The 72,089-nt window shown below is 34.5% G+C and overlaps 5 protein-coding genes and 2 pseudogenes across 28 annotated transcripts; 4 read left to right on the forward strand and 3 right to left on the reverse strand.

The window, feature by feature from the left end:
- The first annotated feature begins 2,588 nt into the window (after positions 1–2,588).
- On the forward strand, positions 2,589–12,094 carry LOC114406051 (putative disease resistance protein At3g14460). 6 transcript variants are annotated; one of them, XM_028368617.1, is made up of 11 exons: positions 2,594–6,343; positions 6,615–6,846; positions 6,959–7,066; positions 7,198–7,453; positions 7,737–7,887; positions 9,476–9,572; positions 10,334–10,673; positions 10,756–10,970; positions 11,083–11,577; positions 11,777–11,837; positions 11,944–12,094. In XM_028368617.1, exon 1 carries the CDS (start codon positions 2,727–2,729, stop codon positions 6,321–6,323), a length of 3,597 nt encoding a protein of 1,198 aa, XP_028224418.1. In that variant the 5' UTR covers positions 2,594–2,726; the 3' UTR covers positions 6,324–6,343; positions 6,615–6,846; positions 6,959–7,066; positions 7,198–7,453; positions 7,737–7,887; positions 9,476–9,572; positions 10,334–10,673; positions 10,756–10,970; positions 11,083–11,577; positions 11,777–11,837; positions 11,944–12,094. The 6 variants fall into 6 exon arrangements, with proteins under 6 accessions (XP_028224419.1, XP_028224418.1, XP_028224416.1 ...); XM_028368615.1 differs by having other exon boundaries at positions 7,749–7,887; positions 9,370–9,572; XM_028368614.1 differs by having other exon boundaries at positions 7,749–7,887; positions 9,409–9,572.
- Positions 12,095–15,472: 3,378 nt separating this feature from the next.
- LOC114406057 (probably inactive leucine-rich repeat receptor-like protein kinase IMK2) lies at positions 15,473–19,415 on the forward strand. Its single transcript, XM_028368623.1, has 2 exons — positions 15,473–17,853; positions 18,598–19,415. Exons 1-2 carry the CDS (start codon positions 15,882–15,884, stop codon positions 19,203–19,205), a joined length of 2,580 nt encoding a protein of 859 aa, XP_028224424.1. The 5' UTR covers positions 15,473–15,881; the 3' UTR covers positions 19,206–19,415.
- A 3,159-nt stretch (positions 19,416–22,574) lies between these two features.
- Positions 22,575–28,119, forward strand: LOC114406058. Of its 8 annotated transcripts, none has more exons than XR_003665338.1 (5): positions 22,575–23,598; positions 25,808–25,906; positions 26,673–26,789; positions 26,871–26,951; positions 27,618–28,119. XR_003665338.1 is itself a non-coding variant. In XM_028368625.1 (3 exons), the coding sequence occupies exons 1-2, from the start codon at positions 22,726–22,728 to the stop codon at positions 25,862–25,864; spliced, it is 930 nt and encodes a 309-aa protein (XP_028224426.1). In that variant the 5' UTR covers positions 22,575–22,725; the 3' UTR covers positions 25,865–25,906; positions 27,644–28,119. The 8 variants fall into 8 exon arrangements, 2 of the variants coding, with proteins under 2 accessions (XP_028224426.1, XP_028224425.1); XR_003665340.1 differs by having other exon boundaries at positions 27,644–28,119; XR_003665341.1 differs by lacking the exon at positions 27,618–28,119 and adding an exon at positions 27,089–27,276.
- Positions 28,120–30,817: 2,698 nt separating this feature from the next.
- On the reverse strand, positions 30,818–47,149 carry LOC114406060 (annotated as a pseudogene).
- A 4,488-nt stretch (positions 47,150–51,637) lies between these two features.
- Positions 51,638–54,378, forward strand: LOC114406061. 12 transcript variants are annotated; one of them, XM_028368629.1, is made up of 7 exons: positions 51,638–51,876; positions 52,016–52,102; positions 52,203–52,237; positions 52,605–52,674; positions 52,990–53,128; positions 53,210–53,302; positions 54,069–54,323. In XM_028368629.1, exons 1-5 carry the CDS (start codon positions 51,729–51,731, stop codon positions 53,034–53,036), a joined length of 387 nt encoding a protein of 128 aa, XP_028224430.1. In that variant the 5' UTR covers positions 51,638–51,728; the 3' UTR covers positions 53,037–53,128; positions 53,210–53,302; positions 54,069–54,323. The 12 variants fall into 12 exon arrangements, 5 of the variants coding, with proteins under 5 accessions (XP_028224430.1, XP_028224431.1, XP_028224427.1 ...); XM_028368626.1 differs by having other exon boundaries at positions 51,641–51,876; positions 52,605–52,678; XM_028368627.1 differs by having other exon boundaries at positions 51,641–51,876; positions 52,605–52,678; positions 53,210–53,297.
- Positions 54,379–60,983: 6,605 nt separating this feature from the next.
- LOC114404875 lies at positions 60,984–62,471 on the reverse strand. The gene is made up of 3 exons (XM_028367616.1): positions 62,166–62,471; positions 61,361–61,967; positions 60,984–61,276 (listed from the first exon to the last, which is right to left on the reverse strand). The coding sequence occupies exons 1-3, from the start codon at positions 62,469–62,471 to the stop codon at positions 60,984–60,986; spliced, it is 1,206 nt and encodes a 401-aa protein (XP_028223417.1).
- Positions 62,472–71,526: 9,055 nt separating this feature from the next.
- LOC114406062 overlaps positions 71,527–72,089 on the reverse strand; it is a 9,854-nt pseudogene continuing 9,291 nt past the window's right edge.

A 72,089-nucleotide genomic window follows, 5' to 3' on the forward strand; every position in this document is an offset into this window, starting at 1 on the left:
CCCTTCACAATGATTTCTAAACCATCTTTTTTCTCTGGCTTTTCTTTTCGTTTTCTCATTCCCTCTTTCTCCTTTGTTCACAAACACAAACATACATACTACCCCAAATTCAAATCTCATATCAAGAAAAACAACAAAAAAAACTCAAGCTACTTCATAACACAAATCAACAAAACAAACTAACCAGAATCCAACAAATAAAATAATACAAAAATGAAACCAATAAAATGAAGATTCCACGCTACTGATTTCTTCAATTTGTTAGATCTGCAAACATACAACATTTTTTTTTATAAAAAGAAAAAGAAAACGAAACATTATTCAGTCGTTGTAGTTGACGAAGGTTATGGAGAGGAGCAATTCAAGTGAGCTGAGTCGCTATCGCCGGAGAAGCTTCCTTTTCAACTTGTCATCTTCATTCAAGTTTTGTAGATTTTTGGAATTTCAAATCTAAGTGTTTTAGCACGACTGATATCATTGATGAACATTTTCGATTTGCAAATCTGGACGAACTAACGTATAGTCTTCGTTTTGTAGATTTGGACAAACTCAAATCTCGTTGCGGGTCCTCTAGTTGCCTTCACTCTGATCTCGAAGGTGTCGATGTCGTGGCGCATCTCAACCTCAACCTCAAATGGTGTAGCTTTCAATAGTTGTAATGGCTGTAATAACACCTATAATGTTCAACATAATGTCTTTTCCGACTATTTTTATTAGTGGTCATAACGACTAAAGCCATGAATGGACTTTTGCATACTATAGTGACGACATCATGATATAGGCTTCAAAAACCCACTTGTTTCCCTAGAACATTGAGAATTAAATAGCGGAATAATTTTCAATAACGGTTAAAACAACAGTTACAATGGTCAAAATAATGAGAGCTATAATGATATTACCAAAATATAGACTTTAAAATCTATTTTTTACCCATAACATTATCATATTTGTTTTGGTAAAATATTCTGCAAAATTTACTTGTATTTTTATCTTTATTCCTTCACACTTCACTAGAATTCTTTTTATCGCATATTTTCATTATTGTCTTTTATTTTTTTGATTTCATTACTATGTTTTATCGTTCTTAGATGGGTGGTGATTTTTTCTATAAAAAAAAAAGATGGGTGGTGATTGTGTGTGTAAACTGTGACTTAGGCGTGTAGTATAAATTATTTACTCTATTAAATAGAATGTATTGCTCACATAAAGATTTTTTTCACACTATTATCTAATTAAAAAATGTTATGAATTTGATCATAATTGTGTGTTGTGATTTTTAATTGATTTGCAGTTTATAGGCATGAAAGTTAAACTATCGAGTTTTATCTCAACTTTTTTATATGAACAGTGATATTTTTCAACTAACAATAATCAATAGATTCATGAAAATAAAAATAACATTAAGGGGATGTTTAGTAGAAGATAAATTTTTGATTTTTTTGGGAATTATAGGATGAAAAATTGATGTTTGGTATGCATTTGAAAAAAGCATTCATGTGAAATGAAGTTTTCCAAAAGTGTTTTTTTTATTAATTTTCAATGAAAATACTTTCATCAGGAAGTGAGATTTTTTTTAAAAAATTTAATTTTTCTTTTATTACAATAAAAAATAACATGTTATTTTTATTAAATTATGTAATATAATAAATAATTAAAATAGTCAATAAAAATATGCATAATTTTGATTTCTAATAAATTTATCATAAGTACTACATGTTAGAAAAAAGAAAATAAATGGGTAATAATTTTGAGCCATATCGCGGAAGATATTTGACAAAAATATATGGACGAGATTGATCTAAAATATCATACTCTCAAGTATCCTCTTATCTATAGCCACATCAATGGAGCTCATCTAGATCTGAAAGATAAAATGATAATAAGAATAAGTAGGTAATTATAGACCACAAAGTACAACAATAAACCAAATATTTTAGAGCATGATTGTATTCAAGAAATTTAAACTCTATGAAAGGACTAATCCTGGACCAAGTTTAAATTCACTTGTTCCATAAATTAAATTGGAATGATGCTACAAAATAATAGGCAAAATTCTGATGGGTAAGACCGTTTTACATATAATATATAGATATAGATAGATTAGTGTTATTACTTATTAATGTTAGTGTTTTATTTAATTAATTAATTATTACTAGTTATATTTTTAAGGTTTATATCATATTTAGTGTATAATTTATTTATTTTTGCCCTTTATATTTTTATACTTCTATTAGAAATTAATGGTAGTAGTGCCTTAAGGCTCATTTGCTTAAATGACTCTAACTCTCCTACTCTAATCTTTAGCATTCTTTTAAAAAGTTTCACAATTTTATCTATTTAGTGTGCCCAAGCCACAAAGCACATATGGCTTCACAAAAGACGTTAATTTATTTAGCATCTTTTATTATTGTTATTATTATTATTATTGTTTACAGCTAAATTCGGTTGATGAAGTTAATGGCTTGAAATGATAAACAATACATCAAATCAAATGCATGAAGTTGACAACACTCAAAAGCGGTCCCAGAAAACATACAATTGTAATAATTAATTAGATAGGAAAAGGACATGACACCTACCTTCCAACCAAGGACAACCCTACACTCTGTTACTGTCTTATTTAGCAGAGCGACTTAAATCAGATCTCATCATATCACTTAACCTTTTCAAGAACCAATCCACTTTGTTCTAACCAATTCCTATCCCTTGTCTTTCTTCTTCGGATCATGGCTGAGTTAGTTGGTGGTGCGTTTCTCTCTGCTTTCCTCAATGTTGTGTTCGACAAGCTTGCTACCGATGAGGTTGTTGACTTCTTCCGTGGAAAGAAGGTTGACCTCAATTTGCTTAAGAACTTGAAGAGCAATCTGAGTGCGGTTGGATCTGTGCTTGATGATGCTGAGAAGAAACAAATCAAACTCTCCAGTGTCAACCAGTGGCTCATTCAGCTCAAGGATGTTCTTTATGATGCCGATGACATGCTGGATGAAATTTCGACCAAAGCTGCAACTCAAAACAAGGTACGAAAAGTGTTTTCTCACTTTACCAATAGGAAAATGGCCAGTAAGTTGGAAAAAGTAGTTGGCAAATTAGATAAAGTTCTAGAAGGAATGAAGGGTCTTCCTTTGCAAGTGATGGCAGGGGAGAGCAACGAGCCATGGAATGCTCTGCCAACAACATCTCTGGAAGATGGATATGGTATGCATGGTAGGGATACAGACAAGGGGGCCATAATGGAGTTGGTAAAGGATAGCAGTGATGGTGTACCAGTGTCTGTTATCGCTATTGTAGGCATGGGTGGGGTTGGAAAAACCACTCTAGCCCGATCTGTGTTCAACGATGGCAATTTGAAGGAAATGTTGTTTGATTTAAATGCATGGGTTTGTGTTTCTGATCAATTTGATATTGTGAAGGTCACAAAAACTATGATAGAGCAAATTACTCAAAAGTCTTGTAAATTGAATGATCTAAACTTACTTCAACATGAGTTGATGGATAAGCTGAAAGATAAAAAATTCTTAATTGTCTTGGATGATGTATGGATCGAGGACATTGATAATTGGAGTAATCTTACAAAACCATTGCTGCATGGAAAAAGGGGAAGTAAAATTCTCTTTACAACCCGCAATGAAAATGTAGTGAATGTAGTCCCTTACCGTATTGTTCAAGTTTATCCTCTAAGTAAATTGTCAAATGAAGATTGTTGGCTAGTGTTTGCAAACCACGCATTTCCTCTCTCAGAATCAAGTGGGGAGGATAGAAGAGCTTTAGAAGAAATTGGAAGGGAGATTGTTAAAAAGTGTAATGGATTGCCTTTAGCAGCACGCTCACTGGGAGGTATGTTGAGGAGAAAGCATGCTATTAGGGATTGGAATAATATACTTGAAAGTGACATTTGGGAACTGCCTGAAAGTCAGTGTAAAATTATTCCAGCCTTGAGAATTAGTTATCATTATCTCCCTCCACATCTGAAACGGTGCTTTGTTTATTGTTCATTATACCCCAAAGATTATGAATTTAAAAAAAATGACTTGATCTTGTTGTGGATGGCTGAAGATCTTTTGAAGCTTCCAAACAAAGGAAAGGTGTTAGAAATTGGTTATGAGTATTTTGATGATTTAGTTTCAAGATCATTTTTTCAACATTCAAGTTATGGGGACAATTTTTTTGTAATGCATGATCTCGTGCATGATCTAGCATTATACCTTGGTGGAGAATTCTATTTCAGATCGGAAGAACTTGGAAAAGAAACCAAGATTGGTATGAAGACTCGTCATTTGTCAGTTACAGAGTTCAGTGATCCAATCTCAGATATTGAAGTTTTTAACAAACTACAATCTTTGAGAACTTTCTTGGCAATTGATTTTCAAGATTCCCCGTTCAACAATGAAAATGCACCAGGTATTGTAGTGTCGAAGCTTAAGTGTTTGAGAGTTTTATCATTTTGTAACTTTAAAACGCTGGATGTTTTGCCTGATTCAATAGGTAAATTGATCCACTTGCGTTATTTAAATCTCTCTGATACAAGTATAAAAACACTGCCGGAGTCATTATGTAATTTGTACAATCTACAAACTCTGGTGTTGTCTGATTGCGACAAGTTGACCAGGTTGCCTACTGACATGCAAAATCTTGTAAACTTGTGTCATCTTCATATTGATGGTACTGAGATAGGAGAGATGCCTAGAGGAATGGGAATGTTAAGTCATTTGCAGCATTTGGATTTCTTTATTGTGGGCAAGGATAAAGAGAACGGAATCAAAGAACTGGGGACACTTTCAAATCTTCATGGTTCGCTTTCTATTAGGAATTTGGAAAATGTAACCAGAAGCAATGAAGCATTGGAGGCTAGGATGCTGGATAAGAAGCACATTAATCATTTATCCTTTCTATGGTCTAATGGCAGCGACTTCCAAACTGAATTAGATGTACTGTGCAAATTGAAACCTCACCAAGGCCTGGAATCTCTAACAATACAGGGCTATTATGGAACCATATTTCCAGATTGGGTGGGAAATTTTTACTACCACAACATGACATGTCTACGTTTAAGTGACTGTATTTACTGTTGTGTGCTTCCTTCGCTTGGGCAACTACCATCTCTTAAGGAGCTCTATATTTCAAACTTGGGTTCAGTGAAGACTGTTGATGCAGGGTTTTACAAAAATGAAGATTGTCCTTCTTCTGTGACACCCTTTTCTTCCCTTGAAACTCTATCCATTGTTTGCATGTTTTCCTTGGAGTTGTGGAGTACCCCTGAGTCAGACGCCTTTCCTCTACTCAAGTCTCTTACAATAGAGTATTGCCGCACTAATGTATCGTTGCATGTGTTTCCTCTTTTGTTGGAATCGATAGAAGTAGCAGGAAGCCCAGTGGTGGAGTCCATGATTAAGGCCATCACCAGCATTGAGCCAACTTGCCTCCAACATTTAAAATTGAGTGATTGTTCGTCAGCCATATCATTTCCGGGTGGTCGTCTGCCTGCATCTCTGAAGGCTCTGCATATCAGCAATCTTAAAAATCTGGAATTCCCGACCCAACACAAGCACGAGTTACTGGAATCACTGTCTCTAATTAATAGTTGTGATTTTCTCAGGTCTCTTCCATTGGTTACTTTTCCAAATCTCAAAAGTCTCGAAATCAGATACTGTAAACATCTGGAATCTCTTTTGGTTTCAGGGGCAGAGTCATTTAAGAGTCTGTGTTCTTTGAGCATTTATGAATGCCCCAACTTTGTATCATTCTGTAGAAAAGGATTGCCTGCGCCCAATTTGACTCGAATTGAAGTTTGGCATTGCAACAAGTTGAAGCCATTACCTGACAAAATAAGTAGTCTTCTCCCAAAGTTAGAACTTCTCGGCATATCCAACTGCCCAAAAATTGAGTCGTTTCCAGAAGGGGGTATGCCACCTAACCTGAAAACAGTTTGGATTGAGAATTGTGAGAAACTACTGAGCGGCCTAGCATGGCCATCCATGGGCATGCTTACTGATCTCTCTGTTTGGGGTCCATGTGATGGCATCAAGTCCTTCCCTAAGGAGGGTTTGCTGCCTCCCTCCCTTACGTCTTTGAAGCTATATAAGTTGTCAAATCTGGAGATGCTGGACTGCACGGGGCTTCTCCATCTCACATCCCTGCAACAATTAGTAATTGACGGTTGTCTAAAGCTGGAGAATATGGCTGGAGAAAGGCTTCCTGTCTCTCTAATAGAATTAACCATAGAGAGTTGTCCTTTGCTGGGAAAACAATGCCGCAGGAAGCACCCTCAAATTTGGCCTAAAATATCCCACATCCGTCACATTAAAGTTGACAATAGATGGATTTAGTGACCAAGGATGAGCACCGGGTAATTCTCCTTCTTTGACCTACTTCATCGTCTTCTAAGTCTAACCAAACAAAACTATTTCAGTCAAGGATATCTTTCTTTTCATGTCTTTTTATTCTCACAGTTAATTTATTCATTTCATTCAACAAGTGTTATTACCCTGAAGAAATGTTATTAATCAATGCCATTGTATTTGAACTTTCTCAATATATCGGCAATCATGGTGGTTGTTTCATCTTGTTACATTCTCTGTCAGTGTTCAAAGTGTAATTGGGTGTACTTTGTTTTTCAGAGATGATAGATTGTCCTGTAGAAACTGCACCTGTCAATGGATATGAATTCAACTTTGAACAAGATCTAAATGGAACTTCTGATTTAATTGACGTGACACTGATGCATTCTAAACACATGAATTAGAAACTGAAAAGCTTTTCATTGCATACAATAGAGAGGATGAAAAGCTATATCAGGACAACTGCATGGGAAGATCTCAGATCTTTCGACAAGTCATGCAGTCTTCCTAGGTATACTGGCAGATTATTGAAAATGTTGCATATCCTTTAACTGCTATCCATTTAAAATTCTCTGCTAGAACATATCTGAGGTTTTGCTTTTTCCATTATTATTCTGTTGTAGGAAATTGTCATATACTGCTCCCTAGGCAGGTCATCACTTTTGTGTTTGATGCAAAGATGGATATATATAGGTGGAACACTTCTGAAAGGTTTATCCCAATATGTACAGGTTGAATTTCTCATACTGCTTGAATCTATGAATTTTTGCAAGTTTGGTCAGTAAGCAAAATGCTCAAAGTAGGCTGTACATGTTATTAGATGTGAATTCTGTTACATACTACTGATTTGCCCTTACACCAGTGCACTGAATGGGAAAGAACTGGAAGAAAGGAAATCTTACATTCAAAGCTTTTGATGCAAAACATAAGAGGGAAGGTGGTGGTTTCATCTGTGTGGAAGGTTTCCATGATGTTCTCAGAGATCAAACTTTCAAACTTGCATAACCAAAGTTTGAGCACCTTAACGGTACAGGCTTCATTGTATGGAATGAGTTCTGGCAAGTGATTTTCAAATAAAAACAACTTGGGAAGTTTGAAGGAAGAATGATATCTGATGGGTAAGGTCATTGATCTTTACCATACTAAAGGTCAAACATCTCTGCATATTCTGTCTTTCTCACAAATTTTTCTGTCAAAAACTTCTGTTGCCATTTTCTCCTAGGTTGGATCATTTACATCTCCAATATGTAATTCACAGTGTTTCAATCACATGCTAGAGATGCTTTGAAGAAAAATCACATTAGTAGATGCAAAGTTATGCAAATATATATTGTGGAAAATATTATTGTCAGGAAAACTTTCAAGTAAAACACCAGAAAGCTCATATTTATGCGTGTAAAGCTGATCTTCCAGGGCAAAAGGAGGAGGAAGCGAGGGCGCAGTCAGCTGATGGCAGAGTGTTTAAGATTGTTCCATGGCACCATCTGGAGCATAGCACCAGCAACTCCCTGAGCATACAGGCCTTAAGCCATGACTTGACTGGTTCAGATAGGTAATAATTACTGAATTCAAGACACTAAAGCTTCTTATTCTATGAGGGTTCATATAAAATTGATAAGGGTTTAGATCTTGCTAGTAATACCAAGGATTCGTGAACCAACTTAACAATCACACCATGGATGATTTTAAATAACAAAATAAATTGCAGTTCCTGTCTAACATCTCTAGGAAATTTTCCAAAACATTCAACAAGGAATAAAAAGAAGATAGAAAAAATAAGACAATGTTGTTTTCTTCTTAATGTTATGTTTTATTGTCCCTCCCTTGCCTTGCATCAATTTTGTAACCTATGTGAAACTTGGATGATTTAAAATACAATAAGAACAATGAACAAGGAATAGAAACTAGAGGGTCTTGGGTAGGAGATTGTGGTCTATCTGAGAAGCAAAGTCCTGATTTCAGTCATTACCTAGAATTCATAAAGCTTATTATTCTCTAAGCTGATTTATTAGGCAATTGTCTTTGTTCTTTCTCATTCTTGTTTCTTGTTTCCCTTTAAATTTGCCCCAAAGCTTTGTTCTTACTCATTGTTTCTTATTTTCCTTTAGATCATAGTTTCAAAAGTTGTTCATGTCAATGCATACAATGTTTCTCATTGTTTCTTACTCATTTTAGATTTGTGATAAACGATTTATATTGTGATAAAATATTATTTTTAACTATTGAAAATTTTTAAAATATTAAACTTTAATTTAAAGATAAAGGTGAAATGGATTTCAAAGATGTAAGATGTTAAGATAAATTTATAAAAAATGCTCTCATTGAAATAAAAAATCCTAAAATATTTCTCACTAAAAATAACTCCTAAAAATTAACATTCCCATTCTTGAAAAAATAAATTTCTAAATAAATTTTTTAACCAAATGATCAAAAGTTAACGTTTTATTGACATGTTTAAGAAATTTAATTATCTTTTAATTATAATGACTTTGTTCGTGAATACAATTATTTTTTAAACAATAAACATATATTCATTTTAAAAAAAACTAACGTATTGTCATCAAATGTGAAATAGAGAATCTATAAAATTAAGAATAAACAAATGGAAACTCATTTCAGATAAAACTATAAAAGAAGGCAACTAATGTGTTTATCCGTTACTCACAACACAACTAAAATATGTGTAGCTGTCGAATTAAGTTTTTCGATTCGATATTAACTACTAATAAAAACACTATTAGTTAGATAACGATCATTTTAATCTAAAATAGAACTAAGCCAGTTCAAATACTTAACTTACAATCCAAAATTAAGTTCGTGGTGACAACTGCAAACAAATTAAAAACTGAACTACGTACTGCTATAGATAATTGAAGGACAAAACCCCAACATTTTTTTTATCCCAATTCAAGGTTTAGTCATCCAATTTTTCTCAAAAACGTAAACTCTTGCATGCAATTTTTCCTTTCCTTGTTTTCTGTGGAAATTTGTGGGGCCCTCTTTATATTTTGGAAATTTTTGTTGTGCATGTAAGACATGGGAGGGTGTTGCAGTTGTCATGTTTCATTTGTAGGGAAGGTGCATGATGTGGAATCTGAATGTAACCATAATAATGACGATGGTGCATGTGAACATGGTAGGGCCAGGGTCATGTTAAAAGGGTCCTCTACGTTTGTGTCAATGTACAGCCAAAAAGGTTCAAAAGGAGTTAATCAAGATGCATTGAAGGTTTGGCAGGTAAGATTAATTCTTCATTCATCTGTTTGCAGATGGATTTGGTTTATTTTTTATTTCTTACTTCATTGTGCTCTCGACATGTGTTTTTCTCTTCTCATTAAAAAATCGTTCTTAAGTCTTAACTGATTTTTTTTCATGTCATTGCCATGCTTTCTTTGCTAAAAGAATTAAAGAGCATCAAGTTTTAAATAAAAAATTTCCACCTTTTAAATCCTTAACAATTGAGCTGCAATTTCTTGATTATTGACATGGCAATACCATTTTGAGTTAAATGGATAATGCTCTCATGGCAATGGTTTTATTTTATTTTTTTGGTATACTTTACAAATATTTTAACTAATGCTCTCATGGCAATTTCTTGATTACCTATATTTAGTATCTTTCTTTTCTATTTTAATTGAACATTTTTTATGCGGATGAAGATTCATTACTATGGACTGCAGAGGCAGAACTATTTGCTTCTGCATATTTTATGCCATAGCTTAGTCCAATAATTTGTCATGTCATAATTTAAAATATGTTTTCTTCAAAACAAATATTAAGATGATTTATTAAGTTTGGAATCTTCTTCAATAGCCATATGATGTAACAGCATGAGCCTTAAGATGGCGAAGCTTTATCTCTATGTTACTAGCATTGATAGTCATCTTTAACTTCATGGTTGAATAGTAACTTTATCTTATGGTTTTTAATAAAGCATAATGATTCTTAGAGAATGATATTCACGGCTTGGACTAATGCTTAATATGATACATTATCAGGACTTCACTGGAAAAAAAGACATGATCTTTTGTGACGTGTTTGATGGTCATGATCCTCTAGGACACAGGTTATCACAGTGCATACGTGACAATCTACCCTCAAAATTCTCAGCACCAATCAAACTGTCTCAAGAAAAGGCCATGAAACACTGTCATGCTAATGCTACAAATGGTGGCAGTCATAGTGATGTCCATGTTGAGGATAACCAAAACATGTCCTTTCCTTCATGGGAGGGAACCTTTATGAGGTGCTTCAGTGAATAGATGAAAAGCTTGCTAAGAACATTGACACTGATGGATTTTGTGGCGGTAGCACTGCTGTATCTGTAATCAAACACAGGTATAACTAGACCTTCACAATTACATTACCTTCCTTTCAATGTTGCTTTTGCAACAATGTTTGTTTTTTTTTTGTCCTGTAGAAACTGCACCTGTCAATGGATATGAATTCAACTTTGAACAAGATCTAAATGGAACTTCTGATTTAATTGACGTGATACTGATGCTTTCTAAACACCTGAATTATTAACTGAAAAACTTTTCATTGCATACAATGGAGAGGATGAAAAGCCATGCATATCAGGACAACTACATAGGACGATCTCAGATCTTTCCATAAGGCATGCAGTCTTCCTTGGTATACTGGCGGATTATTGAAAATGTTGCATATCCTTTAACTGCTAGACATTTCAAATTCTCTGCTAGAACGTATCTGAGGTTTTGCTTTTTCCATTATTATTCTGTTGTAGGAAATTGTAATATACTGCTCCCTAGGCAGGTCATCACTTTTTTATTTGGTGCAAAGATGGATATACATAGGTGGGGCACTTCTGAAAGGTTTATCCCAATAAGTACAGGTTGAATTTCCCATGCTGCTTGAATCTATGAATTTTTTCAAGTTTGGTCAGTAATCAAAATGCTCAAAGTGGCCTGTACATGTTATTAGAAGTGAATTCTGTTACATACTACTGATTTGCACTTACACCAGTGCACTGAATGGGAAAGAACTGGAAGAAAGGAAATCTTACATTCAAAGCTTTTGATGCAAAACATAAGAGGGGAGGTGGTGGTTTCATGTGTGTGGAAGGTTACCATGATGTTCTCAGAGATCAAACATTCAAACTTGCATAACAGAAGTTTGAGCACCTTAGCGGTACATGCTTCATTGTATGGAATGAGTTCTGGCAAGAGATTTTGAAATCAAAAGAACTTGGAAAGTTTGAAGGAAGAATGACGTCTGATGGGTAAGGTCATTGATCTTTACCACTTTAAAGGAAATACTAAAGTATATATATTTATGTAAGTCAAATAAATTTCAGAAGTGAAAGTCAACTGCAATAGTCTGGTTCAGTTTAATAATGACCATGATTTTTTTTTTTCTTTTTTGCACTATTCAAATGCCATAACCCCCTTATATTTTCTTTATTTTTTTTTCCTTCTCAGGATGCAAAACTTCTAACCAGTTGAACATTTCAACATTGTACATTTTTATGGTAACAAAATAGTAAGCATCAAGCAATGTTCTGATTTATGATTTGGCAAACATCCATATTTACCACTTTTCTTAAAACAGTTAAAAAAATTACTATATATTTTGTTTATATTTGCAGGATGGAGACTGAATCTCATATATGGAATGTGTCCATCCTACTGCAATTGAGAAATACATTAATGTACTGGTGCTTTAACACATTCTCTTCATAGTTGAATACAATCAGACTTCTGCAATGAAAAAAAATACATCTCTCCTTATTCTGTCTTTCTCCCAAATATTTCTATCAAAAACTTCTCTTGCCATTTTCTCCTTGCCGTCACCGAATTATGTATTCAGTGGCACTCAATTTCGCTGTGGTCATTTGTTTCGAAATTTGGGGGTACATTTGATCATTTATTCTTTAGGATGACATTATCAAATTATTTAAAATAATTTAATTTAATATTTAAAATAATTTAATATTAAATTTATTTATTTTAAAAAATTTAAAAATTAAATTGAATCTTTTAGAAATTGAAAATTAAATTAAACTTTTTGGTCATCAAATTAATTATTTTAAATGATTTAGGGAAGAAATTAATAATTAAGTTATTTTTATTTTTAAAAAGTGTTTATTTTATAATGTGCTTGTAATTTTTTATTGGTTGTCAATTACAAATTTTAGACCATTAGATTTAACTAAATTCAAGGGCTGTGATTGCTGCTGAAGAGGGCTGGAGCGGATCCGATTTCGTTTCGTCCTCACACGTGTGTTTTCTCCTCAAATAATAAAATTATTAGAAAATCTCAGTGTCTATCTCAATTACTTGGATACAATTTAGATACTGGTTAGACAATTTTATTTAATGTTTAATTGAATTTGTGATTGAATCTATAAGGGTGACATTCACTATTCATTTTCATATTTTTTTAAAAATATTTTACTTTTTCTCCAAATAAAGAAGAAGATTTTACTTTCTAATTAAATACATAAACTAATAGTGGTTGACATAATGGATGATAATTTTTATTTTTTAATTAAGTGATGCGAGATTTAAATCATTCTCCAATAGTCACCACTTTTAAAAAAAATCTTTATAAATTATACAACATTATATTTTAACTATATTTAAAAACTTATCTAACTAATCCCAAAGAGACTTTTCATGCCTCTTGAATTGAAGCCACATCCATTCTTCCTAAATTATATATATATATATATATATATATATATATATATATATATATATATATATATATATAAAACTTGTCGCCCCATTAACTACTGGAATGTTTGGTTTCCCGTTTCTTCAAAATTGATTCACGAGAATGAGCAACTAATTATGCATTTTAAATTATGGACATGCAGAGAGAAGTTTGGATCCACGTTTTTTAATCTTTTCCAAACACCCACTACATATGAAATCCAATTTCAGAATCTGCATCCCATTTTTGTAGCTTGTGTAGTTTATTAGTTTCCTTCGCCTGGACCAGTAAGAAAAACCAATAGTATCTAATGCTATTATCTATATTTACTAGATACGAGTATTCCCAAAGCCCCAAATAATTTCATATGAAATTTAAAAATTAAATCTCTGTCTAAATTGAATAAATTTTAAAACTTTTTATAAATTCATATAAATATATTACTTTCTTTTAAACTATAATTTTGTTTGTTTATGATTTTTGTGATGTCCAAATTTTCCAGTGCAAAAATATTTACATAATTTTATAGACGTTGCCATGTTTTTTTTTTTGTTTTTTGAAATAGACGTTGTCATGTGATAACATTAACTAAAGTATTTATTTGACAATGCCGGACGGAGCCATATAAGTATTTATTTGATTAATAAAAGGGGGAAATAATAGATATAAATATTATAAGAATTAAAAGTAAAAGTAAAACCTGATATATTTGTACGAAGGAAGAAGGTATTTAAGCTAGTGTTAGATAATTAAGCATGGCCTAAGGGTAATCACTATTTGACTTGGAACAGACAAGGTTCAATCATTTAGAGAAAAATTAATGTTCTTATCAGCTTAATATTGCATAGAGAATTCGGAAGAACAGATATATATTTTTTAAAAGGCATATATTAAGCGAAGCTTATTTTCATTTGTTATAAAGAAAATAATCATTAATTAAATTTAAATGGTTAAGATTGACATCCCCCTAAATTTTTCATTAATAAGTTAATTTAAATATCACTATAATTTATTTTTATGAAACTCGCAAAGAATACTGAAATTAGACAATTTCTCCTTGTAGACTTTTTCTCTTAAAACAAGGCCAATAATATAGATAAATTATTAGAATTTTCAAAAAATGAATATAATTAAAAAATGTAATGTAACATTGAAGCTATACATATTATTATTATCTTGCTTTTGATATTTCAAATTTTTGTTAGTTGCTCAAAAAGTTGAACACAATGCCTTAATCCTAAATTAATCCTCAATCAATCCTCTAATTTTTCTTCGAGTTCAGTTCTTCCCCTTGTTTCCAAAACATAACATTTTTTTGTCGAAACATAATGGGGTTATTGAATGTGACACTGACACACGAATATTATTTTCCCCGAACGTAATACAATTCGTAACTCCTCGTATGTTTTGTGCTCCATTTTTTGGAGCAAATAATGTATTCTAATAATCGACATCACCATGAAATTATTAAGGTGGACAATCTGTGTCGCATTGATGTCCCTACGTGCATTACAATATTACACACCATGCCTCAACCCATCATCAGAAAGATGCCTACGAAAGCCTCTTCTTTATGACCACAAAATAATGACAATGCAAAAGAAGAAAAAGAAAGGATCAGGAATTTCCACTTTTGCCCCCAATGAAGTGCATCACAAGTTTAGATATTTTATTATGTTTGGATGTACAGATTATTTAGAGTCGGATTAAAATGCCAATTGATATGATTTTAGATAAATGTTTTTTTAATTAAATTGATTATGTGTTTAAAATTGATTTTCAACTAATTTTTTTAGTTTTTTTTAGAAATTAGGTTCTTTTAGTTGAACTCCTAAGTTAATTTTTTTAATTTGTCTTTCATCATGTAAATGTTTTTAATTGAGTCCTTAAGTTTCTTAAAACTATCATAAGCTGTAATTTTTAGTATTTTCAAGACCCATAAACTAATTCCAAGACCTACTTTTTTAGTTTAGGGATAGGAATCCACCCATTTATTTACTTTTAGTTAAAGAATCTATTTGAAATTTTTTTGAAATAATTTAGAGAACAACGGAATAATTTAGCCAAAAACAAACATATACCAAATTTTATTATTAATTTAATAAAAAATTCTAAATATAAATCATATGGCTTTAAATTCAGTTTCAATCAAAAATTAATTTTGCAAAATCAAATCTTGTAAAGTTGCACCAGAGTTATTCAAGGGCAATTTGGGTAATTCAAGTTATGTCTTCCATGAGCGTGGCAAATCTTCCCATACTATAATAATATTTATGATGACCAGCCACATTGAGCAAGCAGAACGTGGCAAGGAGTGGGTCCCACCTTAAGAATACATAACATAAGTATCCAAAAAAACCAAATCCAATGCAATGTAGCCGTTGGAGGGACGAAACCCTCATCTCTGCTCAGTCTTCTATTCTAGTGTCCCAACCCATTCAGCAACAACAACGTTAATATGCTGCAGCAGTTATTATGATCATAATTTTAGACTATGATATTATGATAATAATTTTAGACTATGAACAAGTAAAACTAGCCGTTAGGATCATTAAGAAATTTTGCAACATTTGACTCATTCTACCTCAAACCTCAAACTTGAACCTTAAACCCCACCACCAACAACAACTTTTCTTCACTCACATGTCCTTCTCTCTTTTCACTCTCCACTTCCCTTCTTGTGTTATTTAGATCCTCCCCTTTGTTCTTCATTGTACTACACTACTACCACTACTACTATTATCTGCTTTAAGAAGTGAGAAACCCAAAAAGAGAGAGTGCAAGTGGAACCTGTTCGTGTCTTACTTTTTTTTTCTTTCTTTTGCTTAGCCATTGTTTGTTATAAGTTCCCACTTACTTACCACTTTCATGGGACACAACAACACTTGTCATCATCATGTCAAAGGTTTCCACGCAGACCCTTTTAGCCATAGCCTCTCTTCTGCTTCAAATGGTGGTGATAGGAGAAGAAAATGTGGGAACAATGAAAAAAGTGGTGGTAGTGGTTTCATTTTCTTACCCTTTTTTCTGTTTCTTTTGATTTCCACTTCCACCATTCAGCATGTTTCAGGCCACTTGTGGGATGGGGTGGTTGTGACTCAGGCTGATTTTCAAGCCCTTAGGGCTATTAAGAATGAGATCATTGACATCAGAGGGGTGTTGAAAAGCTGGAATGACAGTGGTGTAGGTGCTTGTTCAGGAGGTTGGGCTGGAATCAAGTGCGTGAATGGTGAGGTTATTGCAATTCAGCTTCCTTGGAGAGGGTTGGGTGGCAGAATCTCTGAGAAAATTGGCCAACTTCAGTCTCTTAGGAAGCTCAGTCTCCATGACAATGCTCTTGGTGGTTCAGTTCCTTTCACCCTTGGTTTGCTTCCTAACCTTAGAGGAGTTTATCTCTTCAACAACAAGCTTTCAGGTTCTATCCCTCCTTCCCTGGGAAACTGTCCAATTCTTCAGTCTCTGGATATTAGCAACAATTCCCTCAGTGGTAAAATCCCTCCTAGTTTAGCAAGATCTTCTAGGATATTCAGGATCAATTTGAGCTTCAACTCACTTTCCGGATCCATTCCTAGTAGTCTCACTATGTCTCCTTCTCTAACCATTCTTGCACTTCAACACAACAATCTCTCTGGTTTTATCCCAGATTCTTGGGGTGGAACTGGAAAGAAGAAAGCTTCCCAGCTTCAAGTTTTGACCCTTGATCACAATCTTATTTCTGGAACCATTCCTGTTTCTCTAGGGAAGCTTGCTTTGCTTGAAAATGTTTCTTTGAGTCATAACCAGATTGTAGGGGCTATTCCAAGTGAGCTAGGTGCACTTTCCAGGCTTCAGATTCTTGATTTATCAAACAATGCCATTAATGGAAGCCTTCCTGCTAGCTTCTCTAACCTCTCCTCTCTTGTTTCATTGAATCTAGAAAGCAATCAACTTGCAAACCATATTCCAGATTCTATGGACAGGTTGCACAACCTTTCCGTGCTTAACCTGAAGAACAATAAGCTTGATGGCCAAATCCCACCATCACTTGGGAACATCTCAAGCATTATCCAAATTGATTTCTCTGAGAATAAATTAGTTGGAGAAATCCCAGATTCCCTTACCAAACTTGCAAAACTCACTTCATTCAATGTCTCTTACAACAACCTATCTGGTACTGTCCCATCTCTACTTTCCAAAAGATTCAATGCTACCTCTTTTGAAGGGAATCTTGAGCTATGTGGATTCATCAGTTCAAAACCATGTTCTTCACCTGCTCCTCATAATCTTCCAGCTCAATCACCACATGCTCCTCCGAAGCCGCATCACCGCAAACTAAGCACCAAAGACATAATCCTCATAGTTGCAGGTATTCTCTTGTTGATTCTGTTAGTACTGTGCTGCTTCTTGCTGTGTTGTTTGATCAGAAGAAGAGCTGCTTCAAGCAGAAAGAGTAGCAAGACTGCTAAGGCTGCAGCATCTGCCAGGGGTGTTGAGAAAGGTGCCTCAGCTGGTGGTGAAGTTGAATCAGGAGGTGAAGCTGGTGGGAAACTAGTTCACTTTGATGGCCCTTTTGTGTTTACTGCTGATGATCTTTTGTGTGCAACTGCGGAGATAATGGGAAAAAGTGCATTTGGGACAGCATACAAAGCAACACTAGAAGATGGTAACCAAGTTGCTGTGAAGAGGTTGAGGGAAAAGACCACTAAAGGGCAGAAGGAGTTTGAAACTGAGGTTGCTGCACTTGGCAAAATCAGACACCCAAATCTCTTGGCACTTAGAGCCTACTATTTAGGACCAAAAGGAGAGAAGCTTCTTGTGTTTGATTACATGACCAAAGGAAGCCTAGCATCATTCCTTCATGGTAAGTACTAAATGGTAATTAGTGTATCGTATGAGTTTATTGAGATTTAATCTTTTAATTCATTCTTCCATTGCTTCTGATACGGATATGTGATATATCTAATTATATGTATCTTACCTTCATGGTAAGTCCTAAATAGTAATTAGATTGGGTTGTTTCATTACTTTTGATACCGATATATGTGATATATCTACTGGATGCTATATATTATATATAGCAATATCATCATTCTTTCATGGTAGGTACTAAACTGTAATTAGAGTATCTTATGGGTTAAGATTCAGTCTTTAATTTATTGTGCCATTGCTTCTGATATACGATATATCTAGCATATATGCATCATTGCTTCATGATGATGAGTACTAAACATTAATTAGAATGTGTTGTTTCATTGCTTCTGAATTCTGATACTGATGTGATATATCTAATACGTTCTGTATCTAACATAAAGCATCATTCCTTCATGGTAAGTACTAAACTGTAATGAGAGTATCTTATTAGTTAAGATATAATCTTTTAATTTGTTGTGATACTGCTATGTGATACATCTAATACATGCTCATGACGATAAGTACTAAACAATAATTAGGTGTTGTTTCATTGCTTCTGATACTAATATGCGATATATCTAATACTACAAAACATCACTCCTTCATGCTAATTACTAAACTGTAATTAGAGTATCTCTTAATTTGTTGTGTCATTGCTTCTGATACTAAAATATGATATATCTAACATATGTAGCTCGAGGGCCTGAAATTGTTATTGAATGGCCAACAAGGATGAAGATAGCAATGGGAGTCACTCACGGCTTGAGCTACCTCCACAGCCAAGAGAACATCATACACGGGAACCTCACATCAAGCAACATACTATTGGATGAGCAAACAGAAGCTCACATAACAGATTTTGGCCTCTCAAGGCTGATGACAACTTCTGCCAACACCAACATCATTGCCACCGCAGGAAGTCTTGGCTACAACGCACCAGAGCTTTCAAAGACCAAGAAGCCTACCACAAAGACTGATGTGTACAGCCTTGGTGTCATCATGCTGGAGCTCCTGACCGGGAAACCGCCCGGGGAGCCAACCAATGGCATGGACTTGCCACAATGGGTGGCATCCATAGTGAAGGAAGAGTGGACTAATGAAGTGTTTGATTTGGAGCTCATGAGGGATGCACCAGCCATAGGAGATGAATTGCTTAACACATTGAAGTTAGCATTGCATTGTGTGGATCCTTCTCCTGCTGCTAGGCCTGAAGTTCATCAAGTTCTACAGCAATTGGAGGAGATTAAACCAGACTTAGCTTCAGGGGATGATGATGGAGCTAAGGCCCAAGAAACTGAGTAAAGAGAATTGATTCTGAGTGTGTGTGTGTGTGTGTTAAGGAAGGAGATTATTTTTATTCATTTACTTTAATTACTAGAGAAAGGATATATGTTTTAATTCTTTATTTATTTGTTCATTGAGTTTATGTATATATACGAGCAAGGATTTTGTTTTACACTATGTATTCTTTTTAACTTGGAGAAATAATGTATGTTTTCAATATTTGTTAAACAAGTTCTTCATCTTATGAAATGATGATGCTTTTGTTTTTACCTGATTGAATGGTATTAATTACTGCATGCAACTAACTGTTACTGTGTTTTTCCCTCAGGCTTTATACATCAAAAGAATATTAAATTAAATTTTATAACAATTTGACTATAGCTACGTCTCATTTCATAGATTTTCATCTTGCACCTACATTCAACAAATATAAATATGAAAAAGAAAGAGAGATGAATTTAATTACTTTTCTTTTTCCTTTCTTTTTGAAAGAGCATTATCAAGAACAAAGAGCATTATTATTATCGTTCGTACCCACTTCATTTTTTTAAGTAACGGTTGCTTACACTAATACACTTGGTCTCCATGTCATATCACTCTAATGAACACTCTTGTTATGATGCTATACTTAATTATAAAAAGTAAGTTAAGTAATCAATAGTATTGTTAAAATTGTATAACCATCACTTGACACGTTGGTTGGACAGTTTTATTTTTCATTTATGTTATTAAATTACTTAATTTGTTTTTTACTTTCATTTTTTTATTCTTTTCCTCTCAAAATCTGTGTAGTACACGGGTTTCCATGTTAATTTTTTAAATCAAAGAATTTCTAGCTACAAATCAATTAATTTCCTTTAACCACGGCCTTTCGAACCTCATAGGAGATTCTACGATATAATAGAGATAACTACTATATGCTAAGCAATATTTAGAAGTTCACAGTCTATGAAAATTTTATTATTTTGTTTCCTTCCCAGTTACATTTTTTCTTAAGTTTTTTCTCTCATTAACTTCCTTTTTCTTGGTTCTGTGTAGGATCTAGTAGTTATTTAAAAATAAAATTGAAATTATTCATCCAAGGGTTGTACATATATATAGGTATATTCTTCAAAAATCTCCTCCCCCTTCCTGTCAAAAGAGAATCTTTGAAAGGGCCAGTTATCTATTGTTATTCATATGGCCCCTTTTAACCATTTCAGAGGTGTATATCATTTATCTAGCTTTTGGAATCGTCTAAAATGAATCTGCTGTGATAGGGTTAGAAAGCTCCTCATCATGACCTGCTTCAATTCTCAGGAAGTAGCTAATATTTTTGTCAATTTCACTAAATCTCAATTAGTTTTAAGAGGAAAATTTAGCATGATAGAAAATAAGAAATGCATGATAGAGCTGGTTCATCTCCATTATAATACAATTCTTGAGACTTTAATTTTGGATGGACTTATCTTCATTCAAAGGTATCTCTAATTTTTAATTCTTCATGTGGCTTCATCATGAAATGACCTTTTCACTTTGTTTAGAAAAGCATAATCATTACTCATTAGTCCTTTTGTTTCTTGACAATCAATGATCTAGGCTTACCTTTTAATCATTACTTGAGATAGCATGAATATGTTGTAAAGTAGTTTAGTTCGGTCTCTTTGACAGAGTATCCAATTTCATATCTAGAGCAATATTTTCATTTTATATTAATATATATGGTGTGCTGTAAGAAAAAAAGAAAATTAATATATATGGTGTGAAAATTAATTCTGAATATAAATTAAGATTTGATTTTAAAAATAATTATTATAAAAATTAACAAATTTATTATATGTAATAATTATAATTATGATTAAATAATAACATAAAATTATTTTATATAAGTGTATAACACTTTTTCATAAATTAAATACATAATAATATTTTTGTTTATTAATAATAAAAGAATCAGCCTAATCATGGAATAAATATGATTATAAATTTAAATTCGTTAAAAAGTTGGTGTCATGAAACTTTTATTATAAATAGTATTTTAAAACGGGAATCACATAAAGATAAATTTTTAATTTTATATAACTAAAATTTATAACAAACACATTTTTGAATGTATAAATTATATTATAATTAAAATTTATAATAAATATTTTTAATTACATTATTAATTTAGATTTATAATAGAAAAATAAATTATCTCATAAGATTAATAATAATAATAAAATAATTTTGAAATTAAATTTTTAAAAAATGATAAGTTAAAAGGTATAAACAAATAATGAAAAATAAATTATCCCATAAGATTATTAATAATAATTAAAAAATAATTTTGAAATTAAATTTTAAAAAATGATAAGTTAAAAAAGATAAACAAATAATGAGATCAAATATAAATATATAGAGATAAAAAGTGGGTAATTTGAGATGGTTAGAGAAATATTTTGACTAGTTATAAAATATAATATGAAATGGTCATTCAAAAATGAAAAGAGAGCATAAAAAATATCGAGAATGTCTTTTTAGTTTTTATTTATTTATGTATTTATCCTTTATGGGTTTACTATCAGAATTTAAATGTAAAAACGTTTCTTTCATCCAAAATTCAAAATGTTAGTTCTCCATATGAGATGGACTAATTTCTTTTGTTATTGAAGATGTATAGGGAGTGATATATTCAAATTATCAACTCAAATTTATATTTTCTTTATTACGCTATGTACCAAAAATAATAATTTAAGATTAAATATATTAATAATATGTAGATTTTTTATACTACTAATTAATAATATTTGTTACAAAATTATAAAACAAATAGTAATATTTAGCACATAATTAAATTTTATTGACTTTTATAAATTATTTTGAAATAACGGGGTGTTTTTTTTTTTTAATTTTGGATAGTGTAAACCACTTCAACTCATTTGCTTTTTATTTGTTTTAATAACAGACTACTATTATTTTAGAGAAATGCTAGTAATATACATTTTTAAACAAAAATAATATTATTGATTGAAATTAGTTAAAAACTATAAAATTTAATGAATCTCATTTCCTTTTTTAATGATTTTTTCCTGGATTATGTAACTTTTAATAAACTAAGAAATGATAGAATCTTCACTAAAAGGAGTACTATTATAAGAAAACTTAACTAAAACGGTTTATTTTTAAATGATTATCTACATCAAATTTTAAATAGATCAAACAAAATAATTAAGATTAAGGATAAATTAAATAAAAGAATAAGATAAACAATAAAATTGAATTTTTGTTAAAAAATAAATAATTAAATTAAACTAGAAAAACTAAAAAATAAGACAATTGATTCAATGAAACTTTTAATAAGATAAAAGATGAAATTAAAAAAAAAAAAAACAAAAACAAGCAGTTAGCCAAAAAAACAAAAAAACTCATTCAACCAGCGTGAAATTGATCCAGGGATGGTTTGCTCAGAAGTAAAAGAGACTCAACAAACGCTCTCTTGCACAGAGAAGATCCAAAATTCGCAACAATCTCCTCTTTCTCTTTCACTCTTTCACTCTCCCACTCTCATTCCGCCGCCATGGACGATCAACCGTTGCAGAAAATCGCGATTTCGGGACCCACCCTAGCCTCCCTCATCCAGCGCTTCTCCACCTCCCCCTCCTCCCTCCACGGCCTCCTCTTCGGCCACGTCACCCCCCTCCCCCTCACTCTCTCCGACGACGACGACGACACCTCCTCCTCCGCCACCCTCCTCGCCATCGTCACCGGCTTCCTCACCTCCCCCTCCTTCCACGACTCCTCCGGCACCGTCCTCCCCTCCTCCCTCCCCACCTCCTCCCCCCTACTCGGCTGGTTCTCCGCTCGCCGCCGCTCCCCCCTCCGCCCCTCCATGCGCGAATTCTCCGTCACCTCCTCCCTCTCCTCTCTCTCCCAATTCTCTTCCCAAATCCAAAACCCAAACTCAATTTCCTCCGAATCCTCTCTTTTCCCTCCTTGCATCTTCCTCCTCCTCGCCTCCCCCTCCTCCTCCGACCACCACCACTCCCATGTCCACACGCACGAGTACCGCGCCTTTCAGTTCCGCCCCGCCTCCCTCTCCTTCGAGCCCCGCTCCCTCGACGTCGTCAACATCGGCCCCGCCTTCCGCGGCCACTACGGCGCCTTTGCCCCCAATTCCAACCTCCCGCCGCTCGACTGTGGGCCCCACGACTCCCCCATGATAAGCGACGGCGGCGACGAGACTATGGGAAAAATGAAGCAGGCCACCAAGGACCAGAGGGAGCTCAACCAATGCGCGGAGGGGTTCGAGGTTGGGAGGCTCAGCAGAATGATGGGGTCTGAGGCCAAGAACTACACCGAGGGTTTGGAGGAATTGTATCAGAAGATGCTTGTGAAGATTGAGAACTTGTCTGGCTTGGTGGAGAAGAGTTCTGCTATGGTTATTGAGCAGGTGAAATTAGTATTACTATTGTTGCTATTAGCAATATTATGTTGATGCCAATGCTCAACTATTATTTATATGAGCTTATAGAGCAAATGATGTATGCGCTGACAAGGTTAATTATCCTTATACTTTCATAAGGTCACTAATTGGCAATTGCTTTGTAGGGTAACTTTGTTGACTTTTACAATAACTGCTTTAATAGTTAAAGTCATGCCAATGATGACTTCTGATTGGTTGATTGTATATGAGTTTAATTTCGATGTACTGTCCAATGTAAAAAAAATATATTATAGTATCAACTAATCTGAAAATTGTTGTAAAAGTCAACAAATTTATCCTATATAACAGTTTGTAATTCGATTTCAGTGTAAAAATAACCCATTACATGGTCAATGCATGAACTATTTATTCTATTTTATTATCTATGACATGATGATTGTGATCAGAGTGCAGTTGCTGTTAATGTTGAATGATTATTTGTTAGATGACATGATGATTAATACCAGAATTGTTTAAATGTGGGGAATGGGAATGGTAATTGACTATGGGTACTATTGGTTTTATTTTGGAATGTGTTGTTGTCAACTAGTGTTTTTTTAAATAGAGTTCTTGCAGTTTCATGGCCTGCTGACCAAGATGTTGTGTATGTGTCATTAGATGCTGTATGCAATTTTAAATATTGGCAGAATTTTTTGTAGTTTTGGAGTTTAGTGGAATAATTTTTTATGAGTAATTTTATAATATAGGTTTATGGGTTGTTCTCAGTTACTTATGAAATGGCACTCAGTTCTTATCTTTAAGTTTGTTCTTGACAAGGTTCAAAGAAAGGGTGGGCCGCTGATAAAGAATCAATTCCAAAGCACATTGCTAGCAACAGCCTTTCCTTTTCTTTTCATAAAAGACAGTACCATTTGATTAGTTAGCTTGTAGGTCAGTCTTTATTCTATACTTGACTTAAAATGAAAATAGATGTGTGCTAACCCTTAACATAAAAAAGAGTAGTGGGGTTTTAGTGCAGGAGTTTTCTTGCCAGGGAAGAAGGAGTGGAGTAGGGGAATTTGTTGAGGAGAAGACTCAACTCTCAATTTGACCTATCTGGCAAATTGACATTTGGCAATTTTGTTGATATGAGATTAGAATGACTAGCTGAAGCATTGGTTGAATAGTATTGATGTGAATATGAACATGATACTTACACCCAAAGCTTTGAATGTCTAGGCAGTTGTAAGAAATGTCTTGCATTCCAGAAACCTTGGATTAAGCAGATGGCATCATGGTGTTGTCGCTCTGCGGTTTATTTCAAACTTGTAATTAGTTTTGAGGACTCTAGGCCATTATTTGTTTAGGTCTATAAATAGCAATTAGGATGATTAACTTGAGGTTGCTTTGAGGAACACCTAAAATCCTACCCCAAATAACACAGACTAAGGTTATATTTGAGCCCTGCTATCCCTTTTATAGTTCCTGCTATTTACTTTCATGTTGAATGAAGTTGTTTTCTGTCCATTTAACTTGCCCATATACAGTTCTTTCTTACATACGTGCTTTATATTCCTGGTAATGCTAATTATTTACTTAATTCCTTGCCTTTATTGTTTCCTTTATTTTTATTTCTTTATTTTCTAAACATCTTACTTTGTTGCTATTCTTTTTATCATTCCCTGTGTATATCTTTTATTTCATGCTTCAAAGTATTCTATTTTTAGTTATTTTTCTTCTGATTAGTATCTTCCATATTTTCATATTTTTTACCCCCCTCTGCATCTTATTTTCTTGTCAATTTACTTTTCTTTCCAAGTTAACTTTTACTGGATTACAAGTGTACACTTTTGTTTTCAGGTTGTTTTTGTTGATTGTATTTACTTCTCTTCATGTTCAATTTTGTCTCCTTTCATCAATTTAGTTGTGTTTTGTCAGTTATTTATATTTTCCTACCATTTTAATCCTTCTTTTCAATTTCTTTTCCTGACAGTTTACATTATCTGTTCTGTTTCCTAGTTTCTACACATTCCCTTTATGTCTGTTATATATTTGCCAATTTGACATGCAAAGGAGTTTTAGACCAGGGATTAGTTTGGCTGCATTCTTTAACTGTGGGGATAGAAAATTAGTGATTAGGATTTTTGTGTGTGTGCCTGTCTACCTGATAGAAAATTATAGAACTTTATGCAGTTGCTAACTCTTGCTTGATTTTTCTTTGATCAACATTGAACAGGAGAATCATAATAGGAAGTTGAAACACAAAATTTTAAGATCTGCTGCCTCAGAATAACTACCTTTATCAACTGTGGTGAACCCTTCTTTTTTTGTTCAGGTAAGTTTTGTTTTTAAATTGTGTTAGTTGTAGAATTTTCATTTTTCAGCAATCTTCTTGAATAAATTAGTAATTTATCTACCAAAGAGCAGATCAATTATATTGTACAAGTGGTTTATCTCTCTATTCATACTAGTATGCCTTGTCCCTTGAGAGTACCTTTTATGTTTTCCAGTTTGCACAAGCAAAACTGCGTTGACCTAGTTGAATACATTCCACTGCTATATAGCTGAATCTTTCTGCTACACCTTCAAAACTTTTAAGAAAAATATATACTGTAGATTTCAACTTCTACAGTATGCAATTTCCTGAAATTTGTTAGTGTGAACTTTATTTTTTAAAACAATTCAAGTTCCAGGTCACATATTGAGCTATAAAAGATTGACACTTAAAGAAAAGATTATGATATTTTAACACATTACAAACTTTGACATCCCCAAGCAGTAATCTTTGGATATGAAAATATTAATTATGATATTTAACACTCAGATGATTTTAAAATGTTTTATGCATGCAAAATATATCTCATATTTCTGTGTCGAGAGCATGCTTTTTTTTTTTTTTTTTAAATAGACATAAAAACATACACATTTCTATAATTATTATTTTTTAGTATATATGATGATGCCTTGTCTCCTTATATTTTGAAATCTGTTGTCAGTTGTCACATTATGTTATATAGGGGCTTATAGACAGTGTCCATGTCTATGCTTCATAAATGCTATACTTTTGCTGATTCATTTGGATCTATTCATCAAATCTTCAGTTTCAAATCATTACCAATGCAAGAACTCTGCTGGGTATTATATTCAAGCTCATTCACTATTCACATTCATTATTTGTACAAATTAAACCAAGCCGTGGTTTAAGAGACCAAGACTAAGTATCTTCCTAGTAACTCAGTTCATTTTGACTTTAGCCATTAAAAGTTTCCTTAGACTTAGTATTTTTCCCTCTCTCAAAGGATTTCAGGGGTTTGACATTTATCATATACTTTGCCTCGGAAGTAATAGCAAAGGACCATGAATTGTGCCCACCTGTGCAGGTGAGTGGAGGAAGGGAAAAATAGGAGATCTATGGTGTTCATTCCTGTTACTGTATTTTGGAATTTGGACAATGCGTGTATCTGTATGCTGTCCATATTCATGCTTCATGGGTGTTTGGTTGTGAATTGTCTTGCAGATTTATGAGTAATTATATCCCAGATTCTTGATAAAACTTAGCTACAATCCTTCTATTAGAAGACTTTACTGAGTGTGTTGGAGGCAAAGCCCTTTTTTGTACTATGGGAACACTTACCTGATAATATCATGATAATGGTAAAACATGAGGTTTTTATTTTTATTGGAAACATAAATTAATTCTGTTGAGATTGAGAATAATTCAGTCTGTCTTTGACATGAGTGTCCAGTTTTGGAGGGCTTATTTTAGTGGTGATCTCTCCAGAACATGAAACAAGGCAGTGTTTTTTGCAAGAATCATGTTGGCATATAACATTATGAGCATACATAAAACTTTGTAAAATCATTCTTATGTCCAGCAAGAATCTCTCATGATGCATATTGGTCAGATTACTTATGTCAAGTAGCTTCATGCACTCACTAATGTCGTGGTTGGAGAAAATAAATATTAAAATTCTGTGCATACATTGCATTCATATTGTCAATCATCAATGTAACAAGCTTATATTATATTATATGTGGCACAACAGTGAAGATTAGCAATGGACATTTTCAGCGTTCTGTGCCTGATCTGGATCATCAACAGTTTCTTCTGGTCACTTGAAAAATGAGCATGCCTTTCTAGACCATTTGGTCGGCCTGTGGTATACATGCAGTCCAGCACTCCAGCTATTGTAGATGATGTATTTAACTTTTTGATGACTCTTCAATCTGAAGAAGGCAGTAATTTTGCAGAGAAGTTGAATGATGTGGTCCTTCTCAATACAAGAATGATATGATGTTTTTTGATCCTCACCCTGTGGCATATATTCACTCCATGTAATGATATGCCAACTCTATTATGTATTGCATTTTCACCTTTAGTTGCTATGTCGTTTTCACAAGGTCACTTACAAGAGAAATGAAATCAACATGCATTGCGGTATTGTTAATGGTTGCTAACTTATCTTTCTACTCCATGTATAGTTGTTGCTGAAATGCCTACCTTTGACAACTATGATTTAATAGCAGAAATTCTATTTTGCACTCGTCAAGTTATTTATTGGTAAATAACTTTGATTGGTTAGTGGTCTGACAATTCTTTTGTTAATTAGTCCAGAATGTTGCCTGCTTTTCCCACCACCTCGACGACCTTCTTCACCTCCCATTGTTGTGACTCTCCTGCCCTGTCGTGTGACATTATTGCCTGAGTTTACTATAAAAAAACCACTAGGATCCCCAATAATTTTGCAAAATAGGGCAAAACCCTAGGTTATTCTTTCAGATACACCATTCATTAATCATCGGGAACTATACATATAGGAATTAAAACCAGGACAAAGTGAGCCACTAATGAATGCTAAATATTGTCTGGAGCTTCAGAGTGCTTCACCAGATCTAGATCTGGAGCTTCGATGCTCCAAAACAATGTCATCCTCGAAGATTCCATCATCCGCTCAATTCTGGAAGAGACTGACTCCATTACCCCCATTACCCCCATAACTGATAACTGCTATTTTATCGTGGTGGCTCCAACAACCGTGATCTCACATGTCAACAAGAACCTCCTGTGGTTCCTCGATCCCCACAAGATCAAGCTTCCCTTTGCTGATGAGGTAACCCTTGCTTTCGCTCGAGTTCACGGTGGTAGCTGGAGTTATGAGGAGGGTTGTCGCCACCTACAACTTATAGATTTGGTGTTGTGTTCCTAGATCTGGTGTTGCGTTTTCATCTTCAAGATCTAGATGCTAGAACCCGGTTTTGGAGTTGAGTTCCTAGATCTAGCGAACCCATATTGGTGGTTTTGTTATTGGTTTTGAGGTCACAATTTTGGGTTTTGAGATTTGGTTTTGATTCTTTTGCTGAATGTTTATAGTGGATGTGGATTGTTGAAGATGAATAGGAACAACATAAAGATAATTATGGTTTTTAGTTGTTATTATGTTGAATTAATTAATTCAAAATTTGAAAGTTGACAGAAGAATAACATTTTAAACGGAAAATGGAAAAAAAAAGATCAAAATGAAAATTTTGAAAACACAAATAAATAAAATAAAATATTTAAAATTTAATGTATCAAAGCATAATGGACCAAAAGAAAAATTAAGCCTTTAATTTTCTATTAACTTATTTGATCTCTTTTGTTCTTGTGCTTGTGGCACAAACTTGATGTGAAGCAGGAATCGTGGTTCGGAGTTGCTTTACAAAGCATGTTATAACCATATGCAAGGATCAAATATGAAATTTGAAATCATTTTTTGTTTAGGAAAATTGGTGCATGAATAATGACAGCAAATTCAGCATCTCACCTTCTTAGAGATGTACCTATTTGGAGAATATCCATCGTTGTATTCAGTCTTCAGTCATATAGATGAAAGGAAGAAACGTCCATGAAATTAATTATCAGATTATTGAGTAGAGATACAAGTCACTCCAAGTTGATATAGCCACGCATAAAAAAGCTAAAAAAAATACGAGAGAAGTACCATAAAATTAACTCATTTGTATTTGATTAAAATGATCAAAGATACAACAATAAGAGTATGTACATACTCTATTTAAAGAACTTTTTTTTTGGCCAAAAATAGGCGTATAAGCGTATAACTCCATTGCAACAAAAGAGGAATCTCAACTAAGTTGACACCTTGGGGGAACCAAATCACACCCAAGGGAAACAAGAACTATGTAAATCTGTATAAGGCCCTTGCCTGTACCTAAGGAGAGATATGAATGAGATGGGGAGTTTCATCATGTATAACCAAAATTTTATGCACCAAAAGAGGCAAATTTGTTTGCACAAGCATTTGCCTCACGATAAATATGACTAATTCTAAAGCTAAATGTTTTGGCTAGATTTATACACTTTATCCAGCGGTTGTATAGCGAGTTAGCGACCAGGGCACACTATGATACTGTTTAAAAGCTTGGACAAGAAGGCTAGAGTCTAATTCTAGCCAACTCTTTTCCCCAGCAGTTTGGATGTCAAACATAGCAGTGAAAACCTCAGCTCTATTTATAGAACTCATTAGACCTAACAATTGTTTCTAACATACTGATAACAAACTAATTACCCTAAACAAAAATCTCATGAACATTGCTGAATAGACACACATAACTGAACTGCAGATCCAACACAATGACAAGACTGAACGTTTTGCAAATTGCAACACATCATAGGATAAGAATATTTTCAACTTACTGTCATGTTGCCTGCAGGAATGATTTCTGGCTGCTTTATTCATGCCCACCAACCACTTTTAATCACATCCATGTAATTTATATTAGAGAACCAAAGTAGTGTAACATGCTGCAGACAGAAATTCCCCACTGGCAACATATCCCCAGAAATGTGTTTGCTCTGGACCAATAGGATTGGTCTAAAATACTCGGAAGCCATATGTTAATACTACTACCTAAACAGAACTAGCATGTTAGATGTTTCAACATATACAAATTAACAAGAATATGTTACTTGTTATTATATGCTGACAAGTTTTTTGATAGGGTTTATTTCAGAATCAGGTAACACATTGTACAAGCAGAAAGTAAAGCTACAAACAATAACAATCTAAATAATATCCTAAAATAAGATAATATCATATAAATCTAAACAACATACTAGAGATTTGAAATTAGAAATTTGAATTGTTTCCCAACAATGTGGAGCTAACCTAATGAATTCCCAAACATGCTTTTAACATGTCAGTGTTATGTTGCAGACTTGCAGTTAGCACAAAGTTGAACATAATTGTCATGAAATTAAAAGAGTGATATAAAGGAAAGTATGAATTCCAGTTTTCTTTTCATTGTCTCCTTACAGTTTCTTTCTTATTTTAAACACATGTCTCCACATGAGAAACAGAAGCTTATTGTCGTTTGTATAAGCACTCAGCAGCTCTACAGTATAACTATAACAAGAATTCACATCAAAAAACTTATGTCTAAAGCAAACTGTGCTTCTTAACAACAAGAATGATATCAACAAGATAATAGGAAGCATTGGAATGAAATACATAGTATCAGATACTTCCATTTGTGGAATGAAGCTGTGATCTGCTGAGGATTTTGTTTGCTGAATGAAGCTGGTGATCTGCTGAGGTTTTTATTCGTTGAATGAAACTGTGATCTGCTGAGGTGCTCATTTCTTGAACGAAATTGCGATGCTTTGTGGTGTTTATGTGTTTCCTGAAACTGTGATATGCTGAGGTGTTTATTAGGCTGACTCCCAACCCTTTTAACCCCACGTCCCTCTGACAAGCCACTGCTGCTGCCATTGCTTCAACCTTGATTTTAAACCTTTTCTGGTTTTTGGATCTATTGTTTAGGTAGTGAGAACATCATTGGTCGTAAATCACACACACATGATCTGATGCAGCCCAGACAATTGAGTTGGACATGTAGATGTTGATGCTATCCTTTTTACTTTCATCCTCATCATCACTCACAGTGATATAGAATGTAAGTCTAATAACCAATTATTGCCTTCACCATAGGACCGGATATAACAAAGCTGAAAATGAAGCCCAAATGAGAAGAGTGTGGAGTAGAAGAGAGATCAACAATTATATAATCCTTTGTTGTTTTATACTCCAACCACTCTGGAACGCTTCTTCCTGGATACACATACTTTACCTGATCAGATCCATAAGTACGATCATAATCATCAAAATTTTCATCTGGTGCAGATAAATGTTGGTATGCAAATTTCCTCAAATTAATATGTGCATTTAGTTTAACAGCCTTGAGAGAATCTTCATCCAATTTCAAGCAATTCCAAAACAGAACTTCTTTTCTGTTTTCGTTGAGTTGTTGAGCAACTGATGGAAACAATACAGTCTTCAATGCTGTGCAATCTGTGGCGTCAGAATTTCCAGGGAAGTTGGAAGCTCTGTTAGTGTACAAAGCTCCTTAGACTTGTATACATTCAGATATTGCAGTCTTGTAAGCTTCTTGAAGCTTGAAGGCAAGCTTTCGATGCCACTTTCTCTTAGCTGCAGGATTTTGAGCTTGCTTTGACATCCAAAAGATGAGGTAAATGCATTGACACAAGTGGATGATAAATCTAGTTCAATCATATTCTCTGATGCCACTGAAAATTCCCTTAGCTTTTTGCATGACTCAAGGTTGAGATATCTAAGGGAGCTTAGGTGGTTCTTGCTGGTAATTTTTGTAAGGGAACAATAAGCTACAGACAATCTCTCAAGCCTGTTGAGAGAGAAAATAGATGGAGTCACACTAGTCAACCGAGGACAAAAATTGATATCCAGCACTTCAAGATTTGTGGCTTCTGAAAGGTCTGGCAGCTCCTTCAAGTTTTCAGAACCAGAGACTTTAACTTCTTTTAAATTCACCAAATTCTATGACAAGATAATACAAACGAAGACATATGAGCCTACGTTGTCAATTTTGTAGTACTTGAATCAGGAAAATTATAACAGGAAAACATGTTTGTTTACCTGCACTCCATCCCAAAGTTTTTCCACTTGGTTATGTGACAAGTCTAATATACCAGGTTTTCCACAGAAAAATTCTCTGGCAAGGATTTCAGAGGGTAATGCATCCAAGCAAGATATCTTAGCTCAACTGGGAAAGATTGAAGGCCGCAAGGAAGAAGAGGAAATCCATCTTGATTATATTTGCTAGGAAAATACAAAAATTGTAGTTTGTTCATCTTTTAGTAAATATGTGAGGGCTTAACTGCAGCTTCCTAATTACTGACAAGTCTGCCCTTATGCTTCTTATGGCCTCAGTCCCCTGCCATTACAGTCACAGGAAAACTTAAACATCACTAAAAGCCATTTTTCCCAACAAAATGATTTAAATGTTATAAAAAAACATGTAATAATTAATTTAGGTTTTACCTTGTTATATTTTAATACTTCGTAAGTATCATCGGGATGCATCAATTGGCTACGGTTTCCAGGGTCTACAATTGATTCTAGACGAACAATCTCCGAAGCCTTTTCTTGTATGATATCGTGCATAGATATAACATTATCTTCAGAAATGGTTATAAGAGCTTTATCTTTTAACCTTTCTAACCCAACAGCCACTGAATCATCTTTTTCACTGTCTTTCAATAAAACTTTTATGTGGTCCACTTTCATATTCAATCCCATGAAAAAACATACAAGATCTAAAAGAATCTTTTGTTCTTTGTGATCTAGATCATCATAACTCAATCTCATTGCATTGTAAACTTCCCCAATCTCATTGCATTGTAAACTTCCCCAAAAATGGCATGTTCTTAAGTTTGTCTAGCTGACTTTCCCAAACTTCCTTATCTTTCTCACAAAGAAGATGACCCAAAACTTTAACAACTAATGGTATGCCTTGGAAATAGTTGACCACCCTCTTTAATAGCTTATAATACTCCATATCAAGATGATTTTGGTTAAAGGCATACAAACTCAAAAGCTCAAGTGCTTCACTAGAGTTCAATTCCCCAACATGATATATTGTTGATTTTAGAAAGGTATGAAGAGTAGAGATAAAGGAACTCAGGGTATTTTGTAACTGCAGAAGGCTGTTTTATTGATCTGGAAAGCAAAGTACATTTTTCAAAGAGATACTAGAATATATAACAACATATCAGCATAACAACATATCCTGAAAAAATAGCAACAACTTAAAGAGTCAAACAGTCAACTCTCTTCCTTGACTCTGGAACCGCATACACCAAGCCTCTGCCTCAAGAATTCATATCTAGCTTTAGGAAACGCCTTTGTTAGGATATCAACACTTTGTTCCTCTGTTGTGGAGTAAATTAATTTCACTTCTCCTTCCTTATGTGCCTCCCTGAGAAAATAGAGTTTTATCTTGAAGTGTTTTGTTTTGCCATGAAACATTGGATTATTTGAAATAGAAATTGCAGCTTGATTATCCACAAATATCTGCGTATTGTCCTGTTGTTCCATATGCAAATCTGTCATAAGCTTTCTGATCCAGAGAGCTTGATTTACAACAGCAGTTGCAGCAACATATTCTACTTCTACTGTGGATTGAGCTATTACTTCCTATTTCTTTGAATACCATGAAAAAATTCCAAAACCAAAGCTAAAAAGATAACCTGAAGTACTTCTCATATCGTCAGCACATCCAGCCCAATCACTATCAGAATAACCATGAAGTCTGAAGCTTTTAACATAATGGTATCTTATTCCAAAATCAATTGTGTCCTTAACATATCTAAGAACTCTTTTTGCTGCCTGAAAATGAATTCTACTAGCACAGTTCATGTACCTTGATAACAAGCTTACTGCATGCAAGATGTCAGGCCTTGATGCACTTAAATACATTAGGCAGCCTATAAGGCTCCTATACAGCTTTTCATCCACTTTTTCAGCTCCATCTTCTTTGCAAAACTTCTCCTTTTGATTCATTGGAGTTGCAGCTGGTTTGCACCCAGCCATGTCGAACTTCTGGAGAACTTCATTTGGATATTTTCCTGGCAAAGAAATATTTCATTCTATTTTTGATACACTTGCATACCAAGAAAGAATGTCATCCTTCCAAGGTCTGTCATTTCAAAAGCATCTTTCATTTCTTCCTTGAACTTGTCAATATGCTCCCCGTTGCTTTCCGAAACCAGTAGATCATCAACATATAGAGATACTACAAGTATTTCACCATCAGTCTTCTTCACATATAAAGTAGATTCACTTAAACTTTTTTTGAAGCCTAAGTTCACCAAGTGTGCATCAATTCTGTTATACCATGATCGTGGTGCCTGTTTTAAACCATACAAAGCTTTCCTTAATCGATATACTTTCTCCTCCTGCCCTTGAACAACGAACCCTTCAGGTTGCTCAACAAAAATTTCTTCCTCCAAGTATCCATTTAAGAAGGCTGATTTCACATCCATTTGATGTATAATCCAACCGTTTTATGCAGCAAGAGACATCAACATTCTTATGGTTTCTAGCCTGGCAACTGGGGCAAAAGTCTCTAAAAAATCAACACCAAACACTTGAGCATATCCTTTAACAACAAGCCTTGCCTTGTATTTGTTTACAGAACCATCCGGATTGAGCTTGGTTCTATAAACCCACTTGACACCAATCAATTTCTTGTCATTAGGTCTGTCCACCAATTCCCATGTTTTATTTTTTTCAATCATTATAAGCTCCTCCTTCATTGCATTTATCCATTTCTGATCAGTTGTAGCTTCTTCATATCCCTCAGGCTCCATCACGGCAACATTACACCTCTGGTAGATGTCTAAAAGTGATCTGGTTCCTCTCATGGGTTTTTCATCAACATCTTCATTCTCCTCTTGAAACTCAAACCTCTTATCATTTTTCCAATCCCAACTATCTGACTCCAGAAATTTGACATCCCTTCTGACAATTACTTTGTTGCTTTGTGGTAGGTAGATTCTATAGGCCTTTGAAGTTGAGTTATAACCTACAAAAATTCCAGGTTCTGCTTTCTTGTCAAGTTTGTCTCTCTTTACTTGAGGTATGTAAGAGAAACATAGGCAACCAAATATCTTCATATTTGTTAGCTTTGGTTTGTAGTTGTGCCATGCTTCAAATGGAGTCTTTTTCTACAAAGCTTTTGTTGGCAACCTATTCGGCAAAAAAACTGTTGTGTGTGCAGCCTCTATCCAAAATTCCTTTGGCAGCCCTTTGTCATGAAGTAAACACCTTGTCATCTCCATAATTGTTCGATTTTTCCTCTCGACAACACCATTCTTTTGTGGAGTGTATGGTGCCGTCAATTGATGTTCAATGCCTGCATCTACACAAAACTTGTTAAATTTTTCAAAGGTATATTCAGTTCCATTATCGAACCTGATCACCTGCATCTTGCATCCACTTTGAGTTTCAACCCAAGCTTTAAACTTCACAAAGATGTCAGTAACATTAGATTTAAACTTCATAGAATAAATCCAACACATTCTTGAATAATCATCAATGAATGCAATATAATACTTACTGCCATTCAATGATGGTGTTTTCATGGGTCCTCCCACATCTGTGTGTACTAACTGCAGCTTTTGTGAAGCCCTCCAAGTCTTGTTTTGTTGAAAAGGAAGTCTGGTTTGCTTTCCATATTGGCAAACAACACATTTTGGAGGTAAATCTTCTAATTCTGGCATATCTTTCACTATGTTGTTCTTTTTCATGAAAAGTAGTGCAACATGGTGAAAGTGCCCCCAATCTCTTGTGCCAAAGCATTGTATTATCATCCTCTTTATGTACAGTTGCTTGCTGTGACACCCTCTACCCCGACATATATATAAATAAATAAAATATATTGGTAAACAAAAATCAAATGGGTAAAAGGTTCACATTCATTTCAATTACCAAATAAACTCATTAAAATTATATTCGGCTCAAAATAAGGCCGTCAATACAAAAATATTTTGTTAAATCAGTGAGGTGAAATAAAATAGACTAACATCATAAAATTAACATAAAAACTTATATCCCAATGTCACATCTTATCAGAGCGTTGTGTCCCGACGTCCTTCAGCACAATATTCCTTAAAGCAGTTCACCTAGTCATCTGCTCCCCCGAACACAAAGTTCAAGATCATCACAGGATCCAAACACAAACAACAAACTGGGAGTAAGTTATCACATTCCTAACTAATAGAGAAACAAGACAACTAGATATACATATCATATAAACCAAATAAAACTTACTTACATGTAATTCACGTAATTCCACCACTTTGTCATTCAAAGTTCACTTTTCATCCATCAATTACACTTTTCAATCATCAATCACATTACACAAGAATCACACGCTCTGATCAAGACATAATAACACCTCAATTTCATAATAAACAATTAGCAAGCGCATGAGACAATTATGCTAAGACTCAAGCCTACATGCAATGTGGTACCATGTCAGTGAAAAACCACCCCGGGGCGCTTAGGAGTACATAACAAGACACACCACACAATGAGTTTGCCAGGTCACTCTCACTAAGTAAAATCATAGGGAGACCAGTCCGGGTCACGATGTTTTGCGAGAATGCTCCAACCATATGGGATCAGCATAGGCTTAAAGGAGCACTCAAACCCGATGACCCCCAAGGCCTACACTCCGAAGAGTCCGTCAGGGCCTCTCCCTCCTGATTCAGGTCCAACCCCTAAAATCATTTTAGCACACAGACACTGCTAGTGAATTATACAATACCCACGACCTCACACTCGTGTCTTAAACACGTACAACATATTGCGCTACAATTTAACACTGGTTCCTAAATAGGAACCTACACTTTCTCTTTAACACTGGTTCCTAAATAGGAAACCTACATTTTCTCTTTAACACTGCGCATTTACACTTTTCTCAAGATAACACTGGTCGGGTTATTGTACAATTCACAGCTTACAACACAAATAATGTCACATCAAGAATTAATCACACATTTATTCACAACCAAAACTCATTCACAATTTCACATCTCATAATGTCACAATCCACCATCACATGTTTTCACGTATCTCACAATTCAACACCTATTCTGGTACGAAAATTGACCAAGAGGAGTTGAAAATCAACACAAGTGACATTCAAAGGGAAGTTAATGGCGTGGGGGCTGTTTGGAATCCTCATCAAGGGCTGAGTTTAATTACTTGGCTATTTTAAGCATTTTCATCAGTTAAGACAAATAAAATTCAGCCATTCAAAACCTTTCCAAGATGGTTACAAAAGAAGCATAAATGGGACATTCAAGGCCTTAAATAGGCGTGTGGCTAATTATGGAAAAGGAATATCATGAGCTGATTGCATTAAGTCATTAATTGCATTTTATTACTAGTTTTATTGTGTTTAATTAGGCCTTAATTGCATTTTATTACTAGTTTTATTGTGTTTAATTAGGCCTTACTGTTTTTCGGCCATATATGGATGTAATTTGATCATTTGCAGATCATTCAATAAACAAGAACAATTCAGTCCAATTAGAAATTGTGTTTACATTTTCGCCCGATTATTTACAAGCGTCGTCTTGAAAATAGTCCGATTAGCTCAATTGGTGTTGAGTGCTAATCTCGTATTAAGCTATTGGTGTAGTTTAATATTGCTTATTTTTCCTTGCTGATTTTCGTAAAAACCCAAACACACAAATACCAAAAATACTTAAAGGAATTCGACTAATAAGGGTGGTACCTAGTACCTTCGTTATTGGTTGTTTGCTTCCGTTACCACACTCTGATTTCGTATCATTAGTGGTATCAGAGCACGGTTCTGATTCCGTGTTACGTGACAACAATGGATTTCAACAGTGATGATTTCATGGACAAATTGCGTGAAGCCTTAAGGAACGTTGACTTGAGAGATGAACGATGGAGGCCTAGAAGGGGTGAACCACGTCCAAACGTGGATGAGTTCAAAATCACCGAACTACCTGAATTTAATGGTAGTGCAGACCCGGAGGTTTATCTAGAATGGGAGCGCAAGATTGATAGAATGTTTGACTTCAAGGATCTTGATGATGAGAAACGTTGCAAATATGCTATCCTGAAACTTAGCAAAAGTGCATCGTTGTGGTATGAGGGATTGAAGGCTAGAAGGACACGAGATGGAAAGGAGAAAATCCACTCTTGGGAGTCCTTGAAGAAGAAGTTGCGCAAGAGATATGTACCATCAAATCACCGACTGAATTTGTATAAAAAGATTGCAGATTTGGTGCAAGGCAAAATGAGTGTTACTGAATACATTGATGAGTTTGAGAACCTATGCCTAATGGGTGAAGTGGAGGAAAATGAAGAGCAAAAAATGAGCCGTTTCCTTCGTGGGCTGAATAAGAACATAGCTTTTGCTGTTGAGCTATGTAACTACACAGATTTCACCACTTTGTGCACCTTGTGTTTGAAGATTGAAAATCAAAACAAGAGTAGATATAATGCTGGGAGTTCTAGTGGTTGGTCCAAGGGAGGTGTGTCGGGTAGTGCAAATCCAGCCCCTAGCACTAAACCAATGGAGAATCAACCGAAACAAAGTGAGGCCGCTCCTAAACAACCCATTGCCACGGCCAAGGAGACTAATCTGTCAAAGGTTAGGTGTTTCAAGTGTCAAGGCTTTGGACACTTTGCTAGGGCTTGTCCTAATCAACGAGTTGTGACCCTCCGAGAAGCAATTAGCATGCGTGATGGAGTTGAAATTGTTGAAGATGATGATGATGAGGTAGAAGTATATGGACCTCCCATGTATGATACCTTGATGCTAAGAACTTTGCAAGTCAAGGCTGTACCCGTGGAAGGAGATCAAAGAAATCAAATCTTCTACACTAAGGGTCAAGTGAAAGATAAGTGGTGTAGTATCATTGTGGATGGAGGTAGTTGTACCAATGCGGTTTCAACTGAAATGGTGTCTAAATTAGGATTGCTCACAACAAAACATCCTAAGCCTTATGCGCTACATTGGTTGGACAATGGAAGTAGCATAAATGTTACAAGGCAGACGCGTGTGGGATTAACCATGGGATCTTATGTTGATGAAATCTTGTGTGATGTGGTACCTATGGATGCAAGTCACATACTCTTGGGACGCCCTTGGCAATTTGATAGGGATGTGACGCATAGAGGAAGGTCCAATGAGCATGAATTGAACTTCAATGGCAAGAGGATTGTGTTGAAACCAATGGCATCAAATGAAGTCCGTTCCATGATTACAAAAAGAGGTAAAAAGCCTAGTCTCACTATGTTTGCTACTGAAAATGAAGTGAAGGATGCTATTGATAATGGTGAATTAGTCTACGTGTTGGTTGCAAAGAATGCTAGACAAGACGATGTAGAGACTCCTTTTAAACAACAATTGGAGGCTATTTTGGGTGAGTATGAAGATGTGTTTCCAAGTGAACTACCAAAGGGTTTGCCACCTATCCGTGGGATTGAGCATCAAATTGATCTAATTCCGGGAGTTCCATTACCAAACAAGGCTGCATATAGGTGTAATCCGGAGGAGACAAAGGAGTTGCAACGGCAAATTGAAGAATTGATAAGCATGGGTTATGTGCGTGAATCAATGAGTCCATGTGCTGTTCCGACATTGTTGGTTCCTAAGAAGGATGGTTCATGGAGAATGTGTATTGATAGTAGGGCAGTGAACAACATAACCATCAAATATCGTTTTCCCATTCCAAGACTAGATGATATGCTTGATGAGTTACATGGATCGGTTATCTTCTCAAAAATTGATCTAAGGAGTGGATATCACCAAATCAGAATGCGTGAAGGTGATGAATGGAAGACGGCATTCAAGACTAAGCATGGTCTATATGAATGGCTAGTTATGCCATTTGGGCTCACAAATGCACCTAGCACCTTTATGAGGCTCATGAACGAAGTACTCAAGCCTTTTTTGGGTAAGTTTGTTGTTGTTTATCTTGATGACATATTGGTGTATAGCAAATCTATAGAGGAGCATTTCACTCATTTGAAACAAATATTTGAGACCCTAAGAGCACAAAAACTCTATGGGAAGAAGGAAAAGTGTGATTTCTTGGTTGAAAGCGTGGTGTTTCTTGGATATGTGGTGTCTAAAGATGGAGTATCCGTTGATCAAACAAAAGTGGATGCTATCAAGACTTGGCCGAGCCCTACAACAGTTTCGGAGGTGAGATCTTTCCTTGGTCTTGCATCATTTTATCGACGCTTTATCCAGAATTTTAGCACTATAGCAAGTCCTATGACCGAATGTTTGAAGAAGGGTGCGTTTGGGTGGAATGAACAAGCACAAAAGGCTTTTGAATTGATTAAGTTAAAGCTTTGTGAAGCTCCTGTTTTAGCTTTACCCGATTTTACTCAACCATTTGAAGTTGAATGTGATGCTAGTGGAGTTGGCATTGGGGCTGTTTTGATACAAAACAAAAGGCCTATAGCTTATTTCTCGGAGAAATTGGGAGGAGCCAGATTGAACTATTGCACCTATGACAAAGAGTTCTATGCCATTGTGAGAGCTCTTGATCATTGGAATCATTATTTGCGTTCTAATCACTTTATATTGCATTCAGATCATGAGTCATTGAAGTATATCAATGGGCAGCAGAAGTTGAGTCCAAGGCATGCTAAATGGGTTGAATTTCTTCAATCTTTTAATTTCTCTTCAAAATACAAGGATGGTAAGAGTAATGTGGTGGCTGATGCACTTTCAAGGAGGTATGCTTTAATTTCAATTCTTGAAACTCGTTTACTTGGTTTTGAGACTTTGAAAGATTATTATAAAGAAGATGTGGATTTTGGTGAAATATACTCTAATTGTGAGAATGGAGCATTTGGAAAGTATATCGTGCAAGATGGATTTTTATTCAAGGAGAATCGGCTTTGCATCCCAAGGCATTCAATTCGTGAGTTACTAGTTCGTGAAGCTCATGGTGGAGGTTTGGCTGGTCATTTTGGCATTACAAAGACCTTGGAGATTTTGAAGGAACACTTTCATTGGCCAAAGATGTTAGGAGATGTGCAAAAAGTCATTAGCAGGTGTGTTACTTGTCACATGGCAAAGAGTTCTTTCAAACCAGGGGCGTATACTCCCTTGCCAACGCCTAGTGGTCCTTGGATGGATGTGAGTATGGATTTCATTGTGGCTTTGCCCCGAACACAGCGAGGTAAAGATGCTATTATGGTGGTTGTGGATAGGTTTTCAAAGATGGCACACTTTGTAGCTTGTCACAAAACCGATGATGCTAGTAATGTTGCTGATTTGTACTTTTGTGAGATTGTGCGTTTACATGGAGTTCCTAAAACTATTGTTTCCGATCGTGATTCAAAGTTTTTAAGTTATTTTTGGAACACATTATGGAGGAAAGTAGGTACTAAGTTGCTGTTTAGTACTTCCCATCACCCTCAAACCGATGGACAAACCGAGGTGACTAATAGAACTCTTGGTACTTTGCTGCGTGGTTTGGTTAGTAAGACTCAAAAGGATTGGGACTTGAAGCTAGCCCATGCTGAATTTGCTTACAACCGGTCCCCTACATATGCTACTAATCATTCTCCTTTTGAAGTTGTTTATGGTGTGAATCCTTACTTGCCATTGGATTTGATAGTTATGCCAAAAGAGGAGTTAGTTCATCCAGATGCAGAGGCCAAACTCAAAGCAATGATCAAGCTACATAATCAAGTGCAAGAAAGAATCAAGGCCGTGAATGAAGTTTATAAGCAAAGGTCCAAGAATAAGAAGCCTAAGTTATTCAATGAAGGTGATCTTGTGTGGGTCCATTTGAGAAAAGAAAGATTCCCAAGCAAGAGAAAGAATAAGCTCATGCCTAGAGCGGATGGTCCTTTCAAAGTTATATCAAAGATCAATGACAATGCATACAAGATTGATTTGCCCGAAGAATATGGAGTACATGCTACTTTCAATGTTGGAGATCTCTCACCGTATTTAGATGATGATGGTATTCAAGAATTGAGGGCAATTCCTTTCAAAGGGGGAGGGGATGGTACGAAAATTGACCAAGAGGAGTTGAAAATCAACACAAGTGACATTCAAAGGGAAGTTAATGGCGTGGGGGCTGTTTGGAATCCTCATCAAGGGCTGAGTTTAATTACTTGGCTATTTTAAGCATTTTCATCAGTTAAGACAAATAAAATTCAGCCATTCAAAACCTTTCCAAGATGGTTACAAAAGAAGCATAAATGGGACATTCAAGGCCTTAAATAGGCGTGTGGCTAATTATGGAAAAGGAATATCATGAGCTGATTGCATTAAGTCATTAATTGCATTTTATTACTAGTTTTATTGTGTTTAATTAGGCCTTAATTGCATTTTATTACTAGTTTTATTGTGTTTAATTAGGCCTTACTGTTTTTCGGCCATATATGGATGTAATTTGATCATTTGCAGATCATTCAATAAACAAGAACAATTCAGTCCAATTAGAAATTGTGTTTACATTTTCGCCCGATTATTTACAAGCGTCGTCTTGAAAATAGTCCGATTAGCTCAATTGGTGTTGAGTGCTAATCTCGTATTAAGCTATTGGTGTAGTTTAATATTGCTTATTTTTCCTTGCTGATTTTCGTAAAAACCCAAACACACAAATACCAAAAATACTTAAAGGAATTCGACTAATAAGGGTGGTACCTAGTACCTTCGTTATTGGTTGTTTGCTTCCGTTACCACACTCTGATTTCGTATCATATTCTACTTTACACTTTTACTCAATCTCAATAACATTATTATAATCACAAGGCAACATATTATTCCATAATTCATCACATATTTCATTTATAAGCACTGCTCATGAACTATACAATACCACGACCTCACACTCATGTTTCAAACATATTTAACACAATTGCGCTACAATTTAACACTGATTCCTAACTAGGAACCTACACTTTCTCTTTAACATTGCGCATAAACACTGGTCGGGTTATTGTATAATTCATAGCTCACGATATAATTAATGTAACATCAAGTGTTAAACACATTCACTTATTTACAATCGAATATCATGTCCACACTTTAACATCTCATAACATCACATCAACCATCTCATAACATTCCTAATGATATTCATAAGGTACAACATACACATGTTCATCAAATTTAACCATAATATTCTCAAACTCCAACGCTTAATAATTTTTGGAATCATACTATAACACTCTACAATATTATTTACATAAATTATTAATATAAATAACAACCTCTATATATATATAAGCTAGCATACATCATATTGAATCACAAATTACAAAGTAAGCTTTCAATGCACAAATTCTAAATAATTATATGAACACTTTGGTCAATTTCAATTATGATATTAACTTTTTAAATTATATATAAAAACCTAAACAACAAGAAAAAAGAGAAAATACAAAATCAATATCTCTCTCTAAATTTCTCCTTTATTTCATCAATTCATATTAATTAGAAAAAGTACTCGATTTATAGGGTTTACGCTCAACACAATAGCATATCAATTCCACAACAATTGGTCTGTCAAACATATATAATTCACTGTAATAATTATAAGGATAAAATGAAAATTGCAAAAACACCCCAAAACTCATTTCAATTGATATCTCTAAGGATCCCTACACATGTTCTCACTAATTCCCAATTGTGAATAACTCATCCCTTACCTCTAAGCGGACTCACGTGTCTTCAGCCAGCGATAACAGCATTTCTAGCGGTTCTCTGAGATTCCTCCAATTTTTTTCCTCTATCTGCTCCGATAGAATTCCTAAACGTCAAAGAGACAGAGAAGGGATTGAAGCCTCCACTTGTACTGTTACTATGCGATTTATTTTTCTCCCTCCACAAATATTATCTCGCAAATCCCAACGGTGAAAGCGTTTGAAATTGAATTTCGAACAAGATATCCAAATTTCATAAAAGTCCAACGGTTAACGAAACCGGGATCGTAGTTTTACCGAGACAGCTCTGGGTTTCTGCGGGAAAGGAAAATGCTACAATGCGAGGGGTATTTCTCTTAGCTCAGACATAATATCGAAATTCTCAACGGTGAGAATGCTCATAATTGGGTTTCGAACGTGGTACTCAAATTTCACGACGATCCAACGGTGAAAGAGTCCGAGATCGTCGTTTTTCTGAGACAGGTTAGGTGGCCTGCGGGAAAAAGAGAGGGTTTTGGGAGAAGAGAGAAGAAACAACATTGTGAGGCAGAGGAGGCTGAGGAGTCAGTCTGAAAATTGACCTAGCATGTTGTTATTTATAGCTAGGGGCATTTATGACCTATTGTTTACTCTATTTATTTATTTATTATTTTATAAAAACAAACTTTATTTTATTCTCTATCAAACAATTAAATAAAATACCTTTTTTATTTTCTCTCAAATCATTATTTTAATTAATAATTATATCTCCTTATTTATTTATTTATAAAATCTCATCATTTATTTTAAACTCTATTTATTTATAAATAACAATCCTTTTTAATCTAGTTTACAAAAATTGGGATATTACACTTGCTGCTCCTCATTCATCAAGTCCTAGGCAAAACTCTTGCCTTTCATTTGAACTTTGATCATTTCTATGTTGTTTGCATCTTTAATCACACAGTTTTTGTCCTCAAACAACACCTTATATCCTTTCTCCAGCAGTTGAGTAACACTTAAAAGGTTTTAATTAATTTCAGGGACATATAATACATCAGAAATTAATTTCAAACCTGAGTGGCCTTCAATTGCAACCGTTCCCTTGCCTTTTACTGCAATGAGTGCTCCATTTCCAATTTTGACTTTGGAAATATTTGTCTCATCCAATTCTTTGAAAAGCTCACGATCATAAGTCATGTGGTTTGTGCAACCACTGTCTATAAGCCAGCTCTCCGTAGTTGTGTTGGTTGCAAAGCATGATGCTACAAACAACTGCTCCTCCACAAGCTGATCTTCAAGAGCCTTGGCTTCTCCTTGTTGTTGTTGTTAAGTCTTGCATATTCTTTCCACATGTCCTAATGACCACACTTGTGGCATTTTATGTCTGGCCTCCACCAACACCTTTTGTGTGGGTGATTATTTTTTTTGCAATAAGGACAAGGTGAAAAGACACGTGTATTGCTGCTTTGGCCATTTTTGTTGTTGCTCTGCTTCTTCTTGTTATTTAATTTTTCCTCCTTTGTAATTCTGTGATCTGGCCTGAAAGGCACCCTCAACAAACCCTTCTTGTCTCAAACCTCCTTTGTTCTTGTGCATGTAGTGCATTCAACAATTCTGCCAATGTAATGCTTGACAAATCCCTTGAATTCTCCAGAGATGCAATTGTGGCTTCAAACTTTTCAGGTATTGTGACTAGAATTTTTTGAACAATTCTAGCGTTTGAAAATTCAGTACCTAGGAGCCTTACATTATTGACTATGCCAAGAAGCCTGCCAAAGTATTCCTTAATCGTTTCTGATTCCTTCATTCTCTGCATCTCAAATTCTCGGATAAAATTCAGCACCTGCATACCTTTAACCTTTTCATTTCCTTCATACTCTTGTTTCAAAAAATCTCAAATCTGATTGGCTGTTTTTAGTGTCATTATTCTGGCTAGAATGGTGGATGAAACTGTTGCAAGCAAAGTTGCTTTTGCTTTTGACTTTCTCTGCCTCCTTTCTTTGTGATTTTTGATTCGACCAACTGTTGGATTGTTCGACAAGGGTTCGACTTCGTACACATCTTCATCAGCTTCCCACAAATCACCTGCTTTGAGATATGCTTCCATTCTAAAAGCCCAGAGATGATAACTTTTACCATCAAACAACGGAAGTGTAAGTGGAATGGATGAACCTTCTGGATTTATTCTGACCAGGTTATGTGTTTATGTTTTAAATATGTATGGGCTCTCTCAATCTCTCAGATCCCTTAGAATAAGGCTTAGCATACCAATTTATTGTTTTTAGAAAGGTATGAAGAATAAAGATAAAGAAACTCATGGTATTTTATAACTGCAGAAGACTGATCTAGAAAACAAAATACATTTTTTCAAAGAGATACTAATATATATATATATATATATATATATAAACTCCTAGGATGGTAACAACTTAAAAACAGCATAACTGCATAACAACATATTCTAAAAAATTAGCAACAACTTAAAAAATCTATTTCAAGAGTCAAACAATCAACTTTATTAGTAGTAAGTACTTGTTTATCTGTAGTTGTTATAATGATTCTACTACCTCGTCTAAACCAATTAAGGTTTCCAATTAATTTTTCTAGTAAATCTGAATCATTCACATCATCAAGAACAATTAAAACCTTCACACGACCAATCTTTCTCTTAACATAATTTGACAACCCATGCACTATGTTCATTTTCACATTTTCTCCAAGTGTTGTGTTGCAGAAAAAAGTTTTGCTTTAAAGAAATTGTTCCATGTCTTCTTGATTCTTCCTCTTCATTTTCCAAAAAATAATAACCATCATATTCGGAATATAGCTTTTTAAACATTTCTTCTGCAATGGTTGTCTTTCCAATATCGCCCATACCCCAAATTCCAATAACAGACATATTTGGATTCTTGGTGTAACAATGACTGTAAATCTATAATTGGTTTATCGATTCCTATATTTCCTTTTATGTTGAGTGGATGCTTATCCAAACTCATCAACACAAGATTGACGATGTTGATGATTTCTCCAAGAAGCTCAGATTCAGTCCTATAAAATAGAAATAAAGATTGAAAATGAAATACATCGTTCATATATTATTATATTGTTTAATTTAATATCTTAATAACTGGAACAAGTCATTTTATTTAATCACTCATAACTTTTTGTATTATATGGGAAATAAATTAACACCATCATCTCTATGTGAAATAACATACTTTTTAACATGTTTTTGACACACTCCCTAGCTAAAATCTATGTGAGACCTGCTCTCTAGCATTATTCTCGCATTTTCATAACCGAGTTCTGATATGAAATAAACAACATTTTTGTAACTTTGTTTTCCTTCCTAGCTCATTTACACCATTGATTGTACATGACTCTCTCCGTGTTTCTTATTAATCTAAATCACCAGACACCTGACTTGTACTGTAGTGTGTTGGCATGGTTGTTGTGGTCCTTTACGATATATTGCTTCTATGTAAGCCACGATAGTTTTGCTTCTTTGACAAGTGGTTATTATATTTTTAGGATGTTCAAATTACTGAAAAAACTTTGCAAATCTAAAAGTACACGTTTTGAATTTTTTAATTTTTTTTTTCAAATTATATTTTGGTGATAGTTAGGAGAGGGTGAGCCTTGGCACAACCTGACTTTGTGATATGGAGGGCACAAGTTCAAATAGTGGACCAATGAAAAGTTAAATTTGTATTTTGACAAAATCAGTAGTAGAACTTAGGCACAACACAGGCTTGCCAATAATTTGTGTACTCAGGCACAACATACTTGCCCGAAGCTATTAACAATAAGTTTAAAAGTTATATAGTGTCAAACTAACCTTAAGTTTTAGATCCTATTAGCTGCATAACTGGAGTAGTGATGATAAGTAAGGATTAAAATAGTCAAAGTACGAAAAGTATGGACGAAAAAACAGTTAAGGGACAAAAATAGAAACAAAAATTCCAAAAAAACAAAAATAGAAATTTTAAAAAATTTAAGGACTAAAAATATTTACCCTAAAATCTTTCTAGTAATTTGTTTACTTATGCACAATAGAATTGCAAGAAGTTATTAACATCCTATGCTTGTTCTATAGTAATGCCATCAGAATTGTGATTTGAATTAATTCCATAAATATTTTCATGTTAGAAATTCAATTAGATTGTATTAGCTCAATTGATTGGAAAGTTTGTGATGGGGTTTCTACACCTATGACTGAACTTCTTTCGCTTTCCTTCCTCTTTAAGAGGGATTCCATAAGAAATCTTAAAACCACTATACCTTTTTTTGTATCATTCTGAAATTTGAATATATTTAATTGTAATACTTGGATCAAATTTTACCAAGAGCCAGTTATAGTTTGACTAATTAGACTTTGAACCCGTGCCATGCACGTTTTTTTTTTATATTTTTAAATTATATATATATATATATATATATATATATAATTTTATATTTATTTATTTATATAAATATATATTTTTAAATATTTACTATTATGTTAAACACAATTATATTACCAATGAGAAAGTTGATTGATTATATTTTTAATTTAGATAATTTTATCTTAAAAATTAATTATATTAAAATTTATTGTAATTTTTTGTTCATTCAAATAAATATGGTGATGCCAATATCTTTTGAAAAATAGATGTACATAAATAAAGTTATTCACTTTAAATATTTCTAGTGGTAAAAAATATATATAAATATTAAAATTGAAAAATAATGTTAAATATTATATTTTTAATGAACATATGTTTTCTTTAAACTTATTAAGTCTATTAAATTTTATTATAATTTATTTTTATTAATGCAATACCAATATGAAATATAGAAATTAAAGAATAATATATATAATTTCTAATATTTATTTAAATTTGAGTGTATATTTATGATAAAAATTTAAATATTTTTTAAATTTATTGAAATAGTATGAATTGTATTAAATAAATATGATCATTAATTATTTTTAAAACTATAATTTTACTTACTTTCAATATATTAATTTTGTGTAATATTTTTAAAGTTTTGAAGTTTGAATAAATTAATCTCATTATGACCTAATATAAATTGAATAATGTTGATTTCAAAAAATAATTATTATTACTATTATTTATTTTCTGTTAGTTTTAGTATTATTTTCATTGCTAACTAATTGTCAAAAATTATTTAAAAAAGTATTTATATGTTTCAAACTTTAAATTTTATCGTTTACATATTTATTAACTTATTAAATATGTCACCAATTATTTGTATTTATTACTAATGTTTAATATGTTGTTAACAATTACATTTTATTGTTTTTTTATAATAATTATATTGTTACATACATTAACTATTTCATATTAATAATATTTAATTGATGTTTATTATCTTTTTTGGTCTAAATATATAAAGATATTAAGTTATAATTTTTTATTATTGACCTTTATAAATAAATATTGTATTATTGTTATTGTTATTATTATTATTGTGTAATACTTATTATCAATTTAATTATTTAAATTATTTATTTTAATTTTTAGCATGTGTTTCAAGACTTAAAATATTATTATTAAATTGATTGCGTTAATGATAATTATTAAATTATTTACATTGATAACATTCATTTTCAAGAAAATAAATCAGCCAATTGGTTATACAGGAGAGAGGCAACCGTGAAATACCAAGCTTCTACACAGTATAAGAATTGCCAGGAGGAAAATAAAGGAAAATTGTCTATTCTATATTTGAAATGATAATCTTGGCTTATAAATCCATCATTTACTAATGAGAAAATTAAAGTAATCATGCTAACAGGAAAATTTCCCAGATACTGAACAGACAAGAGGCCAAAAATAAATTGCTTTCTACAATACAATATGAAGATCATCCCCAAGGTATAATATAATAAAAGACAAATAAAAGTTGTCTAGTCTACAACTCACAAAAAATCAATTCCATTCTTTTACAAAGTCAAACATTTTCTTACTATATTGGTCAGGTTACAAATGCAAAGCAAGCAAAAACTACTCCCCAAGGGAATAATTCCTTTTTGTCACATTGTTCATTGCATATTCTAGCTTGGGTTTGTAATGGTCCCATTTCACACAATTGCTGAAGAGAGTTAAGGTGAGTAATTTGAGGTTCAAACCTTCTCAAGTTTATCATAAGCTTTTAATGCATCTCTCCTTATATTCCTCAAAGCCACCTATTAAAAAAATGAAAACACATACATACATGCAATTTAGCTGAAATATTTATCGCTTATTCTGAAAGCTTAAGATATAAAGCTATATGATTTGCATAGCATGTCATATTGCAGTACTACATCCAAACAATAAGCACTCTTCTCATACATTAGTAACTTTAATTGGAGAAGAAAAAAGTCCAAAAGTTGATTCATAAAACATATTGTATAAATTGGCTATAGATTGTTATTAGAGAAACTAAGTTATGCTTCAAGAATTTTATACTGATATTATCAAATTACAAATAATTAAATACCTTAAATCTTAAAGTTAACAAATTCTGATAGTTAATTATTTATTTGTTATTTGTTAAATCAAACATGTGTTAAAGAAATAAATTCCATCATCATCCCTGCTTTGAGTGTGAAACAAGTGATAATATGAGCTCTGTTCCAAACTCCAACATTTATAGTTGTAATTCTCAGAGTTTCTTTTAATTTATAAATCATGTGTCACCGTTTCATTAGATAAAGCAAGCTAATTCCAATTTTTTGTTTGTTTATTCTAAAATTTCAACATAGCCACCACGTGCTGGCAATATGCTGACATGTGTTTTTTGTTACATGATGAGAAACAGAGATTTTGTAAATCTCAGTCTCTAACAGCAAGTAGCTGAGTTTGTTTGTCATCACAGGCTCACACACACTAGGAAGGAAATGTCATTCATCTCGTTAACAAAAACTCACACACTAGTAAAAATTAATATATTTTTGTACACACTTCACATACTAATGTCCCATTTTCATTAGTTTCTTCAAGCTTTCATCATGCACCCCTCATTCAAGAACATATATTTATAGCAAGAAAGAATAGTCATCAAAATCTGCTGCTCACTTAATACTTGATAGTAGTATAGAAAAATGACAAAGAAACCATACCTATAGATCCAATGGATAAAGAAACCATTCTAAACATGATTTCAAGCATAATCAAGTGTCAAGCAACAAAAACATAGCAAACAACAAAATTAAAGGCAAGGGAAGAAAGAACAATTTTCCACCTTGTCAACATTGTGGCAGAAAAAGTCATCCTCCTTCCAGATGTTGGAGGAGACCATATGCAAACACTACTAGAAAAGAGATTTTCTACGACACTGTTTTTACGTCGGTTATACGAAAATCGATGTAGTAAATAAAGCGGTGGCATTTTCGTAAATATTTGTAACTTTTTAAAGACGGGTACTTTAAAACCGGCATAAAAAATGCTTTACGAGAGCGATTTTAAAAAACCATCTTTGAAAACTTGTGTTTTCCAATTTGTATGCTAACGTGGCACGTTATAACTGGATAAGCTTTGACAACCCTATCTTACTTTTTCTTGTATCGTGACTCTTCGTTGCCATCATAGAGAGCGGGGGAGAGAGAAGAAACACTCTCTGCCCTCTCATCTTCGAGCTCCGATGGAGATGAGCGTTGCAAGGCTGAAGAAGGACGAGATCCAGAGGCTGAAGAAGGAGATCGCGGTCCTGCTGTTGGAGACATATGTTCCAGGTTTCCGATCGCCACTATGGTGCCTTCCACGCCACCAACCACGTCGCGGTCGAGGAGGTTAAAGTTTTTTTTAACTCTCTTCTTCTCTTTTTCTAATCCTTTCACTTCACTCATCTCTTTTTCCCCCTTTTCCCTATTTTCATCTTCCTATGCATTTTTCTCCGATTCCGATTCAAGCATTTTCCCGCTGCTTTAGGACCATCCTTCAATACGATGTCGCTTCTTCTTCCTAGGGTTTCTCTGAACCAATTCCTATGGCCATTAGAGGCGCCGATTTCAAGTGGTTAGTTAGTTCTCTCTCTCTATCGTATGAGCTTGATTTCAAGATCGCCTTTTGTTTTATTTTATTCCAGTTTTGATTGAATGTAACTCATTCCTTGCAGGTACGATGGCTTTTTCTTGTTCATGCTCGCCACCAGTGTGTATCCTTTCTCAATTCAGCTTCTGAATTTTCCTAATTTTGATGCCATTCTACATTTTCACTTGCCTCATCATTCCTTCCTTCTCTAGCCACTTTCTAATTTAATCTTAGTCAGTTCTGTGAGAAACATTGAAAAAAAATAAGAAATGTGTGTTATTTAACCTCACTACTCCTAGAGTTATTGTGGCAATCAATTGGAAGCGGTATCATTCTTGCACATATCCCCTGCATATATGGATTGTGGCGGGGTTTCCTTTCCTTATTTTAATTATTCCGTTCAATATCACTATCTATTTCTATTTTTTCATATATGATAAGGTAGCCTCGTAAATGATCCCTCTCCTTTTCTTTCATTTGTGTTTAGGTCGACTACACCACTGTGTTTGTTTTCCGGGTATTGATGTTTGTTGATAATGGGCTTTCTGCAGGAATGGGTTTGTAAGGCATCCCATCCATGTTTTAATCTAAATATTTTGGTTTTCTTCAATTTACATGCACTAATTTAATTGAAATTAGAGTATGATGGATAAGGTTTGGGTTTTCACCATTCTTGTATGTTTCTCGGTATGTTGAATTGAAGTTTAGCCATATTTATGAAGCATTGATACTTCTCGCTGTTCAAAATGTCATTGTGTGTCCGACATTTTTGTGATATGTAGCAGATGAAGTCAAATGATGTTTTAATTCATCAAGTCCCGATACTAATTCAATTGCGCTTTTATGCCCCCTCCCCCTTTGTATGCTTATAGAGATTTTGGGTGGCAGCAGAGATATGCCCGTTTCTGTGGAAGAGTAGTTGTCCTTTCAATCCTTGTGTTGCTTCTCTATCCATTTCTTTGGGCTTGAACTGTAATTGGTACCCTGTGGTTCAGCAGTGCCAAGAACTGTGTATGTTTTATTCCTGTTTTACCTTTTAGTGTACTCTTTGTTAACAAGCTTTTGATGCATAATGCAATTAATTACTTGCAGTTGCCTGAAGTGGTTAAAAAATGGGGCTTTCTCATCTGGTTACTTTTTAGCTATTGTGGACTCTTTTGCATTGCTTGCTTGTCTCTGGGTAAGGTTAGTAGTGGTCTATTGCTACCTTTTTTTCTTCATATTTTTGGTGATATGCTTTTGTAACTATTCATCAACCGCTTTCTTATTTGGATTAGCACCGCACATAAACGTTATACAGTAAAAATGAAATTTTATTTAGGAACATAAAATGTTATTATTGAAGAACATAAAAATTATTATGTTTTCTCTCAACCTCATTTTACCAAGATTTTGGATGTCTGTGTAATTCTATTACAAGTTATCAAACATGACAAAACAACACATTTTAGAGGAGCTGAAGCATACCATGTGTGGTTAATAAAAACACGTGTCCTGTCTTTAATATCACTGTAGTTAAGTTTTTTCATAATCAAAACTGTTTTACTGGCCCTATTCATCCAATTACTAAACCAGCAAAACATCACAATTCATCCGTAATCACAGTGCTCTAGTTTTATTTCTTTTATCATGTGAAGTAGATTTTATTTCCACAATTATTACATGAACAAAAGATTTTGTGTTCTATTTTTTTTTCACACAAAAATGTTACAGTGTTATGTAAAATAATTTTAAAACTGTTTTTTTGAAAAAGAAAAAGAAAAAAATCTGTTTGGTGATACTGTTTTTAAATCAGTTTGCGTAGTTAAAAAAATAAGAATAAGAAACATTAACAAATTATTTTGCATATTTTCTTAAATATCATATATTTTAATTTGAAATCCTATTTTATATGTAATATAATATGGAAGGCTAGTCCAACTTGTATTTATTACTCATACTATTTGTGCAGGTTAAAGGAATGTTAACAGATTTTGGAGAGAACATGCACGGCGAGTTTCTTGAAATTCTTCGCAATTTATTGGACTCATGTACATTGTCGGGATCACAAGTCCATGTTTCTGCTATTTTTTGGAACATGCCCACTTATAGTTAGATGACATTATGCTATTTTCTGCTATTGGTTATTCTAAATCTAATTACTCAATAGGAAATCTAGAGTTAATTGGTCCCTATTGCCCACTTATAGTTATCTCTTTTGTCTAGATGCCATTGTTTTTGTTTTTTCTTTTAGTTTTATATTAATATTCATTATTAGTTAATTGGTCCCTATTGCCCATTTATTCACACGTTCAATTCAATTGATTCAGATAGTATTTTAAAAATAAAAAGACATCAAATATATTTTGTTGGTCGATCAATATAATTTATTTACTAGTTTAATTCTATTGAGTCAGATATTAATTCAATGAAATATATATTAAAATAGTAATTTACTAAAATAAGCTATTTTTTCACTATCTCCCCCCTTTATTAATCTAACCTTTAAAATCTTGTCTACAAGTCACTGTAGTTTCCTGGGTTTTCTTTTTTTACTAGTTATTATCTTCCCACTAAATTTAATTCTATAAAGTCTTACTTTGGGGAAAGGGCTATATAATAAATTATAAATTCTCTCCTAATTATTTTTTTAACAATAATATCATTTATTATTATTTACCCCTATAAAAATTGTAGAAAATTGTTTTATTGGTTTTTGATTCAGTGTATGTCTAATCATTTTACTAGAAAATTATTAAGGATAATTGAAAAAAAGAAATATACAGGATGATTCAGCTTTCAAATTAATTTAGATAAGTTTGTGTTTTCTGTAATATTCAAGTCCTCAAATGAATGTTTTATGTGAGATCATCAAATTTTGTTAAGTTGAAAATATTTATCATCACACAAATCATCTGTTTCTTCTTCTTTCCTATTTTTTAATTAAAATCTTTTTAACAAAAGATGATAATAAGAAAGAATATTGTTACTTATCATTTTTTAAATGATGTACCTCTAAATAAGGCTTCACCTCAATTACGGTAAAAAATGACTGTCGACATGACAAGTAAATATTTTACTCTTACATTTTGAGTTGTGTTGATCTTATTTCATTTCATTTTGCTTGTAAATTGCATGTGCTTGCTCATTAAGTATCCACCATGATAACCATTATGTATTGAAACCTTGAGAAACACTAGCTCAAGGAATGTAGTATATATCTTATTTTTCATTTCAATGGAGAAAATTCATTTTTTTTAATATTCATTTTTTATATTTTTTAAAAAATACATTATAAGACGGTTCTCATTCTAAGACGGTTCTCAAGAGAACCGTCTTAGAATGTCTATATTCTAAGATGATTTTCTTATAAAACCGTCTTAGAATCCTCAATATTTTTATTTTTTTAAAAAAAAATATTCTAAGGCGGTTCTCAAGAGAACCATCTTAAAAAGGTTGCACATTCTAAGACGATTCTCAAGAAAATAATCGTCTTAGAATATATAACTTTTTTAAGACAATTTTTTTTAGAACCGTCGTAAAAAATTTTAACTTTTTACGATACTGACTACAACAACGATTCAAAATCATCATTAAAAATGCTTTAGAACCGATGTAAAATCCTCTTTTTGTAGTAGTGAAAATGCAGCAAGTGCATCCAGATGGGGCATGAAGCTGTGATCTACCCCGAAAAAAATTACCATGATGAGGGAGCTCAGGTTGCTAATCAAGAGGAGGAGGACCGTGACACCCTCTACCCTCACAATATAAATAAGTAACTAAATAAATCATACAAAATTTATTATTAAGTTTATAAACACATAATAATAAAGGAAGGAGAAAAAAAACATGCAAAATTAATTAATAATTTTGTTTTAAAACACATTTAATTTAAATCAATTCAAAAGGATAAAAGGTTCACATCCACTTAGTGAAAACATAATAGAAATTTTTTTATAAAAGAAAAAATTATCCCGGCTCAAAACAAGGTCGTTCACTCTAAATAAATAATAAAAAAAACTAAAATAGAAAAGTATAATGCAATTATATCATTCAGTAAATCATAACATGCGAAAATCATAATAAGCGAAGTAAAATCCTATGCCCTAATGTTACACTTATCAGAGCATATCCATATCACAGACTAAGTCTCTCCATCTCTAGCATGTGACTCATCATATGAAGGCTCACCTGAAACAAAACAAAGTGGCAATCAACCTAAACACAAACACACACCGAGAGTAAGTTATCACATTTGTATATAATAAATTATTAGAGCATGTGAAACATATAATACTTAAAGCTAAATTTATATAAATAACATTACCGCACAACATCGCACACGTTATTCACACCCATTCAAGTTCACATACTCCATAAAATAACATCAACCACAATTGTTAACTCAATGAAATTCAAACACAAGCGTTATGCAACAATTATACTAAGACTCAAGCCTATATGCAATGTGGTACCATGTCAGTGAAAATAACACTGGGGCGCTTAGGAGTACATGACAAGACACACCACACAATGGGTGTATTCGGTCACTCTCACTAAGTAAAATGATAAGGTGACCCGTCAGGGTTACTCTATTTTGCGAGAATACCCCAACCACATGGGATCAACATGGGCTTAAAGGAACACTCAAACCGAGTATCTTTACCCCCAAGGTCTAGACTCCAAAGAATCCGTTTGGGCCTCACCTTCCTGATTCAGGTTCAACCCCTAAAATATTTTTTTTTTGCACGTAGACACTGTTTATGAGTTATATAATACCTATGACCTCACTCTTATATTTCAAACATATTTAACAAATTGGGCTACAGTTTAACCCTTCAGGATCCTAACTAGGAATCCTACAATTTCCTTTAACACTGTGCATAAAAGTTCTCTCAAGATAAACACTGGTCGGGTTACTGTATAACTCATAACTCACAAGACAAGTAATATCACTACAAATATCAATCACACACTCATTCACAACCATATTTCATGTCTACAGTTTAACATTTCACACTTTAACTAATTACAAAATATACTCAACAATTAAATAACTATGTATCATAATACTAATACCATACAATATTTAACTTCAAGACTTATAAACAAATAACTGTAAAAATACACGTGAAACATATATAAATATGTTATATTTAAAATATATATATATATATATATATATATATATATATATATATATATATATATCAAATGTATTAAGTATATATTAATATAAAATAATCACAATAATATCAAACATATCATTAAGTAAATACAAATTATATATAACAATAAAATATATGCTCATATTGATTTATATGAACAACATGTATACCTATATTCTAAACATTTTTCAACTAAGTTACCAACATCAAGAAAATGCCTAATTACAATGTGAATACAACTTTAGTTAATTTCTTTAAATGATTTTAGCCAATTCAATCATCCAACAATCCCTACACATATGAATTTCATGACGAAAAATCACCCACATGAAATAAAATATAAAGTTTGTAAAAAAAAAAGTATCAACATATATGTACACGTATACACTGCGGTGTGAAAAAAAATAAAAAAAAGAACAAGATTGAAAGGCCAACATATCTGGTATAAACAAAATCACCACCACACAATTTTTATGCTAATTATAAAGAATTCTAATTCCTAAGGTACACACCTAATACAGGAACACATCAATACTACAACAAACTTGCAACAGAACACCAATTGATTCATCAAACACACTCAGTCCGCGATTAAACATGAAAACATAATTAAACTTCATAAACACTCCAAAATAATCCAAAAATTGATCATCTAGGGATCCCTACACATGTTCATTCTAATCCCCAAGCGTGAGAAACTCATCCCTTACCTCAATGTAGTCGCTTAAATGTTCTTCGTTAGCAACTGTGGGGTCTCTGGTGCTCTCTAGAGCTCCTCCTCTGGTTGCTCTGTTAGGGTTCTTGTGTGTCAGAAAAGAAGAAAGGAACATAATGTGTTTTCTAAAAAGTTGCTCTAGGTTAACATTTGGCTTATATAGTGGGAATTTATGACCTAATTATTTTTTGTACTTATTTACTTATTTATTAATTTATTAATTTCTTATTTACTTATTAAAAGTTACGGCTGTTACAATTCCACCCCCCTTAAAAAAAAGTTTCTCCCCCGAAACTTACCGGTATCGAATAAGGTAGGATATGCATCACGCATCTGACCCTCTAGTTCCCAGGTGGCATCCTTGCCCGAAGCACTTCCCCATACTACTTTGACCAAGGGAATCTCTTTCCCCCTTAGTTGCTTAACCATACGATCGTCGATCCTCAGTGGTTTTGTTTCATATGTCAAGTTCTCTTTCACTTGGACATTGTCCAATTCGATCACGTGCGACGGATCATAGACATATTTTCTGAGCTGAGAGATATGGAAGACACTGTAGAGATTTGAAAGAGATGGTGGCAAAACCACTTGATATGCAACTGGGCCAACACGCTTTAGGATTTCAAAGGGACCAATGAATCTAGGTGTGAGCTTACGGGACTTCAACGCCCTACCAACCCCGGTCCACGGAGTGACTCTCAGAAATACATGATCACCTATAGTAAATTCAAGATCTTTTCTTCTCTTATCATAGTAGCTCTTCTACCTACTTTGGGCTGCTCTCATCCTTTCTTGGATCAACTTGACCTTTTCAGTGGTCTGCTGAACTACCTCAGGTCCTAAGGCAATGCTCTCACTGGAATCTACCCAACATAAAGGTGTCCTACATCTTCTACCATACAATGCCTCGTAAGGCGCCATACCAATATTGGAGTGAAAACTATTGTTGTATGTAAACTCTATCAAGGGTAAGAAACTATCGCAACTACCCCTCTGCTCTAACACACAGGCTCTCAAGAGGTCCTCTAAGGATTGGATGGTGCGCTCGGTTTGACCGTCAGTCTGTGGGTGGTAAGCATAACTCAACCTAAGCTTGGTCCCCAAGGCTTTATGAAGACTCCCAAAATCTAGAGGTAAATCTGGGGTCTCTATCAGAGACTATGCTAGAAGGAACACCGTGTAGTCTAACTATCTCACTGATGTACAAGCTAGTCAACCTCTCTAAAGAATATCTTATGTTAATTGGGATGAAGTGAGCAGATTTGGTCAACCTGTCTACAATAACCCAAATGGAATCTAAACCTTTGGGGGTCCTAGGTAACCCCACCACGAAATCCATGGAGATGTTATCCCACTTCCACTCAGGTATCTCTAAAGGTTGCAACTTCCCTAAAGGCTTTTGGTGTTCTATCTTAACTTTTTGACACACCAGGCATGCAAGGACAAACTCATTAACTTCTTTCTTCATACTCGGCCACCAAAACATCTGCATAAGGTCCTGGTACATCTTAGTTGCTCCCGGGTGGATACTCATACTACTTCTATGGCCCTCTTCCAAGATCGTTCTCCTAAGCTTGGGTACACTAGGAACACACACCCTATCTTGAAGCCTCAAGACTCCATCAGTTCCCACTCTAAAACTACTCTCTCCCCCTGCGACTATGGACTCTATCTGGGCTGACAAGAATGGATCAGACTTCTGACCCTCACGGATCTCGCTCAAGAGTTCGCTGGTGACTCTCAACATACCCAACTTAATGCTACTAGAGGTGATCTCACATGCCAAACTCATGTCTCTAAACTGCTCTAAGAGGTCCAACTCTCTAACCATCAAAGCAGACATTTGAAGGGATTTCCTACTTAAGGCATCAGCTACTACATTGGCTTTACTTGGGTGATAGCTAAGCTCAAAATCGTAATCCTTAAGGAACTCTAACCATCTCCTCTGCCTCATGTTAAGCTCTTTTTGATCAAACAAATATCTAAGGCTCTTATGGTCACTAAACACCTCAAATTTAGATCCATGAAGGTAATGCCTCCAAAGCTTAAGAGCAAAAACTACGGCTGCTAACTCAAGATCGTGTGTGGGATAATTCCTTTCATGTATCTTAAGCTGCCGAGAAGCATAGGCCACTACATGTCCCCGTTGCATAAGCACTCCACCCAAACCCATCTTGGACGCATCACAGTACACCACAAAAGGTTCACTCGGGTTAGGTAACACTAAAACTGGTGCAGTGGTCAACCTTTCCTTAAGGGTACAGAAACTACTCTCACACTGGGCATCCCACACAAAAACTTGACCCTTACGAGTAAGCTTAGTCAAAGGTAAGACTAGCTTAGAAAAACCCTCTATGAATCTACTGTAGTATCCTGCTAAGCCAAGAAAGCTCCTAATCTTAAACACTGACTTAGGACCCTCCCAATTCATCACCGCCTCTACCTTGGAAGGATCTACTGCTATCCCTCCCTTAGATATAACGTGCCCTAAGAAGCTCACTTCCTCTAGCCAAAAATCACACTTGGACAACTTAGCATACAATCTATTATCTTTGAGGGTTTGCAACACAACTCTCAGATGCTTCTCATGTTCCTCTCTAGTCTTAGAATACACCAAGATATCATCTATGAAGACCACTACAAAACTATCTAGGTAGGGGTGAAAGATCCTATTCATATAATCCATGAACACACTAGGGGCGTTGGTCACACCAAAAGGCATAACCAAGTACTCATAATGACCGTAACGGGTCCTAAAGGCAGTCTTCGGAACATCTTCAGGCTTTACTTTAATCTGGTGGTAACCTGACCTAAGATCAATCTTACTGAACACACAAGCCCCTACTAATTGGTCCATTAGGTCATCTATCCTAGGCAAAGGGTACCTATTCTTAATCGTTACCTTATTCAACTAACAATAATCTACACATAGCCTCATAGTTCCATCATTCTTCTTAACTAACAACACCGGTGCTCCCCAGGGTGACACACTAGGCCTCACAAACTATTTCTCTAAGAGTTCCTCTAACTGTTTCTTACGCTCACTCAACTCCACAGGGGACATCCTATAAGGTGCTATGGATATAGGTCCAGTAACGGACACTAGGTCTATAAAGAACTCGACCTCTCTCTTTGGTGGTAATTCTGACACCTCAAACACCTTTGGAAACTCTCTCACCAATGGTATATCACTCAAAGGGTTTGTAGTCTCGACACTCATATTAGCTAAGATTATGTATACCCGTGCATCCTCCCTCAAAGATGCCTCAACTTGGTTTGCAGACAAAAACATATCACCTTCACTCACACCAGACTCAGGAAAGACAACAAATTTCTCAAAACAATTTAATAAGACATGATTGGAAGATAACCAGTCCATACCAAGAATAACATCAATCTGACTCAAAGGTAAAACAACTAAATCAATTTGAAACTGTCTATCAGAAATTAAGACAGGACATTGCAAGCGCACATCAGAAGTTAAAACAGACCCACTAGCAGGTGTATTCACAATCAAGTCAAATTTCAAGGAAGACACAAGCAAGGCAAGTTTTTCAACACAGACACGAGAAATAAATGAATGGGTCGCACCTGAATCATACAATACAACCAAGGGAACTTGACTTATGAAACACATACCTTGGATGAGTTCATCAGACTGTGCGGCATCAGCACCACTAAGAGCAAACACTCTCCTTGTGGTCCTTGGTCGTCCATTCTGGTTATTTAGACTTCCACTCCTCTTCTCCCTCCTCGGATATGGGCAACTGGTACTGAGGTGACCCTTACCTTGGTAGTTAAAGCATGTCACCTCTCTATCGGTGCACTCACGAGCAATATGCCCAAGTCGACCACACTTCCCACACCTGAGTGGTGTAGTAACAATAGCAGGAGCACCACTACCACCACTATCTCTACCCGCAGACTGAGACACCTTGTTAATTGGCTGAGAACTCCCACTAACTGGTTGAAGTCCTCCACTGGTCCTCTATCCTCCAGAATGGTTTCCATATTTCCCGGGAGGGGCAAAATATGGCTTAGCACGATTGTGAGTCATAGGCTTCTTCTCTTTCCCATGACTAGCATTGACATTCCTGTAAAAAGTAGCCTTCCCCTGCTGATCTTCATAAAAGATTCTACACATGTTGGTCAACTATGCAAAGTTGTGAATATCGTGATAATCTACCATCATCTTTACTTCTGGTCGAAGGCCATTGACAAATTTCACGCATTTGGACGTCTCCCCAGCTTCCCCCTGATAATGAGGAAAATACCTTACAAGGTTCTCAAACCTCGCCGCATACTCTGCCACCGTCATACTTTCCTGTTTCAGCTCGAGAAACTCCATCTCCTTCCTATTCTTCACATCTTCTGGAAAATACTTCTCCAGAAAAGATTGTCTGAAAGTCTCCCATTGGACAACAACACCACCTGCTCCTTCTAGATGTGGGCGAGTGTTCTCCCACCAGTACTCCACCTCATCTGCTAGCATGTGAGTAGCAAACAACAACTTCTGATGGTCCTAACACTCCATCACCTGGAAGATCTTCTCAACATGGGCTTAAAGGAGCACTCAAACCGAGTATCTTTACCCCCAAGGCCTAGACTCCGAAGAATTCGTTTGGGCCTCACCTTCCTGATTCAGGTCCAACCCCTAAAATATATTTTTTTTTTGCACGCAGACACTGTTTATGAGTTATATAATACCCACGACCTCACTCTTATATTTCAAACATATTTAACAAATTGCGCTACAATTTAACCCTTCAGGATCCTAACTAGGAATCCTACAATTTCCTTTAACACTGTGCAGTTCTCTCAAGGTAAACACTGGTCGGGTTACTGTATAACTCATAACTCACAAGACAAGTAATATCACTACAAATATCAATCACACACTCATTCACAACCATATTTCATGTCTACAGTTTAACATTTCACACTTTAACTAATTACAAAATATACTCAACAATTAAATAACAATGTATCATAATACTAATACCATACAATATTTAACTTCAAGACTTATAAACAAATAACTGTAAAAATACACGTGAAACATATATAAATATGTTTTATATATATATATATATATATATATCAAATGTATTAAGTATATATTAATATAAAATAATCACAATAATATCAAACATATCATTAAGTAAATATAAATTATATATAACAATAAAATATATAGTCATATTGATTTATATGAACAACATGTATACCTATATTCTAAACATTTTTCAACTAAGTTACCAACATCAAGAAAATGCCTAATTACAATGTGAATACAACTTTAGTTAATTTCTTTAAATGATTTTAGCCAATTCAATCATCCAACAATCCCTACACATATGAATTTCATGACGAAAAATCACCCACATGAAATAAAATATAAAGTTTGTAAAAAAAAAGTATCAACATATATGTACACGTATACACTGCGGTGTGAAAAAAAATAAAAAAAAGAACAAGATTGAAAGGCCAACATATCTGGTATAAACAAAATCACCACCACACAATTTTTATGCTAATTATAAAGAATTCTAATTCCTAAGGTACACACCTAACACAGGAACACATCAATACTACAACAAACTTGCAACAGAACACCAATTGATTCAGCAAACACACTCAGTCCGTGATTAAACATGAAAACATAATTAAACTTCATAAACACCCCAAAATAACCCAAAAATTGATCATCTAGGGATCCCTACACATGTTCATTCTAATCCCCAAGCGTGAGTAACTCATCCCTTACCTCGATTTAGTCGCTTAAATGTTCTCCGTTAGCAATTGTGGCATCTCTGGTGCTCTCTAGAGCTCCACCTCTGGTTGCTTTGTTAGGGTTCTTGTGCGTCAGAAAAGAAGAAAGGAACAAAATATGTTTTCTAAAAAGCTGCTCTAGGTTAACATTTGGCTTATATAGTGGGAATTTATGACCTAATTTTTTTTAGTTATTTATTTATTTATTAATTTATTAATTTCTTATTTACTTATTAAAAGTTACGGCTGTTACCAGGACCAACTGTTCGTAGTCACATGCTTCTTGAGTAATGAATCAAGTGAAAGTTGGTTGATTGATAGTGGTTGTACAAATCACATGACCTTTGATAGAGCATTCTTCAAAGATTTGAGGCCAACAAATGTCACCAAAGTCAGAATTGGTAATGGTGATTATATCTTAGTCAAAGGAGACAATTGTAATCACAAGTTCTATAGGCACTAGATGTATTATTGATGTCCTATTTGTTCTTGAAATTAATTAAAATTTGTTAAGTGTTGGCCAACAAATTGAACGAGGATTTAAAGTTGTATTTGAAGACAAATATTGCTTAATCAAAGATGCACCTAGTCAAGAAATCTTCAAGGTGAAAATGAAAGGAAAAAGTTTTACTCTAAATCCATTGGAGGAGAAGCAAGTTGTTTTCTCTCTTATAGAAAATCACACAGAAATCTAGCACAAGAGACTCAGGTATTATCATCATTAAACATTGTTGCAGTTCAATGAAAAAGGGTTAGCACCTGATGTCACTGTGCTAAAGGAAAAAATTTTAAATTGCAAAGCCTGTCATTTTGGCAAGCAAAATAGAAAACCTTTTCCAAAGACAGCATGGAGAGCATCGAGAAAGCTGCAATTGATTCACATAGATGTTGCATGACTTCAAAGAACACCTTCATTGAAAGGAAATCTGTATTGCACTATATTTATTGATGACTTCACCAAAATGTGTTGGATTTTTTTCTTCAAGTTCAAATTAGAGGTGGCTGAAATTTTTTGGAAGTTCAAAGTAAAGGTAGAGAATGAAAGTGACCTCAAAATTCAAATTTTGAGGTTAGACAATGGCACCAAGTACACATATGCAAAATTTAATCAATTTTGTGAGGATTCCGGTATCCAACATCAACTTACTAGTCCTTATACCCCACAACAAAATGGGATTGGTGAAAAGAGAAATAGATATATCTTGGAGATGACAAGATGCATGTTGTATGAAGAATTTGTCAAAAAGATTTTAGGCAAAGTCAACAAGTATTGCTGTTTTTCTTCAAAATAGACTTCCCACCAAAGCATTGAAGGATCAAACATTATTTGAGGTTTTCTATGGTTACAAACCATCTCTAAAATTTCTTAAGATATTTGGTTGTTTGTGCTTCACTCATGTTCTGCAGAGCAAACAAGACAAGCTAGATAAAAGATCATTAGCAGGAATTTTTATAGGCTACAACATAGTTAGCAAAGCCCATAAAATTTTCCAACCGCAAACTGAAAAAGTAGTTGTTAGCAATTTTGGGATCAAGTTCACGAGAACGGAAGAGTTCAAGCTAACAGGTTTCTCAGATAGTGATTGGGGTGACTCAATTGATGATATGAAGAGTACTTCAGGATACTGTTTTAGCTTTGGATCAGGTGCTTTCTCATGGAGCTCGAAAAAACAAGATATAGTTGCTTAGTCGACAACAGAAGCTGAATTTGTTGTTGTTGTTGCTACTGTTAACCAAGTTTTGTGGCTTACAAAAAAACCTTGATTGATCTTAACATGGAGTAGAAGGAGAGTACATAGATTTTTGTTGACAATGAAGCTGCCATAGCTATTACCAATAATCCTATTTTTCATGAGAAAACTAAGCATTTTAATATTAAGGTCTTCTTTGCAAGGGAAGTGCAGAGAGATGGAGTTGTTCTTGTTTATTGAAAAATAGAAAACCAGGTTGCAGACTTATCCACCAAGCCACTACCGGTTAACAAGTTCGAGTTTCTAAGAAAGAAATTAGGACTTTGTAGATCCTAAAGCAAGGAGAGTTGTTGTATAAGACTTCCTAGGGTTACTAAACTCTAGGAAAATAGTTCCTAAACTTTAGGAGAAAATATTTCTGTTTTATCTTAATTAGTTTTTCTATTTTTACTTCAAGCATTATAAATGTATTGTGTTGGTAGCTTAATAAAATAACTCTTACGATTTATTTTTCTCCAAACTATTTACATATTATTCTCTCCTTTTTTTTTAACATTGCTTTTATTCATTAAAAATCAACCTTGAAGTGACTATGAAATATCAATGTAACTTATAATTATTTGTTTAAAAGCTTAACAACTCTACTGTCCACATGAAAACTTCAATAAAAAGAACTCATGTCAAAAACTTAAATGTTAATCAACTGGATCTACTTAAAACAAATTATAGAGTATCGTCTAAATCAAATTATATATCCTTAACTGCATAAAGGAAGTACATAGGATGATAAGAAGCACCACGAAATTTCATTTGTTCATTTAATCGAAGAATTCCATTTGTTGAATGAAATTGTGATATGTTGAGGTGTTTATTAGGCTGACTCCAAACCCTTTTAACACCTCCTCTTCTTCACAACTGAAACTAATGGGTCCTGTCTTTGCTGTAACATTGATTTTAAACCTTTTCATATTTTTGGCCATGCTATTTAGGTAGTGAGAGCATCGCTTGTCGTACATCACACACACATGATCTGATTTTGTTGAGTCTGACTTGTTCATGTACATTTTCGTGCTGCCTTTTTCGCCTTCACCCTCACAAACACTGATAGTAATGTAAAGTATCAATTTATCATCACGTTTTGAGTCCTTGGGAACAATGAAGCAGAAAATGAAACCCAACTGATGGGAAAGTTTAGCAGAAGAGAGATCAATGACCACATAGTCATTTGTTGTCTTATACTCTAATCACTTTGGACATGTTGGTAGTTGGTTAGATAATAGTAGATAATTGATAGTTTTAGAGAATTGTTTTAGAAAGAAGGCTATGTCATTGATTTCTTGAATTGTCAATTACAACATACCAATTGCCTATTTATAGGCTCAAGTCACCAACCTCTCAATGGTGGTGAATGTTTCTACATTACTTTAGGTCTTTCTAGAGTTTTCATGATAGATTAGCATCATGATAGTTCTAGATTCTTCTATCTTATACATACACTTATGATTCTAGATTGTTCTACCATATTCATACACATTATAGTTCTAGATTGTTCTACCATATTCATACACACTATAGTTCTAGGATATTTTACTATTTTCATATATATTATATTTAAGAATATTCTAGAAATTTGTAGCAATTTCAACACTCCTCCTTGATGCAAATTTCTGTGACTCCGAGTATAGCTCGTAATTCTTCAAATCTTGGTCTCGACAAAGCCTTCGTGAATATGTCTGCAATTTGATCTTATGTTCTGCAGTAGTCGAGTTTGATCTCTTTAGTTGCTTCAGCTTCTCTGATAAAGTGATACTTGATTGCTATGTGTTTTGTTCTGCTGTGATGAACTAGATTCTTTGCCATTGCAATTACTGATTTGTTGTCGCAGTTTATTTTAGTAGGCTCATCTTGTTTTTCTCCCATGTCTTCAAGTATCCCACGAAGCCATATAGCTTGACTCGTTGCTTCAGCAGCTGCCACGTACTCTGCTTCTGCTATTGATTGTGCTACTATAGCTTGCTTCTTCGACGCCCAAGAGAACATTCCCGATCCTAGTGAGGAAGCATAGGCAGAGGTACTCTTCATGTCATCTGCCGAACCGGCCCAATCACTGTCGATGTAGCCAAGTAATTCTGAGTTGGTTTCGGTAGTATACCATATACCGAACTCTTTTGTTCCTTGTAGATACCTCAAAATTCTTTTTCCCGCTCTAAAGTGTATTTGACTTGGGCTTTGCATGAATCTTGATAGAAGACTTGTAGCATACATTATGTCAGGCTGTGTAGCTGTCAAATATAGGAGGCTTCCAATTAGACTTCGGTATTTGGATGCATCAGCTTCTGGTGCTCCATCATTCTTCTGTAGTTTCTCATTTGTTATGAGTGGAGTAGCAACAGGTTTGCAACCATACATCTTGAATTTCTTAAGTAAGTCTTCTGTGTATTTCTTTTGCGAGATGAATATCCCTTTATTTCTCTGACTTACCTCTATGCCGAGGAAGTAACTCATCAAACCAAGGTCGGTCATCTCAAAGGTCTTCATCATGTCTTCTTTAAACTCCATCATCATCTTAGTATTGTTTCCCGTGTAGATAAGATCATCTACATATAGAGAGAGTAAGAGAGTGTACTACCCTTGAGACTTGATGTAAAGTGTAGGTTCACTCTTACTCCTCCTGAATCCTCGATCCATGAAATACTGATCGATTCTGCTATACCATGCTCGAGGTGCTTGCTTCAAACCGTAGAGTGCTTTTCTTAGTCTTAACACTTTGTTTTCTTTGCCTTCAAACACGAATCCTTGTGGCTGCTCCACATAGATCTCTTCTTCAAGTACGCCGTTAAGGAAGGTGGATTTGACATCTAGTTGATGGATACTCCATCCTTTTTGTGACGCAAGAGCTATTAGAGCTCTTATGGTATCAAGACGAGCTACTGGTGCAAATGTCTCATTGTAGTCAGTTCCGGGTTGCTGTGAGTAACCCTTAACTACTAGCCTCACTTTGTGTTTCTGTATGGTGCCATCAGAGTTGAGCTTTGTCTTATAGACCCACTTAACCCCAATTATATCTTTTCCATGGGGACGATTTACTAACTCCCATGTGTTGTTTTTCTCGATCATCTGTATCTCTTCTTCCATTGCCTTGACCCATACTTCCTGGTTTGACGCTTCTTCAAAGCTTCCAGGTTCAAGTATGGCCAAGTTACAGGTTTCATATATGTCCACCAAAGATCTTACTTGTCTTGGAGTAGACTCTGGTGATGATAGTTCTTGATCTTGTTGTTGTGGTGGAGGTGAAGGTGGTTCACCTGGGTCTTCTTCCTCATCTTCTTCTTGAGGTAGTTGAGTGGGTATACGAACGTTCTTCTCCACTTTTTCTTCATCCCAATTCCAAGAAGCGTACTCATCAACTTCAACATCTCGACTGATGACGAGTTTCTTAGTTTGCAAGTTGTAGACACGGTAGCCCTTAGAGATATTGCTATGCCCAAGGAAGATACCTCGTATAGTCTTGTCTTTAAGCTTGTGCCTCTTCACATCTGGAATATGAATGTAGCATATATATCCAAAGACCCTTAGGTGCTTTGCTGATGGCTTCTTCCTGTTCCAAGCTTCAATTGGAGTCTTGTCTTTTACAGACTTAGTTGGACATCTTTTGAGTATGTAAATAGCAGTGTAGACTGCTTCAGCCCAGAATGTGTTAGGTAGTCCCTTCTCTTTGAGCATCGATTTAGACATTTCCATAATTGTGCGATTCTTTCTCTTGGACACTCCATTTTGTTGAGGAGAATATGCGACTGTAAGTTGTCGCTCAATGCCTTCATCCTCACAAAATCTTTCAAACTCGCGAGAGATGTACTCTTTGCCACGATCACTTATTAGTACTTTTATCCGTTTTCCACTTTGATTTTCAGCAAGGGCCTTGAACTTTTTGAATACTCCAAAGACTTCTGATTTTTCTTTTAGAAAATATACCCATGTCATTCTAGAGAAGTCATCAATGAAGAGTATGAAGTACCTGTTGTTCCCATGTGATGGCGTCCTCATTGATCCACAAACGTCCGTATGTATCAGCTCCAATAGATCTTTCGCTCTCCATGCTCCGCTTATTGAGAAAGGAAATCGGTGTTGCTTACCAAGGAGACATCCTTCACACACTTCATTGTTTTCCTTTATGCTTGGAAGATCTTTCATCATGTTCTTCTCATGTAACAACTTCAAGGCATGTGTGTTGAAGTGGCCAAATCTTCGATGCCATAGCCATGAATCATCAACTTGTACCTTCATGGCAATGTTTGTTGCATATTTTAAATTTAGAGGAAAGCTTCTATTGCTCTTATTCATCTTTACTTGGGCTATCTCAGACCTTTTATTTTTGTTGTCTAAGATTTTGCATACACCTCCTTCAAAGTGAAGTGTGTAGCCTCTCTCCATCATTTGGCCAATGCTTAGAAGATTTTCTTTTAGGCTGGGAACTAGTAAGACATCATGGATGAGTCGCGTACCTTTATCTGTCTCCACCATGACAGTGCCTTTGCTTTTTGATTCGACCACACTTCCATTTCCCAATCGAACTTTGACTTTTACAGACTCGTCAATGCTTTTGAAAATAGTCTCATCCTTGGCCATGTGATTGCTACATCCACTATCCAAGTACCAGCTTCCTCCCTTTTCTTTTATTGAGTCTTGAGTGGCATAGAACGTACATTTTTCTTGATCATGCTCCTCTGCGATATTGGCTTGATGCCTATTTTTGTTGTGACAATTTCTCTCTACGTGCCCGAACTTCTTGCAATGGTTGCATTGTGGCATATTACGGAACCAACAATTTTTCTCTGCGTGGCCTTGCCTTTTGCATATATTGCATAGAGGATTTTTATCTGTTTTGTTCTTAAGGAAATTCCTAGAACCTTCTCTTCTTCAGGAAGTTTCTCCATAATTTTTCTTTCCTCCATTTTCTTTGTTTTGGGGCTAAAATTTAAACTTTGATTGGAAGGCATTTTCAAGTGTATCTTCTTTATGCCTATATAGTCTTTGCTCATATGCTTCAAGAGAGCCCACAAGTTCTATCTCTGATAGAGTGGACAGATCTTTGGTTTCCTCAATCGTTGTCACGATTGGGTCAAACTTTTGGGGCATAGTAATTAGAATTTTCTCAACAATTTTCTTGTCAAGAATATCTTCCCCAAAAGCTCATTTGATTAACTATTTCTTTAACTTTAGAATAGTAATCTATAACTGTCTCGGACTCCTTCATCTTCAATAGTTCAAAATCTCTTCTTAGAGATTGAAGTTTAACGGCACGTACCTTAACACTTCCTTGAAACTCCTCCTGCAATGTGTTCCACGCTTCTTTGGCAGTCTTAGCTCCCATAATTCTTGGGAAAATTGGATCAGTCACCGCTTGATGCAAGGTGAACAACGCCTTTGAATTTTTCTGTTTATTTTTCTTCAACTCTTTTTCTTGAGATGCATTAAGAGCTGAAGTATCCGCGGGAATGGTGAAGCCTTCTTCTACTATGTCCCATAAATCTTGAGATGAAAAATATGTTTCCATTTTAACACGCCAGAAATCATAATTTTCACCATTGAAGATAGGAACAAAAATAGTTGACGATTGAGTAGTGTTATCCATAGCTTAGAAAAAATATTATTGGAGTGGGTTAATAGTACAAATGAAATTTTTGAAGTAGTTGGGAGGATTTTGGAATGGTAGGTAGGTAATATAACTACGCCCAATGTATGACCAAACGTAGCTCTGATACCACTGTTGGTAGTTGGTTAGATGATAGTTGATAGTTGATAGTTGATAGTTGATAGTTTTAGAGAATTATTTTAGAAAGAAGGCTATGTCATTGATTTCTTGGATTGTCAATTACAACATACCAATTGCCTATTTATAGGCTCAAGTCACCAACCTCTCAATGGTGGTGAATGTTTCTACATTACTTTAGATCTTTCTAGAGTTTTCATGATAGATTAGTATCATGATAGTTCTAGATTCTTCTATCTTATACATACACTTATGATTCTAGATTGTTCTACCATATTCATACACATTATAGTTCTAGATTGTTCTACCATATTCATACACACTATAGTTCTAGGATATTCTACTATTTTCATACATATTATATTTAAGAATATTCTAGAAATTTATAGCAATTTCAACAGAAATGTGCTTCTTGGGTACGCGTACGTTGCTTGATAAGAATCACACTCTTCATAACCACTTTGGAGATCATCAATGACTACATAATCATTGTAATCATCAAAATCAAGTTCTGGTGCTGGGAAATGCTGACATGCAAATTTCATCACGTTGATTTGCACATTCAACTCAATAGCCCTGAGAGAATGTTTATCCAAGCACAAGCAGTTCCAAAACTCTATCTTTTTCCTGTTTTCTTTCAATTGTTTAACTGCTGTTGAAGGGAACAATACAGTCCTCAGATATCTGCATTCATTAGCAAGTAGAGTTTCAAGCGATGGGGGAAGCTCTGGTATAGTTTGAAGAAAGTCACAATGACGAAGGTCTAGACATCGCAGTCTAGTACAGTCTTTTATGGATGAAGGCAAACTCTGAATGGTACTGAAATATATAACTAGGATTTCTAGCTTGCTTTGACGTCCAAAAGATGAGGGCAACA

This window comes from Glycine soja, chromosome 3, assembly GCF_004193775.1.
Source record: "Glycine soja cultivar W05 chromosome 3, ASM419377v2, whole genome shotgun sequence".
In the NCBI taxonomy this organism is placed as follows: Eukaryota; Viridiplantae; Streptophyta; class Magnoliopsida; order Fabales; family Fabaceae; genus Glycine; species Glycine soja.

Excerpts from the sequence above, each read along its gene's own strand:
- LOC114406051 (XM_028368618.1), top strand. The coding sequence starts at position 2,727 with ATGGCTGAGTTAGTTGGTGGTGCGTTTCTCTCTGCTTTCCTCAATGTT.
- LOC114406057 (XM_028368623.1), top strand. The coding sequence starts at position 15,882 with ATGGGACACAACAACACTTGTCATCATCATGTCAAAGGTTTCCACGCA. Across the intron at positions 17,854-18,597 it reads CCTAGCATCATTCCTTCATG|CTCGAGGGCCTGAAATTGTT; the intron begins GTAAGTACTAAA and ends TAACATATGTAG.
- LOC114406058 (XM_028368625.1), top strand. The coding sequence starts at position 22,726 with ATGGACGATCAACCGTTGCAGAAAATCGCGATTTCGGGACCCACCCTA. Across the intron at positions 23,599-25,807 it reads CTGCTATGGTTATTGAGCAG|GAGAATCATAATAGGAAGTT; the intron begins GTGAAATTAGTA and ends AACATTGAACAG.
- LOC114406061 (XM_028368626.1), top strand. The coding sequence starts at position 51,729 with ATGGAGATGAGCGTTGCAAGGCTGAAGAAGGACGAGATCCAGAGGCTG. Across the intron at positions 51,877-52,015 it reads ACCACGTCGCGGTCGAGGAG|GACCATCCTTCAATACGATG; the intron begins GTTAAAGTTTTT and ends CCGCTGCTTTAG. Across the intron at positions 52,679-52,989 it reads CTTTCTGCAGGAATGGGTTT|AGATTTTGGGTGGCAGCAGA; the intron begins GTAAGGCATCCC and ends GTATGCTTATAG.
- LOC114404875 (XM_028367616.1), bottom strand. The coding sequence starts at position 62,471 with ATGCTAGCAGATGAGGTGGAGTACTGGTGGGAGAACACTCGCCCACAT. Across the intron at positions 61,968-62,165 it reads GACCAGAAGTAAAGATGATG|AGGACCAGTGGAGGACTTCA; the intron begins GTAGATTATCAC and ends TCTGGAGGATAG. Across the intron at positions 61,277-61,360 it reads TCAGATTGATGTTATTCTTG|GTGATATGTTTTTGTCTGCA; the intron begins GTATGGACTGGT and ends GTGTGAGTGAAG.